Source organism: Hibiscus syriacus, unplaced genomic scaffold (genome assembly GCF_006381635.1).
Source record: "Hibiscus syriacus cultivar Baekdansim isolate YM2019G1 unplaced genomic scaffold, ASM638163v2 tig00112215_pilon, whole genome shotgun sequence".
Lineage (NCBI taxonomy): Eukaryota > Viridiplantae > Streptophyta > Magnoliopsida > Malvales > Malvaceae > Hibiscus > Hibiscus syriacus.
In genome coordinates, this window is record NW_024063268.1 from 3,133,756 (window position 1) to 3,205,844 (window position 72,089).

The following is a 72,089-nucleotide window of genomic DNA, read 5'->3' on the forward strand; positions in this document are numbered from 1 at the left end:
TCAAGTTGAGAGCGGATCCATTGTCAATCAATACTCCTGGCAACACATGACCATGACAATGTGTCGTGATGTTCAAAGCTTTTACTGACCCCATCCCGCCTTCTGGTATTTCATCATCCGTGAACGTTATGTAATTGTCAGCGGCTATATGTCCCACAATTCTGTCAAGTTTATTGAGGGATATATCTTCAGGGATAAATGTTTGATTGAGAATTTTCATCAAAGCATTTCTATGTGCTTCTGAATTCATCAATAGATCAAGAATAGAAATTCTCGCTTGTTGTTTGTGTAGTTGTTCAACCACACTATACTCACTATGTTTCAGGAATTTCAAAAATTCTTGGGCTTGTTTTTCTGACACAGGCTCATTGAATGCTGGAGGGGATTCATCATCAAATACCTTCTGAGGTATTGACGTGGCTTTTCCTTTTGCTTTCACTTGTTCTGAAGCATTGGATGTTTCGGGAGAGTAACATCTCCCACTTCTTGTAAAGAAACCAACTTCGCTCACTGCTTTAGACTTCGATGTTGTACCCAAACTCTGTATTTTCTCTTCTGTTTTTTCTAGAGAAACAGATCCTCCTACCATTGAAACATTGGTAGTATAATTCCAAGGTACCCTGCGGGTATCTTTGTATGGAAATGGTAGAGGAGTGGTGATAACTACTTTCGGCTTTATTGGTGCAGGAATCACCTTTGATGATTTCACATTAATGATCACAGGATCATTTGTTCTTTGACTAGGTTTAGAATCCTCTGATGAGCAAACATCATCTTCTTTTTTCCCTGGTTCTTCTTCAAAGAATTCTATTTCTCTGTTGTTCATCAATTTTTGCACCAAATCCCTAAATTCAGGACATAGTTGGATTTTATGCCCTTTCTCCTGATGATATTCACAATAATTCTTGCCTTCATTCTGCTTTGGCCTGAATTGTTGTGGAATTATACCGGCTAAAGAGAGTTGTTGGAATACCCAAACAAACAGAGATTTAATTTCAGAAATGTCAATTTTTGCTTTCTTTCTGTTCTCTTCCTGAATTGCATTCACGTTTTTATCTCCATGTTTTGGCAATGGATGATTTGATGCAGATGGTGTATTGAATTCCAACTTCCCCGTGTTGATCAAATTTTGAACCACCCTTTTGAATGCCAAACAGTTTTCAATAGAATGACCCGTGATTCCTTCATGATAAACACAGTGTGCCTTTGTATCATACCAAGGAGGGAATGGTGGTTGCATGGGAACCAAAGGATAGGGCCGTATGACATCTGCTTTTAACAGTGAATCATATATCTCAGCATATGGTACTGGTAAAGGTGTAAAAGACAACCTTTCATTTTCCTTTTGAGATCCTCTGGAATCTGTTCGATTAGTGTTTGTTTCTTCTTTCTTAACCCTTGGCTGGGTTATTGTAACACTTTTCGATGAATCCTTGCTGTAAGAATTGGCATTGTTGACTTCATTCTCCTTTTTCCGGTACGTAGGTCTTTTGGAACTAGACCCTTCATTTGATTCAATTTTGCCACTTTTCAAGACATTTTCAATGAGTTCTCCAGAAATGACCAAATCTGCGAAATTTCTGGTTGCACTCCCCATTAGATGATTTAAATAAGGAGCCTTCAATGTATGAACAAATATTACTGTGGCCTCTTTTTCTGACAAAGGTGGTTGAACTTGGGCCGCCGTGTCACGCCATCTCTGGGCATACAGTCTGAATGTTTCATTATTCTTTTTCTCCAAATTTTGGAGAGTCCATCTATCAGGAACCATGTCTGTCACGTGGCGATACTGCTCTAAAAATGCTTTAGCCAAATCTTTCCAGGATCTAATGTTGGCTTTGGTCAATTGAGTATACCATTTTAAAGCCGGTCCTGTCAAACTATCCTGAAAGCAGTGAATTAACAATTTCTCGTCTTTCACATATCCTGCCATTCTGCGACAAAACATAGTAATGTGGGATGAAGGGCATGTAGTACCGTCATATTTATCAAATTCAGGAGCTTTGAACTTGATGGGGAGGATTAAGTCTGGAACCAAACTCAACTCACTAGCATCAAACCCATAGAATGATTCAGTTATTTCCACGGATTTCATTCGTTCTTCTAAGCTCTTGATCTGTCTGGTCAATTCTTCATTTACTTTTTGTTTCTCATTCAGCTCATTCAAATCTGGAATTAAATGCTCAGTATTCAGATCCCCTATTTTCACATCTGATATAAGCGGATTTTTGCTTGAAGATGCAGGATCTACTTGTTGATTTTCATGTGGTTTGGCTTCTTGTAATGCAGATGTACGAGCATTGATTTGTATAGGTGTAGTACCAGAATGATAAATTGGTTCTGGTGGAAAACCTAGAGGATACATAGGTTCTTGATCGAAAGATACAGGATTTTCATGCATTTTCCAATGATTGCCTGCCTTTTAAACATGTCCTCTATTTTTTGCATCATACTGTCTTGTGAATTTGCAATATTGGCTTCAATTTTCTCCAGCTTCATTCTCATTTCTGCTTGTTCTTTATTATGTTGTTCCTCAATACGCTGTATTTTATCCTCCATAATTCTCTTAGTAGCTTGTCTAGTACCGTAGTGATGTTGTATTTCTCTTTTGGCCAGAATAACTTCGATTGAAAAATCTTTTAATATTATTTTTTTCCAAATTTTAATTAATGAATTTTATCTTAATAAATAAAATAAAAACAATAAAGTTATTCATAAAGAAAATTATGAAATGAATGATGAATGTATGCAAAATGTATGTATGCAAAAAGGTATTGATCCCAAAAAGTTAACTGTCATAGAACAACTTTCATCGGCATACAAAAGTTTCTTTATAATAATTCATAACTACAGATAAGGCGTAGCTTTCCTATTAAGCTCTATAATTTCTTTAATTAACCATGACACCTTCTTTCCGCACTTAGAAACTGGATCAACGTGATGCTCAATTATTTTGGCTTCAACAGCTAGTTCCCCAACATATCTAGCAACTTCGCTCATTTGTACCATGGCCTCGAACACCATATTACTTCTTTCTTCACTTCTTTCAACATAGAAATCAGTTGACTTTTGCCATTGTTCATTCGTTCCTTCAAGAGTTTGCTCTAACTCAGTGATTCTGACTTGACAATTGTGCAGAATTTTTTCAAGATCTCTAATGCGTCTTCGCAGTGAAGCACTTTCTTCATTACTTTCTTTGAGATCATTAGGTCCTAGACGAACCTTTTCTTGAAACAACGATTCTTCAAGTTACAAAATGTAAGCATTAAACTCTGAGTTTTTGTTTCTAGACTGATCCAGATCTTCTTCAAGTTTTGTTCGTGCTTCTTGCGTTCTTTGATTAAGCTTCTGGATTTGAACATTCTTATTTCTGCATCTTTGCATCCAATTGCTAGCCACTTCATGCTCTACCTCAAGTCTGGTGTTGAAATTTTTTCTTTCTAGCTCCCATTTTTCTTTTTCAATATTGTATTTTTCCATCTTTTGGCCTCTAACTTCAAGTTCAGCAATCAGCTGGTTCATTTCAGATTCAAATCCCTTGAACATGATATTTTTCTCACCTTCAAATTTATCAACGACGTCATTCTTCATCTCTTCTAAATCTTTGGCCCGATCTTTTTCTCTTTGCATTTCATTCATGATCTCGCGGTGTTCAGCCTTGTGTTTTATAATTCGCTCTCTTCTGTCGACCTCAAAATCTTCTATTTTTTGCTTTCCTTTCTCAAGGCTTTTGAGTAGACGGCTATTCTTTCCTTTCAGATCTTCAACTCGTCTTTTCTCGATGTTCAATTCTCTGGTCATTTGTATTGTTGCATGGCTTGGTCCTGATGCTTTCCGGGATTTATATAACTCCTGATAATTTTTTTGCAATGCTCTGAATTCATCATCAACTTTTTCTTTATCTTTTCTCAACATTGTACATTGTGATGAATGAAAGTCAATGTCAACACCCAACATAGCTTTATCTTGTCTCATTTGCTCTAATTCTTTCGACCAGCCTTCTCTTTCTGCTTCAAACTCAGCTCTAAGGATTTCAATCGCTGATGGAACCACCTTAATGCGATCTTCCATAGAGATATCCTCTTTTTGATCTGGTAGAGGAATATTTTCATTTTTCCTGGCAGATCTCCATTCTTCATAATCAGGAGTTAGCATTTCTTTTGCTGCTTTAGCTCGGATACAAAAAGTTGTTTTCCAAGCTGTAACGGCTTCCATGATATTTCTTTTATAATTTTTGCTGTGGAATGCGAACTCCGATGACTGTAATCCAGCAGTGACAGGTACAAATTGACGACCTTCATATTGTCTTATGACCAGAAGTGGTGCATATCCAATTCCTCCCCATAATCCGAGCAGCATTATCCAGTTGTAATCTCCACATTTGTAACAGAATTCTCTTTGGATTTGCCATGGGGTTCGCCAAACAATGTCATTGCTTTGCAGATTTCGAAAGGCATTAATCCACATATCTTTCTTAATTTCTTTCGGCCATTCCTGCTCCAGAAATTCTTTTAATGGTGAGTAATCCGTATTAAAGCGTTGGTATGAAACCTTTTCTGTCCTCCAGAAATGACTACGGATCCAAACATATAACAACTGGGTACACCCTGAGAATCGTCCACCTCCTAGCTTTCTACAAGCATTTAACGATCTGAAGGTCTCTGCTAGGATTGCAGAAACGGGATTAATCTTTTTCGGTAGCTGTTCAAACAAATCTACCACTGCAGCTTCAACATATCCCAATACTTTTGGGAAGATGACCATACCATACATACCCAGAGCAAATAAATCAAATCGTACTTTAATATCTGGATGATTCTGAATAAGTTCTTTAATGTTGGTCCAAGCAATGCCTTCGCTTTCGCCTTTTTGTTTTGTACGGGATGCCACCCATTCTTCTCGTACCCCGGCAATCTTTGCTAATTTAACTCGAAATGGTTGAGTTTTAATTGACTTTGAATAGATTCGATTCTCCAAAGCCCCTTCGATATGTAGCAAAGTTGTGTACTCTTCAATAGTAGGGACCAAGTCCTCTTTATTGAGAGTAAAGCAATTGTACCCTGGATTCCAGAATTGGATTAGGGCTCTGAGTAATTCATCATCAACTTCAACATATAGCAAATATGGGATGTCTCCGTAAGTCTGATAAAACTGCAATTTTTTGTTTGAATCCCAACTTTCCCAAATACTTCGCAAATCTTGCATATCATTTCTTTTTAGCGAAACTGGAGCATAACTGGCTAAGTCAGATACATAATCATCCTGTAGACTGTCTCCTTCTTGTCTTTGTAAATCCTCAGCCCACTGTCTTACTTCTGAGTTTAGAATTACTTGATTTGAACCTTTTTTATCCATTGATGAAGGCTTTCCAATGAGACAATTAACACAAGGATCAATGCCTTTTATCCTGTATGATGCTATGCAAACAGAAAAATAAAGAACACACAAAAAGAAAATAAATTAGTTTACATAATAAAGGAATTTAATAATAACATTTACATAAATATTTTTTATTTAAACATGCTTTTTCTAAATTTAAATAATTTAAATAAACATGTAATTTAATCAGTAAAGAAAATAAATAAATTAACAGGAAAGTCAGAATTCATTTCTCCTGTGTGTACACCTATTTTGGACAAAATTTCGGCATGACTTCAGATCGGAAGAGTTTCTAGGGTTTTTTATATGTAGGGTTTCAGATCTAAGAATAAAGGTACCCGAATTGTCCTTGTTAGTGCCCCCTTGGGTTGCTAACCCTCAATCCTAGTCCATCACAGACTAAAATGGATCGAGTTCAATTCGAGGGGATACATTTCTCTATGCCTGACACGGAGAATAAATTCTCACGAAAACATAGAGTATATGAACCCCGAAAGTTACTTGCTAGGTCTGACACGGAGAATAAATTCTCACGAAGACGTCGCTTTCACTCCCACTTAAAAGGGACAACTCAATTATAGAGCTTTATGTTATGCAATGCAAGTGTTGTGTGTGAGGAGAAATGCTCAAACCTTTGACAGAAAAATAAATAATGAAATAAAATACTTGCAAATAAAATAAAACATATAAATATTATGAAAATAATAAGTAAATATAAAAATTTTGAAAAGAAAGAATTAAAAATTAAATATATGAACTTTTAATTTTTAATTAATAGAGACAATTTATAATTGATTTTAAAGTTTGACCGGTCCCCAGCAGAGTCGCCAAGCTGTCGTAACCGGTTTTCGTCCGGGCACGGATTTTTTACTTGGCGGGAAAATTGATGTAAATAAATGCTTTTGAAAATAATTTGGGAGTCGCCATCGGCCTTTTGGATCAGGTAGGTCGAATACCTAAAAATTATTATTATTTTTTTTAAAAGAGTTTTAAGAAAACATCAATTAAAAAAAAATGAACTGATCTGCGTTTATAACCAAAAATTCTTTCTTTTTAATACTAAAAAGGGATTCGTGGTCGGTTACGTTTAGGGAAGGATTAGCACCCCTACAACGCCCAAAATTGGTACTTTTTAATTATAAATTGTCTCTATTATTAAAAATTCAAAATAAAATTCAAAATATATTTAATTTATAATCCTATTATTTCAAAATTATAAAAAATATTTAAAAATATCGGAAAAGGACTTCTAGGTGCCTTAAGACAGCTCTTTTCTTTGATATTGATAAATATTAATTTAAATTAAATAATATTTTTTATAATTTTTAATTTTAAAATATCAGAATAGGACATCCAATTGTATTAAGACTGTCCTTTTCTTCGATATTGAAAAATAAATATTAAAATAATTTATTTAAAATAAATATTTATTTATTATATATTTATAAAAACATTTAAATATATAAACAAGTAAAATTAAAAAAATACAATTATAACTATATATTTAAAAGCAATAAAAAAATACTTAAAATAAATGACTAAATTATAGTGAAATTAAAATTAAAAACCTAATTCATAATTAATCAGAATTACAGGGATTAAACATGCTATTTTCTTATTTAATAATTTAGTGACTAAAATAAACTTATTTAAAATTCGAATATAAAATTAAAATAAATTAAAAATATAAACTAGGGATTAAAATATTATTTATTAAAATTAAGGGATTAAATCCGTTATTTTTCCTAAATATATTATTTTAATACAAAGGACTAAAATAAATAAAATTAAAATTTAGAGACCAAATTAAAAGGATCATATATTTGATTTAGTGACTAAAATGTAAAACATATAAAACAGAGGGATTACGGAAAGGGTTTAACATTAAAAAAATTACACAAATAGCCCTCCCCAAAACGACGTCGTTTGGGAAGGGCTATTTAAGCCCGAAACGGCTGGCCCGAAGGGCCAGCTCTCTTATTTCTCAGTTTACTCTCTCTCTCTAAACTGAGAGAGTTTAAAAACTCTCTCGCCTCTCTCTAGCTTCCCTCATCGGAGGGAAGCCGGTCACCGGGCGGCAGTCGTCTGCCGCCGTGACCCTCACCGCCGGCCACCGCATAAGGTGGCCGGAAAATTTTATTTTTATACCATTAGATAGATTGGACCGTCCTAAGGACGGTTCTGGTGTTCTTTTCTCCTAAATAGCTCCTGATCGGAGCGAATCTAAAGAAGTACCTTCGGTTTCCGAAGGTTTTGGTGGTGTTCGAAGGGGTCCGATGGCTTCCTTGGTAAGCTCCTTTCTTCTTTCTTTCTTTTTCTTTCTGTTTTGGTTTTTGCTAGTTGTGGTAGTATGTTGCTCTCTGTTTCTGTGTTCTCTGTCTCTCCGTTCTTTTTTTTCTTGCTCGCAGATGGGGTGATGGCTTTATAGCCATCACCGGTGTGGCCATCGGACCGGTCCAAAAGGGGTTCTTCGGTGAGTCACCGGACTTCCAGTGGTGACTCACCGTTTGGGGAAGACGTGTGCGGCTACGGCCGGCCTTCTGGAGTCTTCGGTAGACGTGGTGGCTACGGCTGGTGGGAAAGAGTGTCGGCAGCGGTGATTGGAAACTGGGGCGGCGCCGCGTGGCCCTAGGGTAATGATACCCTAGGGTTTCCTCTGGCATATCTGAGGACCGTTGGATCAAGGCCAGATCCAACGGTTGAGAAGAAAGGCGGCTGAGATGAAACTGAAACCCTAATAGGGTTTAGGGTTTGTTATTAGGTTTGGGCCAGTCTATTTGGGCCAGAATTGGGCTCTGGGTATTGGGTATTGTAATCTGGGCCTGGTTGTAATAATAATATTAATAATAAAAATATATAATAAATAATATAATAATAATAATAATATAAATAAAACCGGGAAAAAAATTTAGTGTCTACACAATCAATTGAAAAATATTTCGTTTGTTGAATTGAATTTACGCTTAACACCTTCAAAAGCTAAATTGTTATCTTCCATTTTGCCGGTACAAAAAATAGAGTCAAAATGGACTCTGATAAAATATTCAGGTACCCCAAATATATTTTTATACTTCTTCAAACTTAAATGGACTCTGATAAAATATTTTGAGTCCAATAGGTTGCAGGTACTGCAAAGAAATAAACTCCCCTCTACTATGCGCACCGGCGCAAGTTAGCAAACCCAAAATCCATTTCTTTCCTATTCTGCCGCCAACCCTTTGCCCCAACAATTAAAAAGCTAATCATATTCTAATTAAAATATTTTTTTCTCTTTTGGCACCACCACTTAACGTACTTATTTTAATTAAATCCAAATCCCAACATTCTTTCTCGAATGAAGCCTTAGCCAGCCGTCCTTGTTTTCCATCTTTTTTTTATTTTTCGACACACATCAGCTTGATATGCAGACTCAGATTCACAGCTCGGTTAAACACCGCTGATGAAAATTTGATTCGACAACATGATTTGAGTTGAACTTTTCCAAAACTGAAATTGTATTGGTGTTAGTGACGATAGTCGTAGTTAGTCTAAATAAAGATTGAATTCTAAAGAATGATTTTGAATTATCGATTTACCGGAGAGAAAAACAAATTACAAAGGTTGAGTCTTATAGACTATAATCGACATTTACCCAAAATAAAAATCATCTTCGATGATCAATTGGAATTGAGACAAAACGAGGCCTAGGCTGTTTTACTTAATTGGTCTTTCTTCTAAAAAATTTACATAGCTTTATTTCTTCCACTTCCAAATCTAGTTTTCTTTAAATTCTTGCTTTCTTTTATTTATTCGTTTAATTCTTTTTATTATTCTTTGTTATCTCTCAACTAAAATCCCTCCATTTTCTTTATTTTCTTACCAAATCAGAATAAAAAGCCTTCTACATCATAATTTCTCAAGTCTATGCAGATCGATCCTTTTTCTCTCTATTATGCTATTTAATTATTTCTTTTTGAGATTAAGGATAATTTTGAGAGTACATGACGCCTGTCAGTGTGCAACCAGTTTTAATCATATGTTTACTTTACACTAATTTATTTTCTACTTACAGGTGCTTCGTGTATATTATGAGAAGCAACAAAAGTGTCTTAATAGATTTCGGGGTGTTCCAAATAGAAATGAAGAGCAGTAACAACGAGAAAGTAGGAAACGACCATCTGATCGAAAAAGAAAGAGACACTCAACTGTGAAATCAATAAAAATTATAAAAACTGATGCAAGAACCATATAATTGGATGAAAGGGAGGTTGTTGCACTACCTAATGACTTTGATGGATTAAAAGAAGATTATTCTTTAGCTTATTCAGTGGGATCTAATGTCTTCCAAGCATATACGGAAGCTGATTTTGTCAAAGTTGTGAATAAGCCAGGGCACTTGAAGAAGATGGATGTTATTCCTTAATTAGCCAAAATTCCTCTTTAAAAATGAACCCAACACGTAAAAAAAATCTCATGGACAGATAAAGCAGACAGGTAGAATGTAGTAATATATTCTTTTAGGCAGTGTGCAAATGAGAAACAAGATGAATAGAAAGTGGACTTAAGAGCACTTTTGTAGAAAGATGAATCTATTATATTCTTCTATTTTAATCCAATAGTAAATTATCTTCAACTAATGATGCTTTTCTAGCAGGAATTTTATTAAGTTATAAGATGGTTACTGTAACATTCCAAACTACGTGTTAGTGACTAAATTGTAAAATTTCAGAATTTGGTGATTAAAGTGGAAAAGTTGAATAGTTCAATTACTTATTTAAAAATAATTCATGAAGGGTTATTAGTAATTATTAAAAGAATGAGAGGGAAAAATGGTCGTTTGACTTTGAAATAAAAAAAAATGATATATTTGTATAAGGGGATAAGGATGAAGAGATATTTTCTCTTCATCTTCTTCTTCTTCATGTACGAGAGAAAGAGAGAGCCAAGCTTGCAAAGGTAAGTTTTATTATTAGTTGATTATTAACTGAAATTTAAGTTTGGTTGTGATCCTTAGATAATAATTAAGCTTAAGGAAAGCTTAATTTGTCTTAAAATCAAAAGATGAAGAAGTTATGAAAGATTAAAGAAAATGGGTTTTTAAGTGAAATTTTGAATAAGAAGGTTTAAATGAATTTGGAGGATGAATTTGACTTGTCATCCATGAGAATAAGAAGTTAGAAGTGTTGGAATGATAGAAATTAGTTAAAGTTGTTATAGATGAGTTTAGTAGCATGATAAGGATTTTTTATATGAAAATTTGGGTGAAGTGTTGATGATTTTCGGATGAAATAGCCTATTCTGGGCAGGTGCATCGATGCACTATGAGTGTGTACCGATGCACTATGAGTGTGTACCGATGCACTAAGACAAAATTTGAAGGTGCATCAATGCATTAAGGGGTGCATCGATGCATGGGAATTTCGAACCTAATATGGGTACCGATGCACCCATGGTGCATCGGTACACTCCTAAAGGAAATTAGGAATATGAGTTTATTAAATTCGTTTAAGTTAATATCATCGAAGTATAAGGTTTAGGCTTCAGATAATCATCTTGAAAATTATATTTATGTAGACATCGAGCCTAAACGAGTTACGAAACAATCAAAGAGTTAGGATTGAATCAAAGCAAGCAAGGCTAAGATGAGTGCAATTTAAATTGTGCTTATGTGATTGATCAAACATTGGCTTGCGATGAGCCAATGATAGAGTTACTATGTTAAGAAGTATCTTATAAAATGTTATGTGATTACTATGTGTGCATTAGTACATAGAAATGGATGTATGTTATTATATGTTACATGATTTACATGCTTACATGAAAATGCATACTTGATATGACATGCAAGGTTACATGAACAAATGAGAAATGATAAAATCCATATGAAATTATCTATGTGAATACATGTGTAATACCCCAAAAATTTAGACAATGACCAAAATGAAAATTTTGAAAGTTTGATGGTAAAAGTAGAAGATTGGGAAAAAGTTTAGGGAATCAAGTGATAATTTCCTAAAAATAATTTTATTCCATAAATAGATGGTTTACTCTTGAGAGTGAGGTTTTATAGAGATCATATTTTTGGATTTGGAATTTTAGTAAAGAAAAATTAGAAAGAGTTAAAGCCGATAAGGAATCGAAAATTCGGATCGAATTGGAATGTTACAAAAATTTGAATGATGTTATAAAATGTTTGGAAATATTATTTTAATATTTAACATCAGAAAAATTTGGTTTGGAATTGTGCAATTTTTCATATTTAATCGAAACAGTGGAATTTAGTGACTAAAACGCAATTTTTGGAAATTCAAGGGGAAATTCAGAAATGAAAGTCAAATTAATTCATATTTGATTTTGTATTATGATAATGATCAGATGGCTTGGTGTTATGGTGAATATGGAAATTCATTAATGGCAAAAATGGAAATTCATATTAGATTGAATAAAAAATGTCATCATAATATATATTGCCATGTGATAGATTTATTTATCATTAAATATCAATCATGGAAGAGCATTTCCAGCTTCTTCTTCCTCCAAGGGCCGGCACTTTCAAGCAAGAAAGGTAAACATTTTTAGTTTCAATTTTGAAGCTATTTCTTGAGAATTAGACTCAGTGTAGTTAGGAAAAATATTATACTTTCAATTCTCTACATTTTGACATGAATATTACTAGGATTCATGTTCAAGTTCATCTTGAGTTGATGAAAGAGTATGTTGATTCTTGTGTTTTATGGGTTTTGAAGAGTTAAGTGATTTTAAAGAATTGGTTGTAAGAATTGATGAAGAACCTAAGGATGAGGTTAAAGAAAACAATTTATATTATGAATTTGTGATTTATACAGATTATGATTGATTTGCGATCGAAGCAAATCAAATATAAAAGGGCTTATTATGGATAATAGTGATGCACATATATTTTGAAAGATATAAAGTGTCAAGGTGAGTGCAATACATGCATGAAATTATACATGGATGTTTTATACATCATCAGGGAGACTTGCGATAAGTCAACCTTGTTTATATCAGCATGATACATGTCATTTTTATAACTTTGACATGACATTGAAATGTCATGGTATGAAATCAAAATTCATTGATCATGAAAAATGTGATATTTTACCATGAATGTTTCGGGTATGAACTGCCCAATGTTAAATATTGATGATATACTTTGCCATGGATGGATCGAATAAAATAGACTATATGCCCAAAGTAAGTCATTGAGGGACAGAGTATAGTTGGCATGCCATAGAGTATAGCAACTGCAGGTTTATATTAGCACTATAGTGTGTAAGGACACTAAGTGCAGGTTTATGTCCGGATTAGCACTATAGTGTAAGCTTAGTGTAGGTGGTGGGCACGACCTTATGTGTATTGTCCGGATTAGCACTATGACATAAGCTTAGTGCAGGTTTAGCACTACGGTGCATGTATTTTACTCGAATACCCAGGGTCCTCAAGGTTTAATATTGGGTTATGGGCTATGGATTATGGTTTATTGGTTAATAAATGGTAACCATGCAAATAAGCTTATGAGCTTACGGAATAATGACAAGTATATTGGTAAAATAAGCTTACGAGCTTATGGTATTAAATGGTAAGTATATTGGTAAAATATGCTTACAAGCTTATGGGATAAATGGTAAGTAAATTGATAAGAAATGTTATATTATGATGATCATGGTAAAATATTGGATATGAATAGAAATATGATAGTATAAGTGCATATATGTAATTTAATATATGAAATGTTTTATGATTTTTATTATATGTTTTATATGCCTCACTAAGTCAACGACTTAGCGTGTGATTGTTTCACGTGTAGGTTTCGAGAAGAGAAAGATTGATAAAAGTTATGCAAGACAGGTCAGTTCCTCCTTTCCAAAGATCATATCAGAAAAGAAATGTATAGTACGTATGTTGTAATAAGGAAAGTAGTTGGCATGTAAATAAATGATTAAATCCGATATATTCTAATGGGTTTTGAAAAGTCATAAGATTGAGTTTTGTAATGTTTTAAATGTGTATATGTTTTGAAAGGTAATGTAGCAGTACTGTAGCAGTGCATCGATACACAATTGATATTCGAAATTTTTCACTGTTCACGGTATTGTGCATTACTGTTCACGGTATTGTTCATACAGTATTTTACTGTTCATAAAAACATATTTTTTTCAAATTGGTTTTAACGAACATAATTCAACAATATATTATAGTATTTTCTTAATATGAATTCAAATGTTTTGATATTTTATAAGAATATTGTTTTAAAAAGTCAATGTGACATCTTGGATTCGTATCCGGGTCAGGTACGAGTTGGGGTGTTACAGTTACTAGGACCACATGATTGGGAGAATTTTTTGTTTATGCATTTGGTGGTTGTCTATCTAGTTTACTTGATAGATAGATATACTCTAGTTAGGGTTGAGCAACGAAATCGAGAAAACCGAAAAACCGACACGAACCGAGTAAAACGGTTCGGTTCGGTTCGGTTCGGTTTGGCTTTAAACGGTTCGGTTTTCGGTTCGGTTTAAAGGCTTCATTTTTTTGATTCGGTTCGGTTCGAGTTTTCCATATGGAACCCATTTGTTCCATATTGAACCGAATAGGCAATTTTTGTAAAAAAAATTATAGTTTCAAGTGATTTTTTTATTGAAAAACCGAAAAACCGAACCGAAAAACCCGAACCGTTAAAAAAACCGAACCGAACCGATAAAACCGGTTTCGGTTTTTTCGGTTTTTTAACTATTCGGTTTCGGTTTCGGTTTAAATATTGAAAAACCGTTTATTTCGGTTCGGTTCAATTTTTAGTAAAAAACTGAACCGAACCGAACCGAATACACCCCTAACTCTAGTGACTATCAGAAGAGGAAGATGTTCACAATATATCGTGTAGTTTGGATTTCACTTGCTGGCCTACTAACATCTCCTCTTGCTTGTGGAAGAAGAATGACATCCCTAAATAAAAGTGCAATCTTTAGGAAAGCATTAATGAAACTATGCAATATGCTTAGTGAGTGGTATATGAAACATCTTGGGAAAAAACAAAATAAGGCATTCGACAATAGTCAATTTTCCAATAGAATTGAACATAGAGAAAATATAATCATCGAGGAAGAAAAATGGGATGATTTTGATGACAGATAATAAGTGCTTTGGAGGATGTTCTTCATTTCAAACAGAGGTTTATGTAATTTCTTATCCTTAAGTCCCACATATATCTCTTATTCCCTTAGTGCTCCTAAAGATTCATAAATTCATCAAATTGCATTTGGAAGATTTTATTATTTTTATCAATGGGCTTTCTTTCCAAAAATATTTGGTATATTATTTATCTTGCTTATAAGTACTTTGAAATTTTTCTGTTCTTTATTGTTATCTAGCAGGACTGATGAGGACTTTAAATGCTTTTGGCATCTACTCAAGTGCTGGTAGTCGTAAAGGTTCAGTTCAAAGTTCAGAACACTATCGTTTCTATCAAAAGTTAGTTAAGCTTTCAAGTGTAGGAAATGGTGTTGGCAGACAAGTACACGAATCATTGGTTGTTTCTAATGTTGTTGAACTATTTAAGCTTGTATTTTTTAGCATATCTACATCACCACAATTTCTAAATTTGCTCTCAGAAACTCTGCATCGTTATTTAGAGCACGATTTGTTTGCAGCTTTTAGCTATCTTAGAGATCGAAAAATTATGGTAAATATCAATGTGTACTTTCTATATTTTTTGGTTATTGCAATTTACATAGAGGTGATTTTTTGTACTTAAGTAAAGAGTAGTATCTACTAATCTTACGAAAAAAGATGCATTAGGATTCTATCAAGATCTCCAATCACCAATTTTTCTAAAGTTCCTTTTTATTTATGTCAGAAAGCAACTTCCTAATTTAGGAAGATTGTGTGAAATTAATTAAGAGATTTTATAAATATTCTAGTATATGTAATCCCTAACTTTAAGGAATTAATATTTTCCTATAATTAGTTAGTTACCTAGTTTAAAAGTTTCCTAAGTTAAGCTCTCTGCTTGTATATATATTAGTGTAACGTTCCAATGAAAAATGTATCAGAATTTTAGTCCATTTCAATATGGTATTAGAGCTTTTTTAGCTTATTTTGGGGTCTTTTTTTATTCTTTTTTATAGCCTTTTAGTATTCTAAATTTCATTCCTTGAGTATGTAGTGTTAACTCGAGAGGAATATGGTGGAAGTCAGTGAAACCAACATCCCTGAGGATACTCTAGAAGCTTCATTGAATGAAGGGAATTACTCAAACTCAAAAAGTGACTTGTAGAATATACAAGCAACATACATATTAAATGGAAAAAATTACCTAAAGTGGTCTCAACTGATTCGTGCCTTCTTTAAGGGGAGAGGAAAGTTGAGTCACCTACTCGGGACTAGACCAACAGAGAGGGATCCTAGGTTTGATACTTGGGGTGAACAATATTCAATGGTAATGTCTTGGTTATGGAACTCCATGGTACCATAAATCAATGATACATGTATGTTTGATGAGAGTTTAATATTACATATTTTTATTATTATTTACATTTCATTTATCGCTTGGATATTACTGATTTATCTTTATTTTGAGTTTATTTTAGACAGAAGCTTCATTGGATTAATTAGCCTAAAAACTAGTAGATTTCAACGGTCCATTCAACATCTTATAGAAGACAAGCAGAACTTCCTTGAATATTTAATTTGGAATTTACCTAGGACAATGTTATCCAAAAGATGATGAATAATTCAACCAGAAGACTTAAATATTTATCTTTTGTGATAAACCTTTTTAATTTAGGATTTTTAGTTTGATTATTCTATTATTATTTTATTTCAAAATTATTTATTTTATTGGAACTCTTATTTGGATTTTAGTTTGATTATTTTAGAAATTAGTTATTTTATTTTCTTAGAACTCTCGGGTTATAAATATCCCTTTGGTTCAATAGTTGAAACTCATATTAGAATTTATTTTCCTTAGTTATTTATTGTAGTTCTACTTTTCTTTCATCTCCATATTTCTTTCTTTATTTTCTTTCATTGTTTTCTTTTCACAATGTTAAGCATGATTAAATCCATGCTTGGCTAAACTTCTACTTAGCCAAAGGTTTTTGTGAAACTCAATTTCATTCATGAGAATTGAATCTTGATCTTCATACCTTAAAATCATATTCTTGATTCTCTGGAAACTCGGAGTGATAGTCGGTAATTCTCATAAAAGTTATTATATCTTCAACTCAAAAGGTGGACGTTGATTTGAACACTGTTTTGTTTGAAGTTTGGACGTCAGATCGGATGGTCGTAATTCAGCTTCTTGTGAACAAACTTAGCAGCAATCTGTTAAGGGAAATCAAGATCAAGTTTGATTCTCGGTGAGACGTTATAACTCGAGTCAGGCATTTCCAAAATTTAAAGTTATTTTGGATCTAACGACGATAGATGTGGCTAACCAACAAAGATCGGATTTCGGAGATAAACTTAAAAATTTCGATTAACCAGAGAGAAGAATTAGCTGCAGGGGTTGAACTCTGTTGACTGTAATCGACATATATCACGAATGGAAAATTTTAGTTCGATGATCAGTCGAAATTAAGGTTAAGAAAAACATGAGACTATATCATCTTTACTGAATTCTTTAATTTTATCTACTTTATTTATTTTTCGTTATTATTATTATTATTATTTTATTCATTGTTTATTTATTTATCTATTTTATTCATTTATTTTCATTAATTTTGAAATCCTTCTTTTTATTTTCTTGCAGTTGATGCAATCCGAGAAACAACATTATCAAACTTCCTTAGTGCCTGTGGATTAACCATACTTCTCTATACTACTTTATTTATTTATTTATTTAAGAATTACGAATTATTTTTATTTGGCAAATTCAACGATTGTCAAATTGGCGCTATTACCGGGGACTTCGACAAATTTACTAATATTGTTTCTTGTTTTGATTTATGACCATGAAAAATATAGGCAAAATAACATATTTGATACCTGAGATCAAAGCATTAGCCCGAAGAATACACACGTACACTACGAGAAAGGCGACAACAACAACAATCATAACAATCTAAACTTAATCTGGAGATACCATTTGATGCATAAACTTTCTTTAACGTCAAAGAACCAATTCTAATGGATCAATAGATAATTTGAGAATCAATTGTGACACCTGCCGAACCAACACCGTTATGTATTGCATTCCCTAATGGAGAAACACCGTTTGAGCTCAAGACAAGGTTAATTTATCTTCTTCCTACTTTCTACGGATTACCAAGTGAAAATCAGCATAAGCATTGCACAGAATTTCACATGGTTTGCTCCAACATCAAACCACAAGGAGTATCTGTGGATCAGATTAAACTTCGCGTTTTCCCTTTTTTAGTCGATTTGACTAAGGATTATCTATTTTGTTACTACGTGGATTGATATAACTCAATTTTTTCTTGACAAGTTCTTTCCTACGAAAAAAGTAAGTGAATTAAGCAGAATCATCTTAGGAGTTCGCTAGAAAGATAATGAGTCACTCTATGACAATTGGGAACGATTCAAAAAGTTTTGCGCTAGCTGGCCATAACACGAATTAACTGAACAAACTCTTCTCCAGTACTTCTATGAAGGCTTACTTCCTATGAAGATGAAGATGATTAATGCAGCAAGTGGAGGAGATCTCGTCAAGATGACTCCCGCCGCGACCAGAAATCTAATTTCTACTATGGATGCCAACTGTACAAGTGTGACAATTCAATTCAGCGATAGATCAGTGGTTTATCTCGAAGGAGTCTTGAGAACGTATTGGTTAAGTAAATTACTTGGTATTTCCTACAGATTTTTATGTCATTGACATGGAAGATGATTGTTCAAATACTTTATCCAAAATCTTACTCGGTAAACCAATCTTAAGCACATATCATACTAAAATCGACGTTAGAAGCGGAATTCTGACAATGGAATTTGATGTTGATGTTGTCAAATTTGATGTTTATAGGGAGATGAAATATCCCAATTCAATGGATAATATTAGTTTTTTTGATGTTTTAGAACCTATCATCGATGAATTTATGAAGACTGGTTTTTTAGATGAATTGTGCAAGGAAATAGAGGAAGTCGATGATGAAATAAGGGAGTTAGAAAATATTTCTTTTGTTTATTCTTATTTGTGTCTTACTCCCTCAAAAATTAAGATGTTACCTTCTATTTTGAATACACCATAAATTGAGCTAAAACAATTATCGGATCACTTAAAGTATGTTTTTTGGGGAGAAAGATTAACTTTGTTGGTTATCATCTCAAGCAAACTTTCCATAAAGGAAAAGGAGGATTTGCTTCGAGTCCTAAAAGAGATAAAAAAAAAGCAATCGGATGGACAATCGCTAACATCAAAGGACTTAGTCCTTCGACTTGCATGCATAAAATCAAAGTCGAAGAAAATGCTAAACCTTCTCGTGAAGGTCAAAAGCGCCTAAATCGTCCAATGACAGAAGTGGTTAAAAAGGAGATCTATAAACTTCTTGACGCTGATATGATTTATTTGATTTCTGATAGTAATTGGGTAAGTCCAATCCATTTTCCTAAGAAAACCGGAGTTACAGTAGTTGAGAATTCAGAAGGCAAGTTAGTCCCCACACGTGTTAAGAATAGGTGAAGAATTTGTATCGATTATAGGAAGTTGAACTCTTTAACTAGAAAATATCATTTTCTGCTTCTATTTATTGATCAAATAATTGAATGTTTAGCCGGAAAGTCTCAATATTTTTGTCTTGATGGTTTTTCAGGTTTCTTTCAATTCCTTGTGGCACCAGAAGATCAAGAAAATACCACCTTTACTAGTTCATTCGACATTTTTGCTTATCGCTGATTGTCATTCGGTCTTTGTAATGCACCAGCCACTTTCCAAAAGTGCATGGTAAGTATATTTTCTGATTACATCAAAAAAGGGATCGGAGTGTTTATGGACGATTTCACAGTTTACTATAATTCTTTAGGCGAATGTTTGTCAAATTTGACAAAAATCCTAAAGTGATGCCATGAATTCAATCTTGTTTTAAATTATGGAAAATTCCATTTTATGGTTGATAAAGGATTAATTTTAGGACATGTCGTTTCTTCTAATAGGATTGCAGTTGATAAAACTAAAATTGATATTGTTCGCTCACTTTCATAACCCATGACTGTGAGGGAGATTCTGTAACATACCAAATTATGGGTTAGTGACCAAATTGTAAAGTTTCAGAATTTGATGACTAAAGTAGAAGAATGAAGTAGTTCAATGATTATTGGATATATATGATGAAGGTTATTTAGTAATTATTAAAGGAAATAAAGGGTAAAATGGTCATTTGATCATTTAAGGAAAAAAAATGGAATTATATACACGTGGAAAGGAAGAGAATTCTCCAGAATTATCTTCTCCTTTCTTCTTCTTCTTCACGTGGAAGCCAAGAGCAAAGTTAAGTTTGATTTAGCTTTTGATTTCTTGAAAGTTTTAAGTTGGATTTGAGTCTTTGAGGGTTATATAAGCTTAAGGAAAGCTTATATAAGTTTAAAACACCAAAGAGATAGAATTAGAAAGGAATTTCTATTAAGGGTTTATAAATGAACTTTTGTTATAGAAAGGTTTTTGAAGTTCTAAAGTTGGATTTGACTTGCCATCAGCTTAATTAAGAAGTATTAAGTGTTAGAATTGGATTTGAAACATGTGGAAAATAGGGTATGATTCTTGAAATTCCTAAAGAGGAGAGGATATTAAGGTTAAAGATGAGATAAATGAATATTAATGAGTTTAATTAGGTATATGAAAGTTAGGAATATGAAAGGGGTTGAAATATGAAGGATTTAATCCAAAAAGAAGGATTTTTCGGGTTCAAAAGGAGGTTCTGGGCAGAGTGCATCGATGCATATTCATAGTGCACCGATGCATCAATGTTAAAACCCAGAAATTGTTTGAAGGTGTATCGATGCATTGGTAGTGCATCGATGCACTCTTTTAAACTAAATACATCGAATGCAATTTGTGCATCGATGCATCAGTAGTGCATCGATACATCCTATTAATAAGGAAACATCGAATGCAATTAGTGCATCGATGCATAAGGCATGCATCGATGCATACCAGTAATAATACAACATCGAATACATTTTATGCACCGATGCATCAGTAGTGCATCGATGCCTACCTTCATTAAAAGATGAAATTGACTTTTCTCTTGGTCTAAAGAGTGAACCATTAGAGTATATTAGTTATAATACTGATATAGATCCATGTGTGATTATGTAGATACTAAAAGTAAGCTTCTTCCGGAACAATCGAAGGATTAGGATTGATTCAAATCAAAGCAAAGCTAAGGTGAGTTAAATTTAAATTGTACTTATGTATCAAATAAACATTGGCTTGCGATGAGCCAGTGATGGAGTCACTATGGTAAGAAGGGACTCCTAAAAATGTTATTTGAATTGTGATTCTTATGTTTGCATGAGTGCATGAAATTGGGTACATATGTTATATGTATTGCATATGTTACATGAATTGAATGAATATATGTTAGTGTGATAAGCTATGTGAACTGGTTTAAATAGTATACGTGATTATATAAGTTTATAATATAAATATGTGATATAAGACATGAGTTAAAGAACTATATGATATTAAATAAGATAAACATATGCTATTATAATTGACTATAGGATCACGAACTATGTAAAAATAGCAAGAGAAAATGATATAAAATAGATGATATAGATATAAATGATAAGTTAAACGACATAGACATATGTGATTATGAACATGTGGATATAGGTCTAGTTGAAGATATAATAACAAGATATAAATTACACGAGTTAAATATATGAGAATTAGTATAACCAACTTATGAGATGAAATGAAAAGTGAGACAAGTTAAATAACATTGACCTATAGGACAATATGAAAATAATATATAAATTAGGAGACATTGACAGAAGTGATTATATGAACATGTAAGATAAGCTATATGGGAAGAGTTATGGGCTTAAATGAACATATAATATATGAGTCATATAGTAAAGATCTATGAAGCTATAGGAAGATGTTATGGTAGTTATGTGATGATAAGTTATAAGAATATATATAGGTAACAAGTTATGTGAAATTGAATTAAGTAAATATATGAAACCAGGATATAAATAATGTGAGATAAGTTATAGGGCATTGATAGACGAACTATATGAAAGTATGTACATGAATATATGTATAAGTTTATATGTTATTCTATGTGATATATGATATATATATGAACATATGTGAATAAGATATGACATGTGTGTTTACATGAAAAATGAGAAATGATATAATCCATATGAAATGATCTACGTGATTATATGTAATACGTGATTACATGCACTTGAGATAAAGGTTATATGATATGAGATGTATGTTCACACATACATATGGTATGTGACAGAAGAAAATGAACAAGTGATATGAAACATAAGAATAATGCCCATAGTATATGATATGAGAGCTATAGGTATAGTTGGCATGCCAAGAGTCGAGGGTTCTACGTGGTCCTTCGGGACATGTATGTAATTATGTGGAACCTATATGTAGTACTTCGGTACACTTATTGGAGCCATTGTATTATGTATGTGGTTCTTAAGGAGTAGTCATTCGGGACAGAGTGGTCCTACGAGACATATACAGTGGTCCTACGGGACGAATACTGAACTAAGGTTCGGTGCCCCATGAGGGAATTGATACGAGCTGTGGTGACAGCATTAGTGCACAACCTCAATGTACTCACATACCTCTATTCTCAATAATATACATGGGCAATTGAAATACAAACTTTAAAGTGAAAGTGGTACAAGAAGGTAAGTTTCGTATGTGCATGATATGATTATATATGTTATCGTGTAATAGATACATGCATATTGAAATGTCATGATCAAATGTTTAGAATACATATTCATCGGATGAAATGGGTATTGATTGGAAAAATGTATGATATTATATGATAGATATGTTAATGATAATGATAGTATTTGTACAGGTATGTGTTTTGTTATATGAAATGTTCTATGGTTTTTATTATATGTTTATATGCCTCACTAAGTCAACGACTTAGCGTGTGATTGTTTCACACGTAGGTTTCGAGAAGAGTAAAGAGCAATAAAGAGCAAGACAGGTCAGTTCTCCTTACTAAATGTCAGATCAAAAAAGAGGTGAATAATACGTATTTTAATAAATAAAGTTTTAATTGGCATGTAATCAAAAGAATATATTGTATAAGCTCTGAATAGTTTTGTAAACGTTTTGAATAAGTTCAATGTTATAAAAGTTTTTAAATTACTCACTATTTTATATGAATAAATGTTTGAAAAGACAATGTGACACTTCGGACTCGTATCCTGGTCGGATACGGGTTGGGGGTGTTACATTTAATGGTATCATAGCTACGGTTTAGCCGATTCTAGGCTTAAATCGAAGTCAGAAGTGTTTTAAAAATTGTACAAGCCAACTCAAAGTGAAAAAATTCTGATCTGATAGTGTAAGGAGTATGATGTCTTGCTAATAAAAAAATAGATTATTATGTGATAATAGAAGTATGATAATAAGAGCTTTGAAAGAAATGAAAGGTAATAAACCTGAAGGTAATAGCATTCACCTGCCCTGGCCAGGCAGGGAGAATAGCGAACACCTCAGGAAATGCCTGTATAAAATTTGGAAAATTATTCTTCATGATTGAAGAATGTTCTGATGTGTTTTCAATTTATACTTCTTTAACTCATAGAATGAATGTATCAAATTAGTTGATAAAGTTGCGAGCACCCAAGTTCAAGGGTGGATTTGAGGAAGGTTCTATTGTTATAGACCTTTGGTTGAATGATATGATAGAAGGTTTTCATTTCTTCAAAGTGGAGATGTTGAATTGAGTAGTTTTGTTACTACTTTGGTAAGTTAGAATATGATGGACAAGTGCCATCATAAGTACGTTGAAAATATCAAATGATGCAGTGAGAATTTGTAAGAGAATTCAAGAATAAGTACATTGATGACCAGCTTATAAGACAGATGAAACTGGAATGCCAGAAATTGAAACAAGTGAATTACACCTTGTATGAGTATGATTGTAAGTTTAATAAGCTAATCAGTTTTGCTGCCGAGTTAAATTCGATTGAAAATGATACATGTGATTGGTTGTTTAGGACTTGCGCTTTTAACTAAAAGAATATGGGAGTATGAAGGACATGATATGGCTTAGTTATGTATAAGAAGATCTTGATTATAAAAGGATATATGAATAAAGAAATGAAAATGGTTGAGTTTAAAGGATCAGATATGAGAAAGATTTTATGGAAGTGTAGATGATAAGTCGATATGGAGGTAAATAAAAATGTGTAGGATGATGTGAAAAGATTGTTTGAATTTGTAAAGTCTATGTTTAATCAGTTTTGATGAAGATTTAAGGTTATGTTTCTTGGTCAAGTGGATGTAGTCAGAGAAATGAATAAAGATTTATATGTATTAAGGAAGTTTTGGAGTCAGTCAAGTAAGGATGAAATAAAAGTTTGGTGATTCTTGAAAGACAATTGAAGATTGACAAGGAATTTAATTGATTTATGAGTTTGAGTAATAAGAATTAATGTTATTGTCTATCTGATAAGTGACATGATAGGAGATATAAAGTAAAAAGGTAGTCGAATAATTGAAAAGATAAGAACCAAGTTATTAAAGATGATACAAAAGGTTAAGTTCAGAAAGCAGCATGAGAACGTTAGAAGATATGTCCTTTTAAGGATGTGCAGTGAAAATTCGAGGACGAATTTTTTTAAAAGGAGGGGAGATTTGTAACATCCCAAATTATGGGTTAGTGACCAAATTGTAAAGTTTTAGAATTTGATGACTAAAGTAGAAGAATGAAGTAGTTCAATGATTATTGGATATATATGATGAAGGTTATTTAGTAATTATTAAAGGAAATAAAGGGTAAAATAGTCATTTGATCATTTAAGGAAAAAAATGGAATTATATACACGTGGAAAGGGAGAGAATTCTCCAGAATTCTCTTCTCCTTTCTTCTTCTTCTTCACGTGAAAGCCAAGAGCAAAGGTAAGTTTGATTTAGCTTTTGATTTCTTGAAAGTTTTAAGTTGGATTTGAGTCTTTGAGGGTTATATAAGCTTAAGGAAAGCTTATATAAGTTTAAAACACCAAAGAGATAGAATTAGAAAGGAAATTCTATTAAGGGTTTATAAATGAACTTTTGTTATAGAAAGGTTTTTGAAGTTCTAAAGTTGGATTTGACTTTCCATCAGCTTAATTAAGAAGTATTAAGTGTTAGAATTGGATTTGAAACATGTGGAAAATAGGGTATGATTCTTGAAATTCCTAAAGAGGAGAGGATATTAAGGTTAAAGATGAGATAAATGAATATTAATGAGTTTAATTAGGTATATGAAAGTTAGGAATATGAAAGGGGTTGAAATATGAAGGATTTAATCCAAAAAGAAGGATTTTTCGGGTTCAAAAGGAGGTTCTGGGCAGAGTGCATCGATGCATATTCATAGTGCACCGATGCATCAATGTTAAAACCCAGAAATTGTTTGAAGGTGTATCGATGCATTGGTAGTGCATCGATGCACTCTTTTAAACTAAATACATCGAATGCAATTTGTGCATCGATGCATCAGTGGTGCATCGATGCATCCTATTAATAAGGAAACATCGAATGCAATTAGTGCATCGATGCATAAGGCATGCATCGAATGCAATTAGTGCATCGATGCATAAGGCATGCATCGATGCATACCAGTAATAATACAACATCGAATACATTTTATGCACCGATGCATCAGTAGTGCATCGATGCATACCTTCATTAAAAGATGAAATTGACTTTTCTCTTGGTCTAAAGAGTGAACCATTAGAGTATATTAGTTATAATACTGATATAGATCCATGTGTGATTATGTAGATACTAAAAGTAAGCTTCTTCCAGAACAATCGAAGGATTAGGATTGATTCAAATCAAAGCAAAGCTAAGGTGAGTGAAATTTAAATTGTACTTATGTATCAAATAAACATTGGCTTGCGATGAGCCAGTGATGGAGTCACTATGGTAAGAAGGGACTCCTAAAAATGTTATTTGAATTGTGATTCTTATGTTTGCATGAGTGCATGAAATTGAGTACATATGTTATATGTATTGCATATGTTACATGAATTGAATGAATATATGTTAGTGTGATAAGCTATGTGAACTGGCTTAAATAGTATATGTGATTATATAAGTTTATAATATAAATATGTGATATAAGACATGAGTTAAAGAACTATATGATATTAAATAAGATAAACATATGCTATTATAATTGACTATAGGATCACGAACTATGTAAAAATAGCAAGAGAAAATGATATAAAATAGATGATATAGATATAAATGATAAGTTAAACGACATAGACATATGTGATTATGAACATGTGGATATAGGTCTAGTTGAAGATATAATAACAAGATATAAATTATACGAGTTAAATATATGAGAATTAGTATAACCAACTTATGAGATGAAATGAAAAGTGAGACAAGTTAAATAACATTGACCTATAGGACAATATGAAAATAATATATAAATTAGGAGACATTGACAGAAGTGATTATGTGAACATGTAAGATAAGCTATATGGGAAGAGTTATGGGCTTAAATGAACATATAATATATGAGTCATATAGTAAAGATCTATGAAGCTATAGGAAGATGTTATGGGAGTTATGTGATGATAAGTTATAAGAATATATATAGGTAACAAGTTATGTGAAATTGAATTAAGTAAATATATGAAACCAGGATATAAATAATGTGAGATAAGTTATAGGGCATTGATAGACGAACTATATGAAAGTATGTACATGAATATATGTATAAGTTTATATGTTATTCTATGTGATATATGATGTATATATGAACATATGTGAATAAGATATGACATGTGTGTTTACATGAAAAATGAGAAATGATATAATCCATATGAAATGATCTACGTGATTACATGTAATACGTGATTACATGCACTTGAGATAAAGGTTATATGATATGAGATGTATGTTCACACATACATATGGTATGTGACAGAAGAAAAGGAACAAGTGATATGAAACATAAGAATAATGCCCATAGTATATGATATGAGAGCTATAGGTATAGTTGGCATGCCAAGAGTCGAGGGTTCTACGTGGTCCTTCGGGACATGTATGTAATTATGTGGAACCTATATGTAGTACTTCGGTACACTTATTGGAGCCATTGTATTATGTATGTGGTTCTTAAGGAGTAGTCCTTCGGGACATAGTGGTCCTACGAGACATATACAGTGGTCCTACGGGACGAATATTGAACTAAGGTTCGGTGCCCCATGAGGGAATTGATACGAGCTGTGGTGACAGCATTAGTGCACAACCTCAATGTACTCACATACCTCTATTCTCAATAATATACATGGGCAATTGAAATACAAACTTTAATGTGAAAGTGGTACAAGAAGGTAAGTTTCGTATGTGCATGATATGATTATATATGTTATCGTGTAATAGATACATGCATATTGAAATGTCATGATCAAATGTTTAGAATACATATTCATCGGATGAAATGGGTATTGATTGGAAAAATGTATGATATTATATGATAGATATGTTAATGATAATGATAGTATTTGTACAGGTATGTGTTTTGTTATATGAAATGTTCTATGGTTTTTATTATATGTTTATATGCCTCACTAAGTCAACGACTTAGAGTGTGATTGTTTCACACGTAGGTTTCGAGAAGAGTAAAGAGCAATAAGGAGCAAGACAGGTCAGTTCTCCTTACCAAATGTCAGATCAGAAAAGAGGTGAATAATACGTATTTTAATAAATAAAGTTTTAATTGGCATGTAATCAAAAGAATATATTGTATAAGCTCTGAATAGTTTTGTAAACGTTTTGAATAAGTTCAATGTTATAAAAGTTTTTAAATTACTCACTATTTTATATGAATAAATGTTTGAAAAGACAATGTGACACTTCGGACTCGTATCCGGGTCGGATACGGGTTAGGGGTGTTACAGATTCGTTCATTTCTTGGTCATGCAGGTGTCTACCGGAGGTTTATCAAGGATTTTTATAAAGTAGCACAACCGATTTGTAATTTATTACAAAAGGATGAGATATTTGACTTCGATCTAGAATGCAAAAAAGGCCTTCGATCTTCTTAAGGAAAGGTTGATTTCTGCTCCCTTGGTTCAACCAACTAACTGAGATTACCCCTTCAAAATCATGTGTGACATGAGCAATGGGATTGTAGGAGCTATGTTGGGACAAAAGATCAAAAAAGAACCACACGTCATCGCCAACACATCCAAAACTTTGGATGTGGCTCAATTAAACTATTCGGGAACAAAAAAAGAACTTTTTGCTATTGTTTTCGCTTTAGAAAAATTTTGCTCTTATCTCCTTGGAACTAAAATTATTGTTTTTTCTGGTCATGTAGCTTTAAAATATTTGCTGAGTAAGAAATGAGGCAAAACAATGCTTAATTCAATGGATTTTACTCCTTTAAGAGTTTAATTTGGAAATTAAAGACAATAAGGGCTGTGAGAATTTACTTACTAATCACCTTAGTCGATTACTCATCATGGTAGATGATGCACCGATAAAAGTGGAATTCTCTGAAGAGTATTTTTATTTGACACATACTTAGCCACATGAAAATTACCTTCATATCTATCACGTTCCAAGGTAAGTCAAATTATACGTGAATCTCGATTCTATATATGGGATTATACATACCAATGGAAACATTGTTCCAATCAAGTAATTTGATGATGTGTAGCAGAAAGTGAGGTAAATTCTACACTTAACTTTTGTCATTTTTATTCTTGTGGAGGCCAATTTGGTTCGAAGCGAACTACACATAAGGTATTAGAATGTGAATTTTTTTGGCCAACTATTTTTTGTGACACTTATTTTTTTAAAATCTTGCGAAAAGTATCAATGTGCATGTAATTTAAGCCAAAGAAATGAAATACCCCTTAACCTAATTAATGTTTGTGAAATTTTTGATGTGTGAGGAATTGATTATATGGGACCTTTCGTTTCATCTTTTGGTATTTTTTTTTCATTATTCTCATTGTTGATTATATATCTAGATGGGTTGATTATGTGTCTAAATGGGTAGAAGCTAGAGCAACTTGTAATAATGATGCTAAAACCACTGTTGATTTTCTAAAAGATTTTATTTTTTTTTTCTAGGTTTGGTACACTGAGGGAAATAATCAGTGATCATGGGACACATTTTGTTAACCGAATTGTTGAAGCACTCAAGAAGAAATATGGTGTAACTCAATGAATTGATACAGCTTACCACCCGTAGACGAATGGACAAACAGAAGTTTTGAATTAAGAAATCAAGTCAATCCTTGATAAAATTGTGAAATTGAATCGAAAGGATTGGAGCTTGAAATGAAACGATGCCTTATGGGCATATATCAAAACTTATAAATGTCTCATCGGCATGTCACCATATCACTTAGTCTTCGATAAACCGTGTCATTTGCTTGTTGAATTAGAACACAAAGCTTACTGGGTGATTAAAGAATGCAACATGGAGATTGATGCAGTTGGCGAAACTCAAAAACTTCATATTCAATAGCTTAAAAAATACGAAGGAACGCCTATGATAGTGCTCGAATCTACCAGGATAAGACAAAAGAATTTCATGACCGATGAATTTATTTTAAATCTTTTTCTATTGGGGAAAAGGTGTTGCTTTTTAATTCTAAACTGAAAATTTTTGCAACAAAATTACGAACGAAGTGGCTAAGACCTTTTGTCGTGACTCAAGTTTTTCCACATGGCACAATTAAAATTCAAGATGATTTGGGAACTTGTTTCAAGGTTAATGGTCATCGGTTGAAGCTTTTCTATGAGAATCATCAAGTTTGTGTGATTGAAGAAATCGTTCTAGAAGAACATGTAGTCTAAACCAGGTCGTCGAGCTAACGATATTAAATAGAAACACTCTAATGGGAGGCAACCAATTTTATTATTTTATTATTTTTTATTTTTTGGTACTTATTTTTTTTTACATTTTTTATGTAAACCATGTATTTTGTAATCGAGATCAAAATTATGGACGCTACATTGATTCGAATAAAGGTCAATGTTCTTATACCACCTGACAGCCCACTGGCAGTAGACATAGGGAGTATTTCTATCCATTCTCCTTTACTTTATTTATTTCGTATGAAAATAATCTTTAAATGATTGGGTAGAGTGAGAATTTTACCTTATTTATTCATGTTCATTTGATGTGATATCTCGATTCTTATGACTATTGTTTGCCTTGGTTGACTTGTTAGTTTTGTCATGATCTCTTGTTTTCAATCTTGAGTTGATCTTGTTATGCATGAATAATTGATTTGAGTTGATGAAATAATTTGATGAAAGCTTTCAACCTTGTGGTATAATTGTTGGTGTTGCTTATATATGAGTTTGTGCTTGTTTTACTAGTGATTGATGTTATCTTCAGGTGTGTAACTTTGTGAGGCGATTGTGAGTGGTAGATCGTTTGAATGCGATCGGATTGAATAACCGAGGTTTAAAGATTTGATGACGAGTCGAGACTGCAGAGTTAAAAAATAGAGAAAAAAAATAGCTGACCCTTATTACCATATGTAATGGGGTAAGGGGGTAGGATAGTAGGCTGCTCCCAACGCCAGATTGAGAGCAGCTTCCGTGGGAGACCTCCGAATTATGAAATGCCCTCCGTGGGACTCGATCCCACGACCCCAAAGTTAAGAGCCTTGTGCTCTACCAACTGAGCTAGACGGTCATTTTTAGAGTTAAAAAATATAGAGAAATACAAAAATGAAGAAATTTAAAAAAAAAAGAAGAAAAAAATTAAAAAAAATGAGAGGAAAAATAAGCACTAGAAAAAAAAGTAAGTGATACAGAAGAGGAGGAAAATAAAACTCACACTTCGCTAATTGTTTATCATGAGAAAACTAAACTTGCTTTGATTTCGTCTCACAAGCAAATAACAAAAGCTCTCCATATCTACCTCTTTTTCATTTGGTTAATTGTCGTTTATTGGATTATCTTGTCACTTTTGTTTCATTAGCTTGTCTAACTTCTTCAATCCATGCATGTACTTGGGATTTTACATAAACTTTCGAGTGAATCTTTGGTGAATGATGGAAATTGGAATTGATGTATGATTAAGGAAAAACATTGAATAATAAAAGGAGAATTTTATGAGAGTTTAATATTACATATTTTTATTATTATTTTCCTCTTATTTATCGTTTGGATATTACTGATTTATCTTTATTTTGAGTTTATTTTGGACATGAGCTTCACTGGATTAATTAACCTAAAAACTAGTAGATTTCGATGGTCCATACAACATCTTGTAGAAGACAAGCAAAGCTTCCTTGAATATTTATTTTGGAATTTACCTGGGAGAATGTTATCCAGAAGATAAAGAAGAATTCAACCAGAATACTTAAATATTTATCTTTTGTGATAAACCTTTTTCATTTAGGATTTTTAATTTGATTATTCTACTATTATTTTATTTAAGACTTAGTTATTTTATTAGAACTCTTATTAGGATTTTTAGTTTGATTATTTTAGGAATTAGTTATTTTATTTGCTTAGAACTCTCGGGTTATAGACACCCCTTAGGTTCAACAGTTGAAACTCAAATTGGAACTTGTTTTCCTTGATCATTTATTGAAGTTCTGTTGACTGTAACCGACATACATCACGAAGGAAAAAAAATTATTTCGATGACCGATCGAAATTGAGGCTAAGCAAAACCTGAGACTATATTATCTTTATTGAATTCTTCTACTTTATCTACTTTATTTATTTTCTCATTATTATTATTTTATTCAGTATTTATTTATTTTATTCATTTATTTTCATTAATTTTTAATTCCCCTTTTTTAATTTATTGCAGTTGATGCAATCCGAGAAACAACATTATCAAACTTCCTTATTCCTTGTGGATCGACCCTACTTCTCTATACTAATTTATTTATTTAAGAATTAGGAATTATTTTTTGGGTAAATATAACGTTTGTCAATGTTTCCCAACACAACCCAATAAATTTAAGAGGTCTTGAAATAGAATTATTCAAAAGTTTGATATATTGCCCATATTTATGAAATCAAGACTAAGATTTCATTTACCAAGTAGGGAGGTAAATCGATCACAGCGTATTCCAATCTACCGCAAAGTCTTTGGCAATAGATGGATTACTACTAGTGCATCTAAATGAGATGAAATAAAGATGCAACACTCTTGAAAAGGTTTACTAAAAATGATTGAATCTATGATTTTCTTGCTGGACTAAATGTTGAATTGGATGCAGCAAGAGTCTAAATTCTTGGAAAAGAAGATTTTCCCTTACTAAATGAAATGATTACAATTATTCGTGCTAAAGAAGAAAGAAGAGGGGTTGTGATCAAGAACAGAGAGAAGTGCTAGAAACTTCATACAAAGCCACAGACAATAAGTAAGAATTTTTAGAAAAAAAGGTGGACAATCAAAGGGGCAAGAAAGAGCGTATACAACAAAATAACTAGTTGGAGAAGACCCTCTAAAACCACCCATTGAATTCAATAGAGAAGAAATCAAAAAAACTAAAAAAACTTGATGGGAACAATGAAGAAGCCTTCTTCAGCAGGTACTTGTACTCTGACATTCTCAATTATATCCTCTTCTCAAAACTCTAAAGCCTCGAATATACTCTCCAAAAGTTCCTGGGTAATGACTCAGACAAACTGCTCTCACAGATTTACCACTTGTATACCCTGTCCTAGTAATAAAAAATAACAGTTGCAGATGGCATTGTAATTATAGTAGCTAGAAAGGGGGATATTGTTGTAATTGAAACCCTCACACTAAAAAATGTCCTTAATGTACCAAAACTATTTACTAATTTTATCTCTATCCAGAAAATCACCAAAGACACTAACTGTAGTGTACTCTTCTATCCCCGCTCGATGTAGTTTTTAGGAACAAGGTACAGGGAGGATGATTAGACATGCTAAACCAATAAATGGCCCCTGGTGGACAAGTTAGTGCTCTGAATTCCTCACCATTATTCCTTCTCTCAAAATCTAAAACCATTAAAGACTAAATATGGCTCAATCATCTCCGCCTTGGTCATCCTTCTTTTAGAATTCTAAAAAATATGTTCCCTTCTCTGTTCAAAAGTTTAAATGTGGAAAAGTTCCATTGTGATATTTGTGAGCTTGCAAAACATAAACGCACGTCTTTTCCAGTGAGCAATAAAAGAACCTCCAATTCTTTTACTCTTATTCATAGCGATGTTTAAGGGCCATCCACTATTCCAAACATGTTTGGGGCTCGATGGTTTATCTCTTTTATCTATGATTATACTCTACTATCTTGGATATTCCTTCTAAAAAATTCTGATGTGAACTCTACCTTAAAAACCTTTTACAACATGATTAAAACCCAATTTAGGGCTTAAATAAAGAGGTTTTGATCTGACAATGCCAAAGATTACTTCAATCAAGTCATCTCACCTTATTTTTGAGAAAAAAACATAATATATGAGTCTTCATGTGTTAATACACCTTAGCAGAATGATGTAGCTGAGAGAAAAAATGGTCATATTCTTGCCATCACAAAAGCCCTCTTGTTCTAGAAAAATATTCCTAAATAGTATTGGGGGAAGCTATCTTGATTGTCACTTACATAATAAATAGACTGCCTATAAAGGTCCTTGAGTCTCAAAGCCCTATACAAATCCTAACAATTTTTTCCTAATTTCAATGCCTCATGTACTCTTAAGCCCAAAATATTTGGTTGTGTTGCCTTTGTTCATATACATTCTTAAAATTGGGGAAAACTTGATCCAAGGGTAGCAAAATGCATTTTTGTTAGTTATTCTTTCACTCAAAGGGGTACAAGTGCTACCATCCTCCCACGAGAAAACACTTTATTTCTGCTGATATCAATTTTGTAGAGGAAGAAAACTACTTTACCCATCCTTATCTTTAGGGGAGATTTCATTTAGGGAAGATAAGGACAAAGATATTTTCCTCTTTGATTTTCCGGCAGCTCCATGCACTGTTTCTAATAATCAACCAACTACACAACAGTTTCCTACCAATCAGTCAGCCCAACAACATGACCTAGCATAACCTATTTCCATCCAATCCGAGGAGACCAAACCTATTATACCCAAAACACAACAAGGGGTTCAGGACACTGCTCGTCCCTTACTGGTTTATTCAAAGAGAAAGGCACCGATGTAAGTTAAATAATACTCTTTTCCTATACAACCCGAGGTAATTGATGAACCTGAGCCTATCTCTAATGAAAATAATACTACTGAAAACTCTGACCAAATTACTGATCAAAGGTATTTTAACTTTCCTATTGCAATTAGAAAAGGAACAAGAGCTTGCACAAAACATCCTTTGTACCTATTGATGTCCTACAAAAACTTGTCTTATAACCACAAAGCCTTCATTTCTAGCCTAAACTCCATTTATATTCCCAAAATTGGATCTGAGGCATTAGAAGATAGAATTCAAAGAATGTTATGCATGTTGATATGGAGGCACTCAAGAAGAGCAAAATATGGGAATTGGTAAAGCTACTAGAAGAGAAGAAATCAATAGGATATAGATGGGTATTTATAGTAAAGTACAAGCCAGATGATTCGTTAGAGAGGTACAAAGCGAGATTAGTGGCTAAGGGGCACTCTCAAACTTATGGGATAGACTATCATGAAACATTTGCTCCTGTTGCAAAGATGGACATAGTGAGAGTAATGTTATCATTATCTGTCAATCAAGGATGAAAATTACATCAATTTGACATCAAGAACGCCTTCTTACATAGGGATCTCGAGGAGGAAGTATATATGAATATTCCACCATGATTCGATTTAAATACTGGTTAGACAGTGTGCAACCTAAAAAAGGCTCTATATGGACTAAAACAGTCCCCAAGAGCATGGTTTAGGAGGTTTACCAAAATAATGCTCAAGCTAGGATATAGGCAGAGTCAAGGTGATCATACATTGTTTATGAAACACTCACCTTCAGGGGGAGTAACTACCTTACTAGTCTATGTAGATGACATTATAGTTACAAGGGATGATTTGGAAGGAATGGATAATTTAAAAAAGTGTTTAGTCAAGGAGTATGAAGTCAAGGAGCTTGGCAGACTAAAATACTTCCTTGGTATTTAAGTGGCACATTCTCAACAATGGATCTTTATATCACAACAAAAATATATCATAGATTTGTGGACAGACCGACGAATTGGGATGCAAACCAACAGAGATGCCTATAGAGGTTAATCACAAGCTTGAAGATACAACAGAAGACACAACAATTGACAGAAGCTCCTATCAAAGGCTTGTGGGAAAACTATTCTATTTGTCATATAATATACCAGATATTGCATATGCAGTTGTTGTTGTAAGTTAATTCATGCACAATCCTAAAGATTCACATCTAAGGGCTGCGACTCAAATCCTACAGTACCAAAAAGGCACTCTAGGTAGAGGAATGTTGTTTAAAAGGGGAGAAAAACTAACTTTGGAAGCATAAATTGATGCAGACTATACATGGTCCATAGTCGATAGAAGGTCAACCTCAGGTTACTGTACTTTCATGGGAGGAAACCTTGTGACTCGGAGGAGCAAAAAACAAAATCTTGTGGCTAAATCTAGTGCATAAGTTAAATTTAGGGTAATGACCATTGGAGTTTGTGAGTTGTTATGTTTGAAAATCATTTTGTAAGATTTAAAAGTCAAGTGGGAAGGTCCATAAAGTCAAATGGGAAGATCCAATGAGATTATATTGTAATAATAAATCTATCATAAACATTGCACATAATTCGGTCCAACATGACAGAACAAAGCACATTGAGGTGGACAGACATTTCATAACAGAAAAATTGGACATGGCCTGATTTGTACTCCTTATATATCCACTGGAGATCAACTAGCAGATATACTCACCAAAGGATTATCTGTGAAGCATTTTTAGAGTTTAACAAGCAAGTTGAGAATGGATGATATCCACTTCTCAGTTTGAGGAGGAGTGACAGAAAGTAACTTCCTAGTTTAAGAAGATTGTGTGAAATTAATTAGGAGATATTGTAAATATTCTAGTATTTGTAATCCCTAATTCTAAAAGTTTTAGTCTTTCCTTATAATTAATTAGTTATCTAGTTTAGAAGTTTCCTAAGTTAAGTCATCTGCTTGTATATATATTAGTGTAACGTTCCTATGAAAGATATATCAGAATTTCAGTCCATTTCTATAATTTCAGTCAAAATCTTATGATATTCGGGAAGACATCCTTGGAGCCTTGGTGATTGCCTTTTGTCAGAACCAGATCAATCAACAATTTCTCTAGATAGTTTTCATTTCAATAAAATCTGATGTTCACAAAAACTTCTTTGGAGTCTTAATAGTTGGCTTTCTGCGCTTATTCTCTCTTTAACTTTATAACATTCCTTCATAAATTTGGGGAGCAGTGCTGGGTGGGTTGTAATTTTTATCTTATTAAGTAGAACAGAATGATATTAGCATGCTGATTTCTGGTCTTCCTTTGATGGCAACTCTGGTATCGTAGTTCAACTTTTTCAATATGGCTTTATGTAAAATGATTTGTCTTCTTTTCACAGTGTCAATCTACCTCATATAATTTACCTTACATTCCCTTTACTTGGTATCACTTTGTGGGCTCCTTGAACTGCATTATTTCTTATCATCTCTCTAATGCGCTGCTATCAATTCAAGTTTCACCCCTGTTGTACTTTCCTGATTCTTAATTTGCTTCAACCTTTGGCAGATTGGTGGTACTTGCGGTCAACCTTTTGTACTTTCTCAACAGTTCTTGCACAGTATTCCTAAGTCTCTATTTACTTGCAATACAGGCAAGAGAGCAGCTAATTTTTCTGCTTGGATTCGCGTAAGACAAAATGATCTTATGGAAGGGGGAATTAATCTGACTACCGATTTGCAATGTGGTGATATTTTCCATTTGTTTTCTCTGGTTTTTTCTGGTGAACTTTCTTTTTCCCCATGCTTACCAGATGAAGGTGTTGGAGAAGCTGAAGACTTGAGAAGCTTCAAACGTAGAGCTGAGGATAATGAATTATGTGATGCAGATAAGGCTAAGAAATTAAAATCCGTTGCAGAAGGTCAATTTGTTTCACGAAGAGAAAAGGGCTTTCTTGGAATCATGGTATCTGTGTGTCGCACAGAATTTCCAACAACCACTGCTTTAGAATTGTTCACGGATAAAGAGACGTTCAACTCTAAGCTTCTGAATGAAGAAAGTTCACCCAATTTGAACCATATGAGGGAAATGCTTGTGTTCAGTAATAATGTCACCGTAGCATTGAAGTCTAGTGAGTCACCTTGGGAAGCAATGGCTAGTTACACCGAACATATGTTGTCAAATCCTTCTGATGAAGGACAAGGTGGTCACTTTGATGCTGAGATCATCAAGGCTGTTTGCACTGAGATTCAGAAGGCTGGTGACCAAGGTCTGAGCATAGAAGATATTTATAATCTTGTCAAAATGCCAGGTGTTTTTTTGGGGTCATAGTTGTACTTGTGGCTCATTTTCATATTTACTAAAAAAGGATTTATGCCATTATGCATGTAACTTCCAGTTCATTGAATGTTTTGAGATGTTCCTCTTGCAGGAGAAAAGACACCTGAAATTATCATTGATACACTCCAAGCATTTGGAAGACCTATAAAGGTTGTTACAATTGACCATTGGAATATATATTGTCTATTAGTATGCGATATTTTTCTCAAACACGAATTCCTCGTGTCGCTTTCTGCCAATAGTGCAAGGAAGGGGTTATTGTGGAATGTGTCATTAATTACCAGTAGTCATGTTCCAGCATTGCCAATTTAAAATGTTAAAACAAATCTGGCAATGGGGCATCGGTGATTGCATCTTCCAGTTCATTAATTGCTATAGATGGTGATTGTTGAATATCACAGAAAATGTAATACAATAACATAGAATGCACTAGAAACAAAGACAGGGAATTGGTTACCCGATCTTAATGATCCTAGAGATCCCTTGCATTCTAAAAATTTGAATTCTTTAATTTGGATAGAATGCAATAGAAACGAAAACATGAAATGGGTTATCTGATCTTAATGGTCCTAGCTAAACCTTTGATTCTGACATTCTGAATTCTTTAATTTGGAATGAACTAGATCTCCTTAAGTAGAATTTGAACCTACGACCAATCATTTTTCTTGTTGTGTTTTGGTATGTTTTAGGAATGAGGGAGACGAGCACTGCTTGGCAGTTTATACTCTCTTCAAAGCACTAGATGGCTTCTTAACTTCTCATTACCAAATTCTTTTGTATTGATGCTGCGATAACTTTCATACAGGTCAATGCTTATGACTCTGTTCGTGTTGTTGATGCTTTATACCACTCCAAGTATTCTCTAGCCACAATTTCTTGTTTCAATCAAGATCCTAAACAACCTTTGTCACTAACAACTTGGTCCTTCAGCAAGAAAATCAGAGCCTTGATTCTGCTATGTTATTGGGGAGCATAACTGTTGGTCATGCACACAAAGGTACTATTCTTAATCTTCCTGAAGAGCATGCTTTACCTTCCAATGAAATTCCTACTAGTACCAATGCAAATGAAAGCTGCATGTACGATAAAGTTGGCTTATCAAAATGGGATGATGGGGGTATGATTTATTAGCCTTTTGCAGGTCAGCAATTGGTACCTATATTGCCTTGGGTTAATGCAGATGTGACCATCAACAAATCGGTCTACAATGGGCTTGTACGTCGTGTTCTTGGCACAGTGATGCAAAATCCTGGGATATTGGAGGTACCGGACTTTCTGTACATAATAATTATTTAATTTAACGTAATGATTTTTGAAAGCAAATGATGAACAGATTTCATAATTTAAAGTATATGAACTTTTAGAACTCTTTTTTTAACTTCACGAAAAAGAACCTTTTTAACACTGTCAGCAACCTGTTGTATTGCATAAGAACTTGAGAAGCTTCTTTCTTGTCATGAATTCAGTTGTGTTTTCTTTGAAAGATAAAATGTAGTATTCAGTTTCTGAAGAAAAACTCGTCATAATTAACAGTTCGGTTCACGGAGTTATTTCTCAAATTTTGGATTTTCTAAAGAGCTTTCAGCTTTGCAACTATTCTTGCCCAGTGGTGTTATGCCACATTTCTTATTTTTCTCGTACACACCCGAACTTACGAGTAGTGGCCCTCCTGCTTTTCTGGAAACCCTATTCGCAAGTGGCATTAGAAAATCGACATTGATATGCCGCAGCCATTTCTTCGCAAGCCATACGAGTATGCAATCTTTTTTTCTTGTTAGAATGTTGATATTGGTTTCTGTACACCATAGCATTGTTAGAATCTGCAATCTTTTTTTCTTTGGTTTTCATCTTGTTGAAGCAGAGCTGTATGCTTAACAATGGAAGTTGCTCATCACAAACAGAATAGTGCATGGAAAATATGTTGCCTGGGAATTGTATTATGTACATCTATACCATCATACAAAGCTATTCCCATTTGCTTAATGTGCTTAAATTGAGAATTTGGGTGTTGTGGAGGGTTAATTTAGTCTTTGTGAGGTGGGAAAATGAAACAAAAAGAATTATCCTAATCAAAACAATTCCCTCCTTTAACACAAGAATTCCTCCAAAATAATAGAGCTATTTCAAAAATAATTCTTCTTTTTGAGCATAATCATAATCACACTAATATAAATTTAGTTTTTTTAAATGTGATTTTAATTTTTTTTTATATTTATTATAATAGGCTTATATAACAAATAAATATCTAAAATATATAATCTTTTTCGTTATCTAAAGTATTTTTTTCATTATTTTTTTTTTTCAAAATAGGTACCTAAACTATTCATTGTTTCATCTAAGTTTCTAAAGTATTCTTTACTTAATGATACGTGTCAACTTTTTTAGAACTTAGATGAAAAAGTTTGAATAGTTTAAGAACACATTTTGACATAAAAGATTTTAGGTAGACTAAAAAGATAACTTTAGATATTTATTTTAACAAAAAAAATAATTTAGGTACTTAAATGAAAAAGATGATATACTTTGTGTACTTATTTGTGATATAAGCCAAGATAATATAATGCATATAAAATTAAAAGTAAAAAATATATATCGAATTTCTATTTAATTTTGAGTATTTATTATGTATGCATTTGATTCAAATTTTATTTTTTTTGTGTTTTATTAGATTTATTTTAAGATTAATTTTCATAAAAAATTATATTATATTTTATGTTTTTCATTAATTATATAATATTTTATTGTACAACTCATATATATATATAGCAAGAAAAAAATTAAGAAAAGGTGAAGAAGTAAGCGCTTATTTATATTAACTTAGATATGTATAGGGTTGCACATTTGTCGGATTTCAATTCGATCCGGATCAGTTTTTATTCGATCCGATTTTTTTCCTATGGGAAAAAATCGGTTTATAAAATAACCGGTTCGGTTTCTAACCGGTTTGGAGGGCCGGATATCCTAACCGGTGTAACCGGTTTCGATTTTAAAAAAACCGGTTTTTTTTAAAAACCGGTTATAAAAAAACCGATTTTAATATTATTAAAATTACATCGTCATCAATTGCAACAAATTTTACGATAATTTGTTGAAAATATTTTGATATTTCGATATAACAAATTAAGTTAAATGAATTTTAAGATTTTTCAAATGATTTTCTAAGTATATTCGATATAATTATTCAAATATCAAAACATTACTCCAAATATTTCAAAAATCATTTTTAATCCTTACTTAAGTGTAAAATTAAGTTTTAATCTTAAAACAATTTCAAAATAATCTTTCAAAGTATTTCGAACTATTTCAAAGCCAAAAATTCCAGATTGCTCATAGGGAACCGATTCCCCCCAAGGGGGTACCGATTCCTCCCTGAATGGTTTGGCTCCGAGATTTCCAGAATGCTCGGAGGGAACCGATTCCCCCATAGGGGGTACCGATTCCCCCCTATTCAACGGTCGAAATATTTAAATTTTACACTTAGGGAACCGATTCCCTATGAGAGGGAACCGATTCCCTATGAGATGGTACCGATTCCCCCACGCTCAAAGCATTTTTATTAAATGTTTTCACACTTAAACGGCTATATTATCTTCATTAATTATCACTAACGTTCAGAAGTGATTCAAGGTGTATTTAAGCAAGCTTAGAAGCCATTGATCAAAGACAAGAAACATCAAGCAACTAGAATCAAGAGAGAATCAAAGAGAAAGCATCAAACCTCAAGTTCGATAAATTCAAATACTTAATTGAAATACTTAATTAACTCAACATAATTGAAATACTTAAATACTTCCAAGTTTGATAAATTCAAATACTTAAAAACTTCCAAGTTCGATAAATTCAAATACTTAAAAACTTCAAGTTCGATAATTGAAACAAAGTTTACGATAATTGAAATAAAGTTTAAAAATAAACTACATTGCCATCTCTTCTTCATCATCTTCGTCTTCTTCGTTTGGAGGGGATATTCCAAGTTCGACTTCTTCAATGTGTAAGTTTGCTTCCAAATCGGCATCAATTGCATCTTCTAGGGTGGTGATATGTTGCTTACGAGCCGCTCCATCCAAATAATCCTTTAAACAAATGCATACTTCCACCGACTCGGGACTTAGTCTTGATCTCCGTTGCGATATAACCCTGCCACTAACAGAAAAAGCGGATTCCGAAGCTACCGTAGAAGCTTGGACGGTTAGTAAATCACGGGCCATGGCGGCTAGAATCGGAAATTGTGCTTCCTTTTCTTTCCACCAAGCCAAAATATCCAAACTTTCAAACTCTTCAAATGTCATTTTTGATAGAAAATCGCATGACATGTAATTTCCCAACTCGCTACTTGGGGTGGTAGTACGTGATCGTTTGGATTGGGAATTTACAAGAGTGTTAAAAAGATTCAAATTTATGTTACTTGGACGTCTACTAGATGATTCCGCATTCATTCTCATTTGATCGTGTATTACACTACTTGATCCGTATTTAGTTAAATAAATTGCAAACATGTCTCGAAAACATTTGTTAAAATAATTTATTTGGTTTTGGACAAAGTTGGGTTCATCCTCGGTTAGATTAAAAGAAAACGCAATTTGTTCAATTAGTGTTTCAACCCCACCAACATTTAACGTTGGGTTTAAAGCGGCGGCAAAAATGGGGGGAATCTCCTTAAAATATTTTAAAAGTTTTTCCTTCATTGCAAAGCCAATTTCTTGAAAAATTTCGGTTTCAAATTCAAAGTCATTTAGTCGGGTAGCCAACAAAAATATTTGATTAAGAACCAACGGGCTAGTAAGGTAATAAACACCGGATAAAAAAGTTGTTGCATTTTTAAAAACCTCAAGCAAATCGGTTATTTTGGCTATAGTTTCCCAACTCGAATCCGGATAAATGTTTGGGACATGACCCCTCTCGAAAAGCCGATCGTGAAATATTTGCAATGTTTCCCTTTGCCTTAAGGCAGTATGCATCATCATCCAAGTTGAGTTCCAACGAGTTGGACAATCCAAATTAGGACCCAAAGCTTTTTTATTAACGGACTTACAAAATCGTTTACAATCATTTAGTCTTTTGTTGTTGTTACAAAGAACCGATTTTATCATTGTTTTAAATTCTAATCTAATCGGCTCAATAACCTCCAAACCGGCTTGCACGGATAAATCAATTATGTGTGCAACGCAACGGGTATGAAAAAACGCACCGTCTAAAATCGGTGAAAGTAATATTTTCAATCTTGGAACCGCGTTTGTATTATTCGATGCATTATCAAAGGATATAGAAAAAACTTTATTTTCTAATTTATAAAGACAAATTACCCTTTTTAAAAGTGTAAATAAATTAGCACCGGTATACGGCTCACCGAATAATTCAAAAGCGATTGTTCTTTTCATCATTTGCCAATTATCTTGATCTAACCAATGTGACGTAACGGCTAAAAAGGAATTTCCGGTATTATGAGGGGAACTCCAAACGTCACATGTAAGCGACACACCATAACGGTGTTCTTGGAATCCTAAAATCATTTTTCCCTCGCCGTACGCCACATTTTTATAGCATCTCTTCTAAGGGTAGTACGACTTACTTGAGTATAATGTGGTTGCATTAGTTGTTGAATTGTTGTCGTGAAATCTTCATCATCAAAGTGGTCGAAAGGCAATGCTTTTGTAATCACGAACTTTGTAAACGCTTCTCGTAATTTTTCGTTGTCGTAAACAAAAACACCACCTTGCGGTGTAAGATTCGATTGACTAGGATCCGATCTTGAGCAAAGTGCCTTGCATGATTTTGTCAAATGGTTCTTCAACGTTGTGTTTCCTTCCGATGCAAGAAACTTTAGACAAAGTTTACAACGCGCCCTCCTCGAGCCATTTGACATCTCACATAAATCGTAGTGATCCCAAATATCTTTGTTTCGAGTGTGTTCGATCACTCTCACGACTTCAAGGTTTCCCCCGACGGAAGATTCAGCCGTGTTACTCATGATGAACAAAAAATTACAAAAATAAGATTTGAGAGATGTTTAAGTGTTGTGTAATAAGATTTGAGAAAGTTGTAATCAACCAAATACATCCCCAACCTATTTATACATGTTTAGGGTGGTAAAATGGTAATTTTTTAAAGAAAAAAACGGTCAAAAACGGTCATAAAACCCCCCCAACGGCTATATTAACGGCTAGTTTTTTAAACCCATACCGATTTTTTTTTCCGGATAAAAACCGGTTTTTTTCAAACCGGTTTTTTATCCAGTAAAAAAACCGGTCTTGGTTTTTTTTCTTCAAACCGGTTAAAATAACTGGTTTAAAAAAATTCGATCCGGTTAAAAAAAACCGGTTTTTCCCAAATCCGGTTTCGGATATTTTTTTAGCAAAATCGGATATTCGAATTTTTTGTGCACCCCTAGATATGTACATCTCTCAATATTTTAATAACTAGAAATAAACATATATTTTCACCAATATAAATATGTTTCTTATTTTTAAAGAAATAAAAATAGGGTAAATTACATGATTGATCACTTTCGTTTAAGTTTTGTATAATTTTTCTTACTGGATTCAAGAAACATAATATTTTATCACTTTTTTTTATTTAATTAAGATGTAATCACTGAGGGTTAACTACCATTAGACCTTCAATCGATTGCTAACGTGGTACAATGTATATATAACATTAAAAAGGATAAACTACACAATGATCACTAATGTTTGAATAAAGTTTTATTTTCCCCACTAACATTTAAAAAAGTAACAAATTAGTCACTAAAACACCAAATATTTCATTATGTTTCTTCTATTATCTCTCCCTTTCTTCTATTAAAGAAAAGTGGGGTACAAAAAAAATTTGATGAAGCATTTCATACCAATGAAAATGAAAATTAACAAAGCTGTGATCATCCGATCAACAAAGTTCTCAATGAAGCAAACTCCAATACTAATTCCTAGGATCAGCATTGGTTGAAAAAAAGGATCAAATCATAGTCAATCAGAGGCAATTCAAGTGTAGGATGCCTTTGCTTTAAGTTGTAGCACACTGTTGCAGCTGATGCACCAGTAATAGTACCTATCCGGAAGGGAAAAAAGAAATCAAATGGTTTATGATGTTCTGAAATGTATGGAATTCGAAGAATGAATATATTCTTATATTTAGAGACTGCAGTTGATGATTTAGGATCAAACCCAATGGTTAAGGTAAGCATGAGAACAAAAATACCTCCTCCACCAACACCTTCAACACTCTCAAATGCAATCCAAGTATTGAACCCACCACAGTTTTTCAACTAAATCGCATTCTCTAAGAAAGAGGGGGGGGGGGGGGGGAAAGAACAATTCATGGTTTACTCACAAAACATCCCCAAATTCATCGAACCAAGAAAGACGTAAAAAAAAACAATTATGTTCACAACGTTATTCCATTGCTAAGCTCCAAATACTTGAACGCTTTCTGAACATAATTGTTCTCCGGAGTTTGATTGGGACTTGAATCTTGGTGACTCAAACTTGATTCTGCTGTAGCAAGCACCGATACTCCCGGAGTGTGGAGGCAACCCCATAATCAGCCTTTCCAATTGTCCTTCATCCGCTTTATCTCCCGGAGTGCTTCAACGGGAGACTAGAGTGAATATAAGGTAATATCTATTAAAGACTAACAACCAATTGACAATGATCGTTCATACCCCTACTGGTGCTCGAACCTGAGATCTTTTGGGAGACTAACAAGTCTCTTTAACTACTGAGGTCACTTGGTTCATGCCGACCAGTACAAAATGATCCAAAAACAAACAAATAAAGAAGAGTAAGCATAACATCTTAAGACTAGTTCAAAGTTGAGCCCTAATCTCAATAGTATAACATGACAAAGACTGCTTTAAAGGAGTAACCTGAAGTTCGGGTAGGTCAACTCGCATAAATGGGTTTGTCTCCATTTCTTCCTCAATGGTTGAAGGGATGGTAGGTAAACCTTCTTGTCGCTGACCATTAGCCCATGTTAACTTCTGCTGTATCCTTACATTTTTTGTTTCGACCGTCAGCGCAAACTGCAGGTTCTTCACTGTGTACTAGAGAAACCAAGGTCCAAAAATTTTATCAATCTTCATAAATGAGTAGACACGCAGCAAAAGAAAAACTAATTGCAACCAAGAGTTTCTTCACGTGTACCAGAGAAACATAGATCTAAACATCTAAACATTCTTAATAATTTTCATAAAAGAGAACAAATGCTGCAAAAACAAACTAATTTGCAAACCCAAAATTTCTTCTATAAGATGTAACAAACATCAAATGATATTTTGGAGTATCCATTTCATCCCAAAGTTTCCAAGACTTTTTCAACACAACGGTTAGTCTTGAATACATTAGGCACCCATACTCCGCAGACTGCAAACACATCTGGCACCTTTAAGATGTAAGAGCCATTTTTTTGAAAAGTAAGTTTTATTACTGAAGGAAAATCACATTGTTAGGGGCCTCGTTAAAAAACCTCCTTAGGAATAGATTGCAGAAAAATAGGGAATTATATTCCCAAATATCTAGCTGCTAACATTTAGGAATTTAACAATAATGTAGGTGCTGATTTTCCGTAATTTGTCCTAGATTAGATTCTCTTTGTAACCTATAAATAGGTGCCACTTTTATCACTTGAAATATCAATTCAGTTGAGAAAACAGATTACTCACAATTGAGAATCTGATTCAAAAACCTAGTTTCTACAAGAAGTACGTCATAGACTTCCTTAAAGAAATAGACGATCTTGGATGCAAGGCAGAGGCACACTAACTGAGCCTAACTTGAGATTGAGTGAAAAAAAAAAGATGATAGCACAGTAAATAATGGAAGATATCATCAGCTGGTTGGAAAACTAATACACTTGTCCCAAACAAGGACGAACATAGCATTTTCCATAAGAGTAGTAAGTCAATTTATGCATAATCTAAGAGAGAAACACTTGCAGGCTGTCAACAGAACTTTGTCCCATCTTTAAGGGACATTGAGTAGAGGAATTTTGTTCTAGGACAAAGAACGATTTCTAAAATAGGCGTATACCGATGCTGATTATGCAGGTTCTATTGTAGATCACAGATCAACTTCAGGATATTATACATTTCTTGGTGGAACCTAGTGACATGGCGTAAGATGCAATTGGTTGTTGCAAAATCAAGTACTAAAGCTCTAGTTTAGTGGTATGGCTCATGGAGTTTGCGTATTGCTATGGCTCAAAATAATATTTGATGACCACAAAATCAAGTCGGAAAGACCTATGGAACACTATTGTGACAAGTTTGTCATCAGCATTGCACACAATCCAGTGTAATATGGTCGCACAAAACGCATCAAAATAGATGGACACTTTATTAAAGAAAAGCTGGACAGTAGCATGATTTGCACTCCATATATAGCATCAAATAATCAATTTCCGTATGTCTTAACTAAGGGAATGCCTACTTCCAACTTTGAAGACATTAAATGCAAGACGGGAACGGGAAATATCTATTCACCATCTTGAGGGGGTGTTGAAAATCTAGAATATCTTTTCTGTACAGTTATAAATTCTATGTATACCTCCATGATTTCTGCTATATATTAGGTTGGATAATTAACTCCTAATGTATTTTATGATGAAATAAATTAGCTACTGATTTTTTGGGAGATAACAGATTTCATGGAATCGACAAAATTCAACTTCTATTTGTATAAAACTACAAATATTGTTCAGCCTGATGCTAGAAAGGGATAACAGAGCAATTCAGTTCTCATTTTTTAACCTTCAATTTTAAGCCTAAGTATTACACCAGGCACTTTTGCTTAGTTTGGACCTTTGTGGACACTGGATGCTGACAACCAGACATCCACATTATATAAGTTGACGAAACAGTTGGTACTTCAATTGTAGAATCAAAACTGAAATATATATTGATGAAACACATTATTTGGTACTTCATATATGGGATAATTGTAGCTCAGCCAACATTATGAATATCTCAATCAATCGGGAATGGACTACAGGGACAGACAAAAACTGGGAAGGGGTAAAACTCTGTACCTCATAGCCACAGTAGACATGAGTTGGCTTTGGCATTGAACCCAATGTTACACAGAGTGATTGATACATCTGTTCGGCAGTGCCTTCAAAAAACTTCCCGGAGCCAGCAATGAACTATACAATGAGAAATGCCAACTTATTTCTAGACCCATCAAAATGAAAGAAGCAAACAAGAGATAAGATAAAAGATCCACCTCCTAACCATGAAAAATTCTTTTGATACAAGTAGAACTTAAACAAAACCAAAGCAACTTTCCAGAATAATAATTAAGGCAAAGATGGAATTAGTATCATTTATTGAAGAACTCTGTGACTTAAAAACTTAAGCCAGCGGGTAAGGAAACAGAATGGCTTGTTTTGGACTTGAATCAGCTTCAATCAGATCAACTAGAAAGTAACAAGTAACTGCAAATAAATATATGAATAATATGCGTGTGAGAGAGTGACTGTGTGTATTTATGAATGCATATAAAGCAAAAAAGAAGGATACAGATTCGCACTTACAAGGGTATCTCCAGTAAAAACAGCAGGGCCTCACCGACATTGCCTGTGATATAGTAACTAATATGACCCTTGGTGTGCTGATGAAAGGAAGAGATGGCCAGAAGAGAAAAGAGGGATTCTATAAAAATTGAAAATAGAAACAAAGAGAAGCAACCGTTATAGGCAGTGGCAAAAACAAGCAAGCGCATGTAAAAATAATAACAAACAAAGAGGGTTAGCAACAGAGGAGAAGAGAAGAGTAAATAATACCAAGGCGTGTGTGGAGCCAAAATTTTAAGACGAGAACCAAGAGATAAGGTATCGCCGTTTTGGAGCTGATGAGTGCAACCCCTAACGTTATCAAGGGAACCGCCATATACCTTAATCCCAGGCACCAAGTGCTTTATCTTATCATTCCCACCAGCGTGATCCCTGCAGATTGGATTGAAAAGCAAAGCAAAGCAAACAAAGATATTCCAACCTGAATTCTTCTAGTTCTAGGCTAAATATTTATATAGATATTAGCAGATGTCTTGAAATTTTCAGAACCTAGAAACTCAAGATGAAAAGCATAGTGATTACCAGTGGTGATGAGTGGTCAGAACCGACTTGAGCACAACTCCATGCTGATTTGCCGCTTCAACCACCTTCTCCGCCTCCACAGGATCCACCACCGCCGCCTCTTTTGTGCTTTCATCTATGACCCTTTTTTAAATTAAAAAAAATGAAGTCAAAAAGTTCATCAATCAAAAACAAAAACAGAAAATTAAAAGAAAAAAAAACTCACAGATACAAGTAGTTGTCTTCTAAGCAAGGAATCTCATCATATTTTCCTTTGAAGTTAAACGTAAGGAGATCTCGGAATGAAAAAACTAATAAGCAAATGAATTGGAACTTCCAAAAAGATGAATACAAACTGTAATTTCAGGATTAATTGATTGAATTTTGTTAATGGCTTTATTCGTTTTGGCCTCAAACCTCTACCCGTGGCCGTACATGACATTATTTATCCATCTTGAAATTTCCTTAAAATAAAAAGGTAAAATAACCTTTTTAGTACATTCTTTATCAGTTTAGTCATATAATTTAATTCCTTCCTCTCGAAAGGTCCTTCAAACATTGCTTAAAATAATAATAATAAAGTCCTTAAAATTTACTGATTGAGAGTTATTTTAAATAATATTATTTTATTAAAAAAATATTCAAACTAACCAATTTAGCATAAAATCTTTCAAATATTTTGGTGTAATTTATCTAAAAATAATTAATTTATCTTTTATTTTGAACAGTATGATCTAATCACTTAAATTATTTGATGATTCTAATTTATCTTTATTTAAATGTTGATGTCAATTCTTTTTATATTTTTCAAATTTTAATATTTTTTAATCTTTGGCGATATGATAAAAAAATAAAAATTAATATTTCAATAAGGACAAAGCATCATTAGAGATGTGCATATAATTGATTCGAGTTTTATATTAATAATCAAATAAAGTTAAACCTACTCTAAATTTAAAATTGGAACAATTAGATTAAATTTTTCCTAATCAAACAAAATAATTAAATAAACTTATTTCTATTATGTATATTTAGTACTTAAATTATTATTTTCATTCCGCTTGGTATTTAAATTTTATTTTTTTCAAATTAAATCTAATGTTTAGTTTAGATTTTATTTTGATGCCTCGTCGATAAAAACTTAATTGAATTGTTAGATGTGACAATTTAATGGGTAAATTATATCATTAATCACTTGAATATCTTCTCACTCCTATTTAGGCCATTAATTTTTAATAATTTTCAATTTAACTACTCAACTTTTAAATTGTTCATGTTTTAATCACTCTAATTTATTTTATTAATAACTTTTGTGACATGATATTTTTATTATTATTTTATTAATATATAATTAAAATAAAAAATTAAATATGAAAGTCAGTGTGATTAAATTAGGAGTAACTTGAAAGTTAAGTAATCAAATTTTTAAAAAATAAACTTTAATGACCAAAATATGAACTAGAAGATAGTTGAGTGATGAATTATGTAATTTACCATAAAAATGTCATATACAATAATTCCATTATTTTTTTAACAATAGGTATTTAAAAGATACAAAAAAAATAAATTTTAGGTATGATTTTAAGAAAATGAACAAAAATAATAATTTAAGTACTAAACGTATAATTTATCTCTAAAATAAATATATATAATTAATTAAAAAATCACATTGAATTATTTTATATTTTAGTATCTAATTTAATATTATGAATAAATATAATTAATTTATTCTATTTAGATATTCAATTAAATTACATCAATTTAATCAAATAAAAAAATTGAAATTGTTGTGATATTGATATAATGGGATCGATAGTAAAACATATTTAGGGTTTGGGCTATTTGCTTGGGTTAATGGGCTAAGCCTGAAGCTTCTTGAAGTTGAAATGAATGAATAAAGACAGCTAGGGTTTTTTCGCTTCATTCGCAGTTCTCTTATTCTCAAGACAAGACGCCATGGGGAGAAGTAAGTTTGTATCTTTCGTTCCCTTACTCGCTTTCCAATTGCCATTACAATCGTTCTTCAACTCTTTTCTGCTCCAATTTTAATTATTCTAATGTTTGTTTATGTTTATTAATAACTTTGAATGCTGTTTTTGTTCCTTTCGTTTTTCATGCTTCGTTTCCTACAAATGAGTCCTTAAATTAGCAGGATCCATTGGTTGTATGCTAAATACCCAGAAAATGCACTTTCTATTTACATTTGCAGAACCCCTTGTCAAATGTTTTTCAAACAATCTCAGGAATGCCCTTTTTTCAAGGGTGAAAACCCTAACTAATGTTAAGGTTTGTAGAAACTTATTTTGCGAACAGATGTTTCTATAAGGCATTACATGAGAAGATTGTAGTATTCTGTTGACTTTGAGTGCCATACTTTTGCCGGTTTTTCTGAACTTCTTCCATGTAGGACCCGCAAGGTGTTATCGCCAGATCAAGAACAAGCCATATCCAAAATCTCGATACTGCCGTGGTGTCCCAGATCCTAAGATCAGAATTTATGATGTTGGGATGAAGAAGAAAGGTGTTGATGAGTTCCCTTTCTGTGTCCATCTTGTTAGTTGGGAGAAGGAGAATGTCTCCAGTGAGGCATTGGAGGCTGCTCGAATTGCCTGCAACAAGTACATGGCCAAATTTTCTGGGAAGGATGCTTTCCACTTGAGGGTGAGGGTTCATCCCTTCCATGTTCTGCGGATCAATAAGATGCTTTCATGTGCTGGGGCTGATAGGCTTCAGACTGGAATGAGGGGTGCTTTTGGGAAACCTCAAGGAACATGTGCAAGAGTCGACATTGGTCAGGTTCTGCTTTCAGTTCGTTGCAAGGACAGCAACAGCCACCATGCACAGGAGGCCCTCCGCCGTGCAAAGTTCAAGTTTCCCGGTCGTCAAAAGATTATTGTTAGCAGGAAGTGGTATGCATTTTTGTTTCTCAGACATGGAATTGAAACTCTCAGGTGTATTCAAGATAGTAGATGCCATTTATCTCTTTTCTTTGAACTACAGTTTACAACCTTGTTAGAACATAATTTTGTATCAGAAAACAGATCTGATATTTGCTCTATGTTTTTTTCTTTTTAATATTTTGGATATATTTGCAACATCATCTCACTCATGTTATGGAAATCTGGTTTAAGATCATTTTGCTGTAATTGTGATTTTCAGGGGATTCACTAAGTACAACCGTGCTGATTATCTGAGGTGGAAGTCTGAGAACAGGATTGTGCCAGATGGTGTGAATGCAAAGGTATGGATATGTTGTAATGTTATCTCTCTGAAACATTGTTATTATCAATTATTTTTTCTGTGATCTGTTTGTTTAGTACATTATATAGCTACTCGTAGCTCTCCCTTTCCCTGATGAAGCTGAATATTTTCTCTTTTGGTTCTATTTGTGTTTACTAAACACTGAAATGCTATTTACATAGTAGATATGATTATTGGGTTTCTAAAGTGGAAGTTGTGATTTAACATGCAGCTTCTTGGATGTCACGGACCTTTGGCTAATCGTCAACCCGGACGAGCTTTTCTAAATGCATCAGCTTAGATATTTGGACTATCTAGAAAATTTTGAAGTGCTCTCCAAAAGCTTATGTGGAACACTTTGTTAAGTTTATGAAAGTTTGTTGTGTTGTGTTGGGTATCATTCCTCAGTTGACACGATGTTATTGAGGTTCAGAATACTTGGTGGTTGGTTATTCAGTATTCACATTATGGTACCAAGTTTGTTTATGGAATTGCGTTCATTATCGTTTGTTTGAGAAAGGCCAGTCTTTCATTTCGTTTTATTATTATCTACAATTATGTTACTGACTAATGCATTTTAAGCCATCTTCTACAACTTGCTTTGTGCAGTGAAGGTGATTTAATGTTTAATTGTCTTGAGTTCAGGTAAGTTTGGGTCGGAGTTAATTCGTTAAATTTGGATGAGTTTGTGTCAAATTGGATCGGATGTCGTCTCCCTTTTCATCTTTTAATCAGTGGAATTTTTTATATATTAGGTTGTGGGTTTTGTGTCGCCAATTTCTTGTTCTTAAAGATTGAATTCCATCTTTGATGTGAGTTTTCATTTTGATTGTCAAAAGTAAAATTCTCAAGTTGAAAATCTTTAACTCAATGTGTTAAGAGGTTCTTCAAAGCCTCTAATTCAATATCAAAACCCTTTCCCAGCACCTGGTAATCTACTCTGTGAAGGTACCTCGAGGCTATTGGTTTACATTTTTTACGCGAGAAAAGAAAAAAAATATATGAATAAACAGGCATAGTGCATGTCAAAGATGTATAATTGTACAAGTATGAGCCAAATCAAGCAACATTAACACTTGTGTATTAATAAATATGAGCCAAATCAAGCAACGTTAACACTTGTGTATTAATTTTATGTTCAAACACTCGAAAAATATGTTTTTGGAAGATTATATCTGAACACTTAAAATTTACATATCTAAATATATTTAGTCAATTCTTTTAAAAATGTATTAATTTTTTAGATAAAATTTTATATTATTTTTAACTAATTTATTTCTTTTCTTTTATTTAAACCCAATAAGCATTTGTGCTCATATCTTTATTTTACATAATAAAAAATTAATTAAAAAATATCAGATTAAAGGGTATTTTTAATGGATAATATTTAACTAAAAAACCTATAAAACAAAACCCATAATGATAACAAGAACAACTAATAGCTTTTTCTGTGTTCTTTTAGAAGCATTTAGGTCTGGGGAGAGGCAGACCTAGTTGCCTTTAAAAGAGGTTATTTATTTTACGTGGCAGCCAATAGGAAGCGTCCCACAGCTCAGGTAACTGTATCTTTCAATTCCACCAAAAACACCGACACCTCCCTCTCTTTAATTTCAATTTTCATCGGCGCCAACTTTAACTCCTCTCCTTTATCCATTTCATTCAGACAAAAAAATAAAAAATGCACAAAATGATGATGATGATGAGCAGCTATGCTAATGCTTTGGTTTTTGAACTCAGGGTATTCCCTTTGCCTGTAATAACGACAACGATGCCTTAAACATCTCGAAACTCCGGTCCAAACACCCACTCTCAGAGGTTTTTGTTTGCAGAAGAGAATGGTAGACATCTGAGAGCAAATATGTCGGGTGGAACAATTCCCAAACTTCGATTAGCTGTCCTAAATGCCGGTTGGTTCCGGGAAGTCCCTGATTTCCCTCTTTATAAATGTGGAGGCTGTGACACGGTTCTTGTAGTTAACCCATCTTGCAGCTTTTCGTAATTCATACTTAGTAATTACAATATAGTATTTGGCTAAATTTTTTATTTAATTGACAACGCACACATCATATAGACATGCCTGCTCGAATCGGAAATCTCTAAGAAGAACAATTTTATCTTTTATTACGGAAAATGAAACTGAAAATGGTCTCTTGATTAGTTTCTTGATGTACATGGAGGTTGAAATGAATATCCTATCAATTTGCTTAGCAATTTTCAGCTGTTACTAACCAAGTAGTCTCACTATTGGTATGTATGATTCTTGTTTTCATAGACATTATTTAACCGTAGATGTGGTCCTGTGGATATTCTTCTTGTTACTTTGCAGCTAAAAACTGAAAATCGGTTGCAGATACCGCATCTAGCTTGCAACACACACAAGCTGCTGCTGCTGCAGATAATGATCATCACGAGAAGCATCGAATCCGACATACATTCGGCGATACTGATCATTAAAAAGCTTGATGAAAATGGAACAAATAAAGGGAAGAAAAATGGAAATGGACAGTTCCAGATGGAAAAATTAGGCATTTGCAATGAGAATGTAGCGGGAGCAGAGGCAAATGAGGATACCTCAGTTACAAGGAAATGACAAGATTGATGGAGCCTCAAGTATTCACAACTCACAAGCTGCAAGAGGAACTAATTCAACCGTTTCGGATAATCTTTTGAAGCGACATTCGAAAACTGAACTTCATGTGTTTGACCGCTTAAGGTCTGTTGATACTTTTGAAGCTGCAGATTTTAGCAGCCCCAATTCTGGAGTCAGTGCTTCTGATGATGGAGTGGATGACAAGAAATTACACTCATTTAAAAATAGTTGCAATAAGGTTTCTAACTATCTTGCTCCTGAAGAAATGCGCCGCCGAAGGGATAAGTTACCAGCCAAAGGTAAGATGAATAGGAATTCTAGTATGCAAGATCCTGTTACAAATCCATCATCAGATTTTTCCAATTACAAACATTATGCCACACAAAAATAAATCATGGGGCATCGAGATGAACTGCTAGAACCTGTAATGCATCATCACCGTCCACCTAGAAGCTCATCAAGACTTCACACAGATGAATGTCCATTCAAATTCCTTTGTCTCAAAAGGCTTCCCCGCGTGGCTACGAAAGTGCTGGTCCTTCACGTGAACTGCAAGACGAGTTCCCTTTCGATTCAACCTTCTATCCACATGAGAAGATTGATTGCACTGAGCAAGAAAATATGAAGATGTTAAGAATGCTGTATGAACTGCAGGACAAAATTACAAGAACATGCCATCTCAATGGAAGGCCTTTCACAGATGTACCATGGAGGCAAAACCATTTTGCTTCGTATTGCTGTCAAGAGATTTTTTTTTATCTTAGACATCATGGTAGACGTGGACCGAAGAGCAGCTGGAGCCAGGAAAGTAGACTCCTGCATATACCTTCCTCAGGTGGTGCAATGAACACCAGATATAGCATTGACAACTCTTGTTTATGCTGCCACCCTCAAGATTGGAAGCATGGTTCGGAACACTTGCATCCACCCATCTTTAAGCATAAGCGAGAACTTTGTAGAGCTGGTCATATCGGTTACTATCCCAATAGCTCTTTCCCCTCTAGTCCCCTAAGCTATTTATAGTCCGATTTTTCTAATCAGACATACCAAGATCATGAGCTGAATCGGTGTTTGAGGGAGAAACATCATTCAGTTAGGCGACATCTCCGTCCGAAAGCAGGTGGAGAACCTTTCATAACATGTTATTATTGCTTCACACCGTTGCAGTTACCTGCAGATTTTTTACTTTTCAAAAGAAGGTTGCATCAGCTAAGATGCGGTGCTTGTGCAAGGGTTTTTAAGTTTTCACTTCTAAAAGGAATGCATATAGTGCCATATGAACTAGTTGCCACTGAACTTCCACCGCGTGAGGTTGATGGCTGCAGCGATGCAATTAATGCAAGGATTTCAACATTAGCAACATGTAGCATTGGTGTTCTGCAAGCAGATCCTATGTCTTATTCTGACGATTATGGACAGTACACTGAAGGAGATCCCGTTTCTCGTGGTAGTACCGATACCAAAACTGAACCTTTGTCAGAAGTTGAAGAGTTGCCACCAAGAAGTGGAGGTACATCGCTTCACCACCTCATGGGATATTCTTCACCAAACCAATTGATGGATGGATTTGTATCATCCATATCTGGCTCAACTTCGGTCTATTCCAGAAAAACATCGGATCAAATGTCCGAGACAGTATAATGTTTGTTGCATCTGATAGAAGCTATGTTCTTTCTTTTCTGGCAAGTTGCTGTGACAGTAGAAAAGGCTCACGATTTAGAAAGGCTTTAGTGTACGAGACACACCCTGCTTCGCATGGGACATTTGACTTAATTTTTTTTAGAGATTGCCCCTCAAATATTGAACTGTTTAATTCTATACTAAAATGAAATTAAGGGTTCATCTCAGAAGAAATAGAATTGCAAGCAGAATGGAGACATCCTTGGCATTATTGAGCAAGTAATAGAGAGATGGTTACAACTTTACAAACATAAAATAAAATAATTAAATTTAAATGGTTGAAATTTCATAAGGGTCTGGACCAATATGATAGCTTTATGACTTTGGCATCCAATCATCACATTCCCAACCCATATTTGGCGTTGAATGACAATACTGTTTGAAGGGCTCGTGCTGCTGACCTTTGAGTGGAGTAGTGATTTCGATTAGATTGTCTTGTTTCAGCTGGGGGAGTTATTTATACCCTTTTTGGTGAAGGTCTCTGAGCAGTGCAATTTGTTGGTGAATCTCTGTGGATAATATTATGATGGTTTTAATGTTTTAGTGGTGGATAGATGTGCTTCAGAATTGTGTTGAGTGTTTTTACAGTTTTGTTCATGCCTTTAGGAATTACGGTGGAGGCTATATTTGGTCACAGCTTGTGTTTGGTTCTGTCGTCTGTTATGGTTGAAGAAGAAGATTTCAGAAGTAAGAAAAGGTAAGAGAAGATTGAAGTTTTATTTCTTGTAAATTGTCATGATACAATCGGTATTACAAAACTCTTATAAGCAACTAAATTTAACTACCCGTTTGCAGATAAAATGTACAGCAGACCAAGTTAACTGGGCTTGTTCACCCAACGACCCACTTAACCAAGCTACAGACTCAATTAACCACACTACCCTACCCAATATCGTTTAAGCCTATCAGCTTTTTAATAACATTCTCAAATCAGTTCACCCCCAATTCCTTCGATCCCTAATGCAATTACTTCACGATCGAACCTTACTTCTCATCCCCAAATCTTCTCTTCAATCCCTATTCCAATTGTGCTTCGCGATCAGACCCCGACTTCACCTCCATAGTCGTGACAATACCCCTGCTCCACTCGAGCCTTGTCTCCAAGGTTCGAAATCAAGGAATTGGGATCGTAAAACGGAAAAATTCTCTCAAGTTGCATTTTCAACCCCAATGTTAGACCACTGAATCAAGAGTTGAATCATAGCCCAATTGTTACGTTTAATAATTCGTTTTTCCAATACAATAGTCGGATATACCCGTAGCTGATCGTCGTCTCAAAGCTCCGGTGGATGTATCGAGGTAATAATATTCGAACCTACCTTTTGTTTTAATAAACTGATGTGAAAAACCGGATGAATCTGAGAGTTCTGAGGCAAATCGACTTTATATGCCACTCGCCTGCGAAGCACGTGGGGTTTGTATGACCCAAGGAAATTTCCAGAAATTGTTAACCCAACCCGTCTGCCTCCTCCCGACCCGTTGACCTGACCGAACCGTTAACTTGGTCAGAGTTGACAGATCGTTGACTTTGACCGATATAACCGTTAACTTTGGCCGAAAAAATCAAAATTTCTGAAAAATTCTATTTTGTGTTTTTCAACGTCCTTAGCCCGATTTTAAATCCGTTTTGTCAAATTCTAACTCCAAAACCTCCAAATTTACCATCAAACCCAAATATGCTTACGTAATTAAATGTTTTAATTTGGAAAAATTAAAGTAAAACTTGGGATTGATAAATTGTTGTTGTTTGAAGGTACTAAAGACTTGTCTGACCGCTCGCCAGCTTGACCTGGCTCTTCTCGATCCGTTAGGCCATGAGAGTCGATTGTCACTCGTATGAACCATGAACTTTTCGAATACTCAATTTAAAAATATTACTTTGATATTAACTCTGATTTCTACGAATTAGATTCGAGTACTGTAGCAGAGTATGCCGAGGTTGGTGCTTAGTAGTTTTACTGTGTGCCCTATTTTACGAGGTATGTTTCCTATGTGCTACTCAATGGTTTATCTGATTTGATATATATATTTCACTGAAATTTATGATTTAATGGATGATGGTTTATGAACTATGATAGAATGATGCATGATATTTGTGATTGTTTTCACTGGACGGTATTATTTTACCGATTACGGATCATGGAATTCTTTACTTATTATGTGAACTATTTTATAGGGATATTATCTGGGTAGGTTGGAGTATGGAGGTACAATCTTGATCAAGCTAGTAAATCCTTACGGACCTAAAGCGACTCTTGGGTAGGCTTTCAGGCCTCAAGATGTTCCCTTAGGTTGGTTTCTTATACCAATGGGTATAAGGTTGCCCTATGTACACAGTTCTGGGGAACTGTATTTGGTGTAAGGGAGAAGGGTACTATGTGATTTAATATCTTATGCTTTATCAGGATTTCCATGATTCTTTAATGGACTATTACTTGATGGTTATTCATATTATGTTTTTATTGCACTAATAGGACACACTAAGCCTCTAGCTTACTTTTCAAACTGTTTACCCTTTCAGATACTTGTGGATAAACACCAATTTAGACACTCGGAGGATCGACACATTATAGAAGAACTTTTTGTTGTAATATTTCTATCTTCAGAATTGTTTTTAATTATGTGACATGGGCCTATATTTTGACATACTCGTTTTATGACGATGATGATGTTTATGGATTTTGCTATTGTACTTCAGGTTTATGACTTGTTTTGTTTTATGTAACTATTTTTTTTTCAGTTTTATATTTACGAGTTAAATTTTTATCGTTATTTATTTTACTTTTATAAACGTAAATTTTAATATGGTTTTAAATTATCAAATAACGTTTTAGAAAATTGTTTTAAGAAATTTTAAGGTAATTCACTAGACTTATTCGAAACGTATAGGTTAGGTCTAGGGGATTACACCTGACTTAAGAACATGTTTATTCTTAACCCTTTGACAAGTCTGACACTGCTTAACATGATCTTGGACTGTCACTTTCATTTTAGGCCAATAGAAATAAGTGTACATGTTGGTAAGTGACATTAATTCCAGAATGACCTCCTCAAGGAAAGTCTTGAAAGCTTTGAAGCAATTGTTCCCTTCATTGACCTCCACTACCTATATAGACTTTTCCTTAAATCTTAATATTCCTTTCTGATAAGTCCAAGCCTATCAAGCTTAAGAATTTATTGTAATAACTGGAATAAGCTTCAAGGCCCATTCATCATTCAAATAGTTGGCCTTGACATCCTGAACCCACTATGGCACAATGACAATAGTTGAAAGTTGAAACAACTCAGATTGATCCCATGAGTTCTAAAGAGAGCATCAACCATCTTACTATATTTGTCCTCCTTATAATTTATCACATAATCCAGCCCAAACAATTTAGTTATGTCTTTTTCCCGATTCACAGTAGTTAACTTTTGCTCTAAGAGATGTTTGAGTGATTCATGATCTGTTTTCATAATAGATGATCTTCCATCTAGATAGTGTCTCCATTTAGTAATTGCTATCAGTATTGTCAAATACCCCTTTTCATAGATGGATAGATCCTCATTTCTAGGTCCCAAAGCCTTGTTGAGATATGCAATGGGCCTGCTACCTTGGGACAGAACAACTCCAATACCTTTATAGCTGACATCTATTTCTAACACAAATTCCTTTGTCAAATCAAGAAAAGCTAGAATAGGGGCTTTGCACATGGCCTCCTTAGGTAGTAAAAAAAAAGCTTCCTTGACCTCCTTGTCCATGTAAACTTATCCTTCTTTAACATATTAGTAAGGGGCTTACTAATTGTCCTATAACATTTAATAAACTTTCAGTAATAACCTGTTAGGCCCAAAAAATCCCTCAAGGTTTTAAGATTAGTAGGTGTTAAATTATATTTTGATATAACAATTAAGACAAAATGTTTTTGGACTTGAATTAAATTTATTCAGAGTTTTCAAAATTTTCAAAAATAATTCAAAGTCATTTTTAACTTAGAATTGAGCACAAAATAATTTTTTGGACAAGCAGTACCGATACTGTTGAGTAAATCAATTGGATAAAATAGCCAATAGAGGGTGAATTGACAAATAAAAATATCGGTAGAATCTTGACATAAAATAGAAATAATTTGTACAGCGATTTATAGTTGTTCGACTTTCTCAACCAAAGTCTACGTCCACTACCTTAGCTATCCACACTAAGGATTTCCACAAATTCACTAATTTGTCTTTCTTTTGAGGACAAAGAGTAACCTTACAACTCCCTCAAGAATTATACCCCAAATTCTTGAGATACTCTCTCTTAAAGAGAAAATTACAAATTTCGCAAACTTAGAAGAAAACCTCACAATGAAAGATTGTTTGCACAATTCAGAACAATAAAGAACACTCAAGAAATAAATACAAATGAGCACAAATTGTGTTCTTTGGAAAGCAAAATGAATATTGAAAAAATGTTGGATTGATTTGCTCAAACTTGATGTTTAAGGCTTTCTCTTGTTTCTCTTCTAAATTCTTGATCACCAATGACTTCAAGACTTGTTTAAATACCCCTTGAATGAATTATGAACGTTGGGGATGATCATGGAGTCAATAGAGCCGTTGTTGTATGTTTTCCACTTTAAAAAGCTGCTGGGAGCGTATGGGTATCGATACTCTACTAATGGGGTATCGATACTACCTGTTATAAATTCAAACTTTTCTATCGTTACAACCCAATGGTATCGATACCCTTCAATGAGTATCGATACTACTATGTATAACAGTATCGATATCGTCTAAGGAGTATCGATACTAATATGTATACCAGTATCGATACCGAACATGGTATCGATACCATTTTGGCATTCTGTTAAAATTCGGAGTCAAAACCAAATGAGTAGTATCGGTACCATGTTTATGGTATCGGTACTACTATAAGGCATGGTATCGATACTACTGTAGAAGTATCGACACTACCTATTTGAAAACCTATTTTTGACTCGATTCAAGTTCGAAATACTCTGTAAAAAATACTTTAAAAATATTTGTAGTGTTAATCTTTAATTTTTCTTTTAGTAAGGAGTAAGAATTAATATTTGAAAACTTGGAGTAATATTTGTGATATTCAAATAATTGAATCGAAATAATATTCAAATATAAAATCTTAAAATTAATTTACACATTTATTTGTTATATCGAAATATCAAAATATTTTCAACAATCTCCCCCTTTTTGATATAACAAAACATTTTAGAAATTTTAAGATTTTCTTTTGAAAAATCACTTTGAAAAATTACTCCCCTTACTTTAAGATTTCTCCCCCTTTTTGTTAAATCAAAAAGACTCTTTATATTATAAACAAGATAGCCAAAAGATGTATATATATATATATATATATAGCTCCTAAGAGTATGAATGCCAAGAGAAATATTAGTTAACATTTTCAATATTCATCATATGTAATTGGGATTGGTCATTAGATTTATTATGGTGTAACATGATGAAAAAATGCAAAAACAAATGAAATCAACTTAAACACTCAATCAAATTTAAAATACCAATCATCCATAATCATTAAATCATTCAAAACACAAATATCCAAATCATTCAAACAACCAAATCCATAAAATCAAAAATGTTTAAACAATGTTTACGTTCAAAACATAGATCAACCTAAGAAAAACTAGCAAGATAGATTAGTCATCTGTAGGAGAGTCGGGATCGGATCGATGTACTCTTAAAGAAGCAACATCTTGTGTGAGTGCATTGAGCCTAGCATCTATTGCGTCGTATCGCGCTCGAGATTCCCTTTGATGCTCTGAAAATTGAACGGTGATATGGGACTCCAAGGATGCGAACCGTAAGTCCAATGTCTCTATAAAGGATTGAAAATATGGAGGCATTATACTATCTTGCCTAATTGGGTCATCGCCGGGTTAATTTACAGGATCGTCAACATCCCGTAAAAGATCTTAGAGTTCTGGAGCCGGAGCTGCTCGTGATGAAGTAGCACCGGGAGTTTCCTTTGTTGATCGAACCCATTCTATTTTATCTCCTTTCAATCCCGACTTGTGTAAAGTGGTGAAGTCGATTTGGGTACTAAGTGGAATGGTTACATCAAGGTCACCCTAAGACCGACTTTTATGAACATGTTGCTTAATAGACAGTCGTAAACTATGGATTCTACACGTTTAGGGGGTACGTTGTTTACGGTATCTACTAATTCTCCGAAGATAATCTGAGGGAAATTTATTTTCTTATTTTGGATGCAATGGATCCACTATAATTCAATACTACAAAAGGTGGAATATTTACCACCCGAGGGTCTAAACCACCAAGAGATCATAAGGTGAAGAAAGCGCTCTTGGTAATCTAAGACGCTAGCACTCTTATTCACTTCATATGGGGAGGGCACGAAATCTCTCTCATTATCGATCCCTCTATTCTCTAGTCCAAAGGCCCTAGCTATAGAGTCTGAATCTATGGTGATGTATTGCCCCATGAGATAGGAGCGAATACTTTCGGTTGCGGTTTGAGACTAGTTTTGAAGACATACGGCATTTGAATAGAAAATTCTAACAAGTTGGTTGTAGATAACTAGTTTTACTTTAAAAGTGTTGTCAAACTTCCAAGCTTTGAGGGTTGGGAGATATCTAAGTTCATTTCTTCCATATCCTTTAAAGACGAGAGACGCTCATCCCTAATTTTGTAATACTCAAAATTATTAACGTGCCTAGAGTATAGACATATACGGTTAGGTTCGTTGAAACAAGAATTAAGGATGGTCATTTCGGGTTCATTAGGATTGAGATTCGGATTTGGATTAGGAGGTGGATTCGAAGGCAGGTTTTGAGTAACACGATTAGACGAAGACCTAGCTCATTTATGAGATATGGTTTAGGGATATCAAAATTAAAAAGAGTACCTACAATTAAAATAACATATATATGCAACACAATTAATTCCCATAACTCAATATGAGTTCTCAATTTCAAGGTTTTCTAAAACTAATGTTTAATGGGTAAAATTTAATTTTTTTTGAAAAACTATAGAATATATAGTTTTTATGAAAAACAAAAGTATATATATATATATATATTAAAATGAAATTTAAATATATTTTTTAAAATTTTCAAAAAATTATGAATTTTTGAAAAATTGATAGTAGATTCTAATGTAAAACTATGCCTTACAAAATGCCCATTCACTAATTTGATCTAAAACTATCTAAAATTAGTTCTAGATTCAAAAAATAATAAAACAGTGTTTTAAGAAATATTACCTTGGAATTTAAGATTGAGAATGAATGTGTTGTTGATTGCAATGATTTAATGATACTGACAGGATTAGAGGTTAAAGAATGATAGAATTTCAACTTGAAATAGTTTGATTTGATCAAAGTAGAGATTTGGAGTTGAGAGAGGAGGAACGATCGAGTGTTTTATATTTTAGGGATTTTGGTTAAATGATGTTATTTTAGGGTTTTATAGCCTAAAGCCGACTAGTAGTATCGGTACTCCTCGAGGAGTATTGGTACTTCAAGGCTTTTATGAGTAGGTATTGATACCCATTCATGTAGTATCGACCTAGCAAGAGTAATATCGATACTATGTGAGTAATATCTATACCAAGTGCAAAAAAGGTCAAAAATCTACAATTAAACGCTTTGCATGCAAATTTTATCAACTATAGTGGTATAGACAACTCTTATTACGAAAATTAATTATTTTCAATCAATCAAATTACACTTAAGCCTAATTTGAACACATTGTTAATATTCATAAAAACTCATGAAACTCCCCCTAACTATTAGCATAGAAGGCATTTAAAAATGTCATTTTTACAAGCATTTTTCTTTTACTCTTAAAAGTGCTAAAATTATTTTAAAAACAAAATCAAGGTAGACTTGTTAGACCTAATTCTCTCCTAAGTGTCCAAAATCGTTCTTTATCTAAAGGTTTTGTAAAAATGTTCGCTAATTGATGCAAAGTATCTACATATTGTAGAACTACATCTTCTTTTGAGACATGATCTCTAATGAAATGATGTCTAATTTCAATGTGTTTAGTTCTAAAGTGTTGGATGAGATTTTTAGTGAGGCAAATAGCACTAGTATTGTCACACTTGATAGGAATGATACATACCTCAATTCCATAGTCCAAAAATAGTTATTTCATCCATAAAACTTGTGCGTAACAACTACCGGCTAAAATGTATTCCGCTTCAGTGGTAGATAATGCAACACTATTTTGTTTATTTAAAAACCAAGAAATTAACATGTTTCCTAGGAATTGACACGTACCGGAGGTACTTTTCCTATCTAATTTGCATTCTCCATAATCTACATCTGAGAAGGCATGCAAGCTAAAGCTAGAGTCTTCATAATACCAAAGTCCTATACTAGGAGTATCCTTAAGGTATCTAAAGATTCTCTTAATGGCTTGTAGATGAGATTCTTTATGACATGATTGAAATCTAGTACATAAGTAAACACTAAACATAATGTCCAGTCTAATTACGGTTAGATAAAGTAAATAACCATTCATAGACCTATAAAGTTTAACATCTACACATTTACCTTCTTCATCTTTGTCAAGTATTGTAGATGGGCTCATTTGAGTGGCTTGAGGTTTCACATTTTCCAATCCAAACTTCTTGAGCATATCTTTGTCGTACTTTTCTTGATTGATGAAGTTGTCATCTTTTCTTTGCTTGATTTGGAGCCCCAAGAAAAATTAAAGCTCCACCATCATGCTCATCTCAAATTCACCTTGCATTAGCTTAGAAAATTCTTGGCAAAGAGCATTATTAGTAGAACCAAAAATTATATCATCAACATAAATTTGTACTACTAATAAATCTTTACCTTTTCGTTTTAAAAATAATACAGTGTCAACCTTTCCTTTTGAAAAACCTTTTTCAATTAAAAATTTTGACAATCTTTCATACCAAGCTCAAGGAGCTTGTTTTAAACCATATAAACTTTTGTCAATTTAAAAACATGATTGGAAAATTTTGAATCCTCAAAACTAGGAGGTTGTTCCACGCACACTTATTCTTTTATTAAACCATTTAAAAATGCACTTTTTACATCCATTTAGTATAATTTAAATCCATTAAAACATGCAAATTCCAATAACATTCTAATTTCTTCCATCCTAGCTACGGGAGCACATGTTTCATCAAAATTTATTCATTCTTCTTGAGTATACCTTTGAGAAACAAGTCTAGCCTTGTTTCTCACTATGTTACTACTTTCATCTAATTTATTCCTAAACACCCATTTAGTATCTATAGTAGATTTATTACTTGGCCTTTCAACTAATGTCCATACTTTACTTCTCTCAAATTGATTTAACTCTTCTTACATAGCCATAATCCAATTTTCATCGTTTAATGCTTCTTTAACATTCTTAGGCTATATACATGTGATAAATGCAACATAATTACAAATATTTCTAAGAGAAGATCTAGTAGTTACCCCTTTGGATAGATCACCTAAAATCTCACCATCCTCGACATAGTTGTACTCTCTTGGGTATGTGATTTCCCTTTCTTCAATGGTTAGATTCTCGAAGGCATCTTGAGTTTCCTCATTCTTCACTTCTTTCTTTGATGATGATTCTCCCACGTCATTTGCATTCAATATACCTACGTCATCATCAATACAAGAATCCTTCCTCAGAAGGGGATTATCATCGAAAACAACATGAATAGACTCTTCTACCACTAAAGTTTTTTTTATTAAACACACAATATGCTTTAGAATTTAAGGAATAACCCAAAAAATTTCCTTAATCACTTTTAGCATCGAATTTGCCAAGATTGTCTTTACCGTTGGTTAAAACAAAACATTTTCATCCAAAAGGATAAAAATATCTAATATTAGGCTTTTTATTTTTGAAAATTTCATATGGAGTTTTCTTTAAAATAGGCCTAATCATTACTCAATTTATCACATAACAAGCGGTATTTGTGGCTTTCGCCCAAAAAATTTTTGGCAAATTATTTTTACAAAGGATGGTTCTAGCCATTTCCTGAAAAGTTCTATTTTCCTCTCAACAACTCCATTTTGCTGAGGGGTTCTAGGTGCTGAAAAATTATGGCTAATTCCATTTGAATTAAAAAAAATAAGTAAATCCAAGATTTTCAAGTTTAGTTCCATGATCACTCCTAACACTTGAAATGGAGTAACCTTTTTTTTATTTTGGATTATTTTCGAAAAAAGTGATACAATTTTCTAAAGCTTCATCTTTAGTACTTAAGAAAAGAACCCAAGTAAACCTAGAATAACCATCTACCAATACAAAAGCATATTGTTTTTCCCCAAGCTAGTAGTTCTAATTGTCCTAGAAAGATCTATGTGGATCAATTGTAATACTCTACTAGTTATACATCATTAATAGGTTTAAAGGAAGTTCTTTTATGTTTTCCTTTTGCACATGTAACACAGATTTTATCATTATCAAATTTTAGTTTTGGCAAACCTTTTACTAAATTACCTTGAATAAGTCTTTGCAAAACACTCATATTAGTATGTCATAGTCTCATATGCCATAACCAACTATCATGCTCATATTTGGCTGCTAGGCATAAATTAGTCATGTTGATCGTATCTAAATGCACCATGTATATGTTCCCTATTCTATGACCAATAAGCATAATCTTATTAGATGCAATGTCAACAATTTTACAACCGTTTGATTCAAACAAGACATTGTATCCTTTATCACACAATTGACTAATACTTAAAAGATCATGCTTTAACCCTTTCACATATAAAACATTTTATATTTGTATGGAAGAGGTATTACCAATAGTACCTATACCTTTTATGTGATCTTTTGAGTTGTCACCAAAGGTTAATACTCCTCTATTTTTTTCGTTAAGCTCTGAAAACCGGCTCTTGTCTCCGGTCATATGTCTTGAGCATCCACTATCAAGGTACCATGAATTTGATCTTGTGTTTTGTGCCTTGAAGCAATGTTCCTTCACCTACAAACATAGATTAAATTTCTATTTTTGGTACCCAAATTCTTTTGGGTCCATAGGCATTAGTCCCTAATAACTTAGTCCCCTTGGGTATCCATTTACTTAGGATATCCTTATCTTTAGTACTAATGAGTCCTTTAGGGACTCATACACTTTTAATGATCTTACCATTTGAGGTTCTTTGGGGACCTCTATGATTGTAAGATTTAAAGTTCTTTATGTCATAATTGGAATTTGAATTTTATCCTTTTTCAAAACGGTTTGTTCCAACTCTATTGAAAGAAGCTTTAAGATCATCAAATTTCTTTTGATGATCATCATTAACTCTTGAAAGTAAGTTTTGCAAATCAGAAATGAAGCCAACTCATAATATTCCTCTAATAATTCATTAAAAGAATAATCTTCTAACGTGGATGAGTTAGAGTTTACCTGAGAATCCTCCTCAGTGGCCATTAAGCACAAGTTTGCTACTTCTTGTTCCTCTTCATCAGATGATTCATCATCGCTCCAAGTAGCCACTTGTGCATTATGCTTCTTCTTTGAAAGACCCTTTTTCTTCAATTTTGGGCAATCAAATTTAATATGCCTAGACTTTTTGCACTCATAGCATATGATTGGGTCCTTCTCCTTGGACTCATTTTTGAAGCCTTCATTTCTTTGAAATTTTCTTCCTCTATTGGACTTCATTAATCTTCTGATTCTTTTGGCCAACAATTCCATTTCTTCATCCTCTTCATCGTCAGAGTCACTCTCATCTTTGGTGGATTTGAGAGCAACACCAACGTTCTTCTTATTCTCTATCTCTTTCTTTGCATCATCCTTCTTCTCTTGATCTTCCTCATCTTTAATCATCATTTCGTGAGTGATGAGAGAACCAATTAGCTCATCGAGGGTTAAAGACTTTAGGTCTTTAGCTTTAATAATTACAGTCTTCTTTGATTGCCAAGCTTTTGGAAGAGAATAAATTATCTTCCTTACAAGTTTCTCATTAGGGATTATTTCTCCAAATTCCTTGAGACCATTGACAATTATGAAAAATATATCTGTCATAGCTTTGATATCTTCATCTGGTTTCATCTTGAAATTTTCATAGCTATGATTAAGAAGACTTATTTTGGTTTCTCTTACCTCGTCAGTTTCTTCATGTGTGACTTGGAGCTTATCACATATCTCCTTTGCGGTTGAACAAGATGATATTCTCTCGTATTCATCCGGTCCAAGTACACAAAATAGAATATGCATTGCTTTTGAATTGAGCTGGAATTGTCTTGTCTCTTCTTCACTCCACAAATCCATGTCTTTGGATGGTGTAGAGTAACATTTCATCAAGATGTTCCATGATCCCATATCACTAGCTTGAATGAAGAACTTCTTCATGTTCTTCCAATAGGCATAGTTAATGCCATTGAAGAATGGATGCTTGTTGATGGGCTAAGAATCAAAAACGAAATCGAAGTTTGATGTAGAGGCCATTTATGACTTTGATAACGATTGAACTCTTCTCGGATCATCTCAAGAGCTGTTAAAACTTCAAATGAGTCTAGATTTGATACCAATTATTGAGCCAATCAATAGAATGAAATAGCCAACAGGGGGTGAATTGACAATTAAAAATTTCGGTGGAAGCTTGACAGAAAATAGAAATAATTTGCACAACGATTTAGAGTAGTTCAACTTTCTCAACCAAAGTCTACGTCTACTACCTTAGCTATCCACACTAAGGATTTCAACAAATTCATTAATTTGTCTTTCTTTTAAGGACAAAGAGTAATCTTACAACTCCCTCAAGAATTATACCCCAAATTCTTAAAACACTCTCTCTCAAAGAGAAAATTACAAATTTCGCAAACTTAGAAGAAAACCTCACAAGGAAAGATTGTTTGCATAATTTAGAACAATAAATAACACTCAATAAATAAATATAAATGAGAAAAAATTGTGTTCTTTGGAAAGCAAAATGAATATTGAAAAAATATTGGTTTGATTTGCTCAAACTTGATGTTTAAGGCTTTCTCTTGTTTCTCTTCTAAATTATTGATCACCAATGGCTTCAAGACTTGTTTAAATACCCCTTGAATGAAGTTTGAATGTTGAGGATGATCATGGAGTCAATAGAGCTGTTGTTGTATGTTTTCCACTTCAAAAAGCTACTGGGAGCGTATGGGTATCGGTACTCCACTAATGGGGTATCGATACTACCTGTTATAAATTTAAACTTTTCAAACCGTTGCAACCCAACGATATCGATACCCTTCAATGAGTATCGATACTAGTATGTATAGTAGTACCGATACCGTCCAAGGAGTATCAATACTACTATATATAGTAGTATCGATATCGAACATGGTATCAGTACCATTTTTGCATTCTGTTAAAATTCAGAGTCAAAACCAAAGGAGTAGTATCAATACCATGTTTATGGTATCAATACTACTATAAGGCATGGTATTGATATTACTATAGCAGTATCGATACTACCTATTTGAAAACCTATTTTTGACTCGATTCAAATTCGAAATACTTTGTAAAAAATACTTTAAAAATATTTTTAGTGTTAATCTTAAATTTTCATTTAGTAAGGAGTAAGAATTAATATTTGTAAACTTGGAGTAATATTTGTGATATTCGAATAATTGAATCGAATATAATATTCAAATATAAAATCTTATAATTAATTGACACATTTATTTGTTATATCAAAATATCAAAATATTTTCAACAGATACTTTTCATACAGTATTGATACCTCATGAACAGTACTAATATTGTTTATATGGTAACGATACCAAGGTAAGGGAAGTATCAATGCTCAATAGGTAGTATCGATACTACCAGCAATGCTCAAATGGTACTGATACCCAAAGGGGTACCGATACTACTTTGCATAGTAGTATCGATATCATAAACATAGTATCAATACCATCAGGCCCCAACGGCTAGTTGATTTAAAAATAACAAAGGTAGTACCGATACTCTCTTTAGGAGTACCGATACTCTTTGTACTGGGCAGTTTTATTTTATACAAAAAATTGATCCCCAACGGCTGCAAAACGCTTCTAACGGTTAGAAACGACCACAACATTCCAGCATATAAATACAAGTTCAAGACACTTGAAGAAGGGTTAGAACACCTATCCAAGCAATCAAACACAAGAGAATAGCTTTTCACTCTATATTCCAATTCTCTTGTAAATATTTTGTTCTTGTGAGCTTAAATTTGTAAACACCTATCTTAGAGATTTTTTTGTTTGCTTCTTTTATCCTTTTGTAAAAGGGGTTTGGTTCTATCTTAGCCAATTGAAAATATAGGGAGTTGTAAAGGTTACTCTTGATCCTTGAAAAAGAAAGAACAAATTAGTGAATTTGTTAGAAAATCCTTAGTGAGGAGCTAAGGTAGTGGAGGTAGACTTAGTTAAGAAGTCGAACCACTATAAATCATTGTGTTCATTGTCTTATCTTTTACTCTCCTTACTCCCTAAACAATTTTTTATCAATTCACCCCCTTTGCACATTTTTCTGTTGTTTGATTTGAGCCTCTTCAATTCTAATAGTAGGCAATGGCCACTGCTGCACAGCTTCAATCTTAACAGAATCTGTAGCTACCTTATTGGTTGATATAATATGACCTAGATACTCAATCTTCTTTTGTGAAAAAAAAAAACTTCTTTCTTCTAACATATAATTGATGTTGTAGCACTTGTAGTACCACTTGTAGATGCTGGATATGCTCCTCAATGGTAGAATTATAGACTAGAATGTTATAAAAAAACACCAAAACAAATTTCCTTAGGTAAGGAAAAAAGATGTCATTCATCAGTGCCTAAAAAGTTGCTGGTGCATTAGTGAAGCCAAAGGACATCACTTTAAATTCATAATGGCCCTGATGAGTTCTAAAAGCAATTTTAGGCACATCTTCTTCTTTAATATGAATTTGTCAATACTCTGATCTTAAATCAATTTTGGAAAGATATTCAGCTCCTAGTAACTCATCTAGTAAATCTTCCACAATAGGAATATGAAATTTATCTTTAACAGTGGTGTTGTTGAGTTGTCTATAATCTACACAGAATCTCCAGCTCCCATATTTCTTTTTTACTAGCAAACGTGAGGATGTAAAGGGGCTTTTGCTATGTTGTATGATGGATGAGGACAACATTTCCTTGATTTTCTACTCCACTTCTGTGTTTTAGTGGTAAGGAAACCTATAGGGCCTGATGTTAATTGGTTACGTATTAGGTTGCAAGGTGGTGGTGTGGTCGTGATTTCTAATTGGAGGTAGGCTTCTAGGTTCTTCAAAAACTGTAGAGTATTTTTGTAGTAGCTTTTGTATGACAACAGGTACTTCATTCTCAATTTCTTCTTCAACATTCAAAAATATACATCTCTCCTATTAACTCTGAATCTTTGGATGCCAGTTTCTGTAATTTTTCTCCTAAAATTGTTCTAATAGAAGTAATTATATGGTCCCCTTGTAAGGTTATTTCCTAGTTATCTTTAGTAAATGTGAGTTTCATCTTATTAAAATTCATCTATAGAGGATTGTATTTCTTCAATCAATAAACTCCCAAGATCATATCACTACCTCACATCTTTAAAATCCTGAAATCCTATTAAAATATGTGCCCCTACATCTTCCATTCCAGTTGCCTACTCTTTCTTGTGCTTTGTAGTTTTTCTCCACTGGCTACAGTAATAACCACTGTCTACTAGAATGTTTAAAGTTCTACCTTGTATTGTACCGTTAATTCTCAATGTGTTATGGCTCGTTTTTCCATTAAGAGTATTAATAAAAAAAAAATAACTTCCCTTCATCTGGATTGTCCTCTTGTTTGATTTGTGACTGCTGTGTGTTCTCCATGATATACTGTTCACCCTGGTCTACCTTTATTTTCTATGTTTTTTAAATCATATTAAACTGTTTTTGCTTACACTGATGAGCAGGTCCAAATTTATCCCTATATGTAAAGCACAAGTTGTTTGATCTTATATAATCCATCAAGGTTTGTCTGGTACTGTTTGTTGTTGGAATCTTTTGTGCATTAGAATAATAATAGAGAAGGTTTACTCTTGTTTATGCTATCAACTCTCTATTATCCATTTCTAATGCTAGTTCATATAATTTTACATTTTTCACTACTTCATGTAACTATTGTGGTTCATGCACCCAGACTTTATGCTTTAATTCTTCCTTCAACCCACTAATGAAACTAGAAACAAAATAACTTTCCCCCAGATGGTGGTTTTGTTGCAACATGTATGGTTTTAGTTCTTTAAACTGAGCCTGGTATTATGTTACTGATGATTTTTGGACTAACTTGTTAAATTTATCAATCACATCAGTATAATGCATAAAAAATCTATGACAAAGGTCAGAGATGAATTCTTGCCATGTCATCATGTTCTTTTGCAATATGTAGCCATCAAACTATATTTCTATTTGACCTACTTAGGGGTGTTCAAAATTTCGGTTAACTGATAAAACGACCGAATCTAAATTTTTTCAGGTAATCTGTCGGTTAACGGTTAATGATTTTTTTAAAGTTCAAT

The 72,089-nt window shown here is 33.4% G+C and overlaps 2 protein-coding genes, 2 long non-coding RNA genes and 1 pseudogene across 6 annotated transcripts; 3 read left to right on the top strand and 2 right to left on the bottom strand.

Annotated features, from left to right (window-relative positions):
* The first annotated feature begins 14,752 nt into the window (after window positions 1-14,752).
* Window positions 14,753-38,921, top strand: LOC120175727. Its single transcript, XM_039182290.1, has 7 exons — window positions 14,753-15,055; window positions 36,245-36,986; window positions 37,107-37,165; window positions 37,821-37,936; window positions 37,987-38,132; window positions 38,196-38,278; window positions 38,877-38,921. The coding sequence occupies exons 1-7, from the start codon at window positions 14,753-14,755 to the stop codon at window positions 38,919-38,921; spliced, it is 1,494 nt and encodes a 497-aa protein (XP_039038221.1).
* A 4,953-nt stretch (window positions 38,922-43,874) lies between these two features.
* On the bottom strand, window positions 43,875-48,638 carry LOC120175728 (annotated as a pseudogene).
* Window positions 48,639-49,956: 1,318 nt separating this feature from the next.
* On the top strand, window positions 49,957-51,805 carry LOC120175744 (60S ribosomal protein L10-like). The gene is made up of 4 exons (XM_039182305.1): window positions 49,957-50,045; window positions 50,487-50,988; window positions 51,239-51,320; window positions 51,552-51,805. Exons 1-4 carry the CDS (start codon window positions 50,036-50,038, stop codon window positions 51,618-51,620), a joined length of 663 nt encoding a protein of 220 aa, XP_039038236.1. The 5' UTR covers window positions 49,957-50,035; the 3' UTR covers window positions 51,621-51,805.
* On the bottom strand, window positions 50,889-51,134 carry LOC120175745. Its single transcript, XR_005521269.1, has 2 exons — window positions 51,088-51,134; window positions 50,889-51,025 (listed from the first exon to the last, which is right to left on the bottom strand). It is a non-coding gene; the product is annotated as an uncharacterized LOC120175745 (long non-coding RNA).
* Window positions 51,806-56,508: 4,703 nt separating the features above from the next.
* LOC120175784 lies at window positions 56,509-58,334 on the top strand. 3 transcript variants are annotated; one of them, XR_005521273.1, is made up of 4 exons: window positions 56,509-56,888; window positions 57,343-57,423; window positions 57,499-57,568; window positions 58,111-58,334. It is a non-coding gene; the product is annotated as an uncharacterized LOC120175784 (long non-coding RNA). The 3 variants fall into 3 exon arrangements; XR_005521274.1 differs by lacking the exon at window positions 57,499-57,568 and adding an exon at window positions 57,766-57,796; XR_005521272.1 differs by lacking the exon at window positions 58,111-58,334 and adding an exon at window positions 57,766-57,796.
* The last annotated feature ends 13,755 nt before the right edge of the window (window positions 58,335-72,089 follow it).

Bases quoted from the DNA above. Each gene is read 5' to 3' on its own strand.
- LOC120175744 (XM_039182305.1), top strand. The intron at 50,989-51,238 runs GTATGCATTTTT...TGTGATTTTCAG, and splicing joins ATTATTGTTAGCAGGAAGTG to GGGATTCACTAAGTACAACC. The intron at 51,321-51,551 runs GTATGGATATGT...TTTAACATGCAG, and splicing joins CAGATGGTGTGAATGCAAAG to CTTCTTGGATGTCACGGACC.
- LOC120175727 (XM_039182290.1), top strand. From the start codon at position 14,753: ATGAGGACTTTAAATGCTTTTGGCATCTACTCAAGTGCTGGTAGTCGT. The intron at 37,937-37,986 runs GTCCTTCAGCAA...GTTATTGGGGAG, and splicing joins CCTTTGTCACTAACAACTTG to CATAACTGTTGGTCATGCAC. The intron at 38,133-38,195 runs GTATGATTTATT...GGGTTAATGCAG, and splicing joins ATCAAAATGGGATGATGGGG to ATGTGACCATCAACAAATCG.